A 72,089-nucleotide genomic window follows, 5' to 3' on the forward strand; every position below is an offset into this window, starting at 1 on the left:
TGGTTGTTCCACATAAAGGTGTCAATGTTACTGTAAGGAAACTATATGAATGAGCCCAAAATTTTAAGCTAGAGCAGACAAGAGTAAAATTCTTCTTAACCATGAGGATTTATGTAAGTCATATCCGTGTGTAGACTTGGATAATATATCTTTCCACTAAATGTCACAAACATGGAACCATGTTTACAAGAAGCTTAGGGGAGAAGTCTAGAACTGCCCAGACTTCTTTTAAATGCCTGCTAGGAAGTCTGGCTGACTACAGTATATACGGTCGCAGAGAGTCTATAATGACTCAGAGAGTGCGTGTGTACACACACAGGGACAGAAAACACAATGTAATTAGTTAGTGAATGCCCATGTAATGCTAGAAAGAAATCTAAAAATGATCCAGTAACTGCATGATAGTCTAACTAGCTTGGTTGTTCATTAAAACACTATCAAGAAAACTTGCACTCTGACTTTTATAATTTACAGATTTTAATACATACGCTCACTTGAAGAGAACAACAATTTCACACAGATATTTGTAGTAAATCAATACAATGTGTGTCACAATATACAATCTTGATGAGAAAAGAGGATTCATTTTAATGATCTCCTACTGTGCCCTGTTATTAAGTTACACTAAGTATTTTTCAGCAGTATTTTTTTTTCCTCCAAAAACATGTCTACACAACTGCAAAGCACCTAGTCAACATAGTCAATTCAGGAATACTTTCACGCAGGCAACTGATAAAATGTTTTACTGCTCTGAAAGAACTGGTCAACTGATTGATTTTCCTTTTTACTAAACCGATGGGCTATTTTTATGGACAATTCCATCAAAAATTAACTTTATCTACTTCCTCCTTTTTTTCCATTCAATACGTTCTTGGTGGAAAAACAGCTATTTATTTGCTTCAGTTTAATTTTCACTTTTCTTTTTATACGCAATTTTCATTATTATACCAAAATTAACACAGTTGCAGTGGGAAATTCATAATCCAAAATAAAACAGCCTAACAGCATTCTCTATTATTTTCCAAACTTTTTCCTAAGTATATATATTTTTACAGGGTTTAGATAGTAAGGTATGTACATGTATATATATGTGATACCTTTGTTTCTTATTTACCATTATATACTGGGGCTTCCCTGGTGTCTCAGGTGGTAAAGATATACTGCTGCTGCTGCTGCTAAGTCGCTTCAGTCGTGTCCAACTCTGTGCGACCCCCTAGATGGCAGCCCACCAGGCTCCCCCATCCCTTGGATTCTCCAGGCAAGAACACTAGAGTGGGTTGCCATTTCCTTCTCCAAAAGATATACTGAGCATACTCCAATTCTTTAATATTATTCAAAAATATTTTAATGATTGAAAAATATGCTATCATGTAGGAGTAACACAGTAGTCTATTAATACAGGTTTATAAACAAATCATTTACTATATTTCTTTCCTTTAGAGAAGGTCTCTAAAAATAATAAGCTTTTATCAAAAAGTATGAACATTTTAAAAATTACACTAATTTCTCCCAAATTGTCCGCTTGAAGGTTGTGTGGATATTTTCTTTCATCACCTAATATTAATAGCTGAAGAGGGCTTTTGTCCTAGTTAATTTTGTAGATAAAAATGACTTAATCTACCTGCCTTATTATGAGTGAATTCATCTGTTTATTAACCATTTGTACTGTCTCTTTTTTGAACTGTCTATATCTGTTGCCATTTTCTTTTTCCTGGCAAGAATATAAGGATATTACATCTTTCTTTTGATCTTTACTCTGGCTGAGACAGTAAAGAATCTGCTTGCAATGCACGAGACCAAGCTTTGATCCCTGGGTCGGGAAGATCCCCTGGAGAAGGAAGTGATTACCCACTCCAGTATTCTTGCCTGGAGAACTCCATGGACACAGGAACATGGTGGGCTATAGTCCATGGGGTCTCAAAGAGCCAGACATGACTGAGTGACTAACACTTTCATTTTCTTTCTACCTCAGGTGAATTTTTCACTCTTCATCTACTGATGTGGCTACAGCACCATAAAGCACAAGTTTAGAAAAGTACTCCACTATAGACAGACTAAAAGAAAGTACCATATTGTTGGCTCCTTTTCTTATCTTTGCATGCAAAATGCAACATTTATTAAACATGCAAGGCAATGACGAATTAACAGGGCCTCTGACTGCAGGCCAACTTAGTCTACTAAACTGATACAAAGACAATATTCCATAGCTCTGCAATCCAAGAGACTCATTTTCGCACTTCCTTAGAACAGGGGTTGTTCTCGAATTAACAGAAAACCTATTTGCCTCATATGAAGGATTTAGAGATTCATTGCTAACTGCTCTTAAAGCTCAATAGCCATGGTCATTTTTCTATCATATGAATTATATACTTGAATATTTTCAAGCTAAAATATTAACTATTTCCAAACCAAAACTTTCTGAGAAAACTATATACATATACATATATATACATATATGTACTATATATATACAAAATCTGATCAACAGGTTTCCATTTAACATCTTTTTTCCCTTTTCAACACCAAATGTCAGAAATGATTACAATATAGTTATAGAAGGACTATTAGAGTAACTAATAAGACTCATTGGAAAAGTCCCTGATTCTGGGAAAGACTGAGGAAGGAGAGGGCATCAGAGGATGAGATGGCTGGATGGCATCACTGATGCAATAAACTTGAACTTGGGCAAACTAAGGGAGATGGTGAGGGACAGGAGGCCTGGTGTGCTACAGTCCATAGGGTCACAAAGAGTTGGACATGACTGGGCGACTGAACAAAATAAGAGATAAACATCAAAACTCTAGATGACAAGTTGTGAAGCTACTAATCGGAAGCATATCTGATACAAAGCTACCTTGTAATCCTATCAAAGGCCAACGGACCTTGTAGCCTGACTAAAAAGTAAAATCAAGCCAGAACCTTCTGACCTCATTCAGAAAGAATATCATCGAGAATACAGGGCCTGAGGATAAATATGCACTAAGAAATGCATACTTTTTAACACATTGTTGTGTGAGTAAATCCATTAAAAAGGCACAAAATCAAATAAGGTATTTAAAAATATGATTTGTAAGTACAACAGCATGTCTTTCTAACACATAAAACCAGAACAAACAGTGAATACGGTAGGTTAAAACTGCTTCCCACTGTCTGAGATAATGAGGAATCTAATCGGCATATAGAAAAGGGACAGATAATCAACAAAACGAGCTGCATTTTTAATACAATCAATTATACAGAAATACTGATACTGTTAAAATAACTGAAATGATCCGGGTATAATTGAAACACTGCCAGTTGTTCAGCTGTAATAGCACTCTAAGGTAGAACAGGGTACCATGTGAATTATATCACAGAATTAGTCTGTAATCTCTACCCTGAGCTAAATGAATGCTTCTCTGATATTATGATCAATGGGTATGAGATTTTGCAATGAATTACTTCTACTGTCTGTTAATTGTTTCTCTAGAAAGTATCTGGTCAGATTATCAGAATTACAAGAATGCAGAAACAGTAACCAAATCTGCCATTACCTTTTCATTTCTAAATTTCTCTTACGTAAGCCAAAGCCCCAGGGTTTTAACTGGACTAAAAAGAGTAAGGGATTCTTCCAGAAAAGTTAGCCCATAACATAGAAACACAAACACATACTCACACAAACTGGTTTGAAAATCTTTTCACTATCTCATTCAGTCTTTTCCAATTACTCCTTAATTCTCATGCTTATTTCCTTAAAAGGATGAAACAGATACGTGTGTTTATAAACAAATACCTGTACACACACACACACACACACACAAACACAAACCAAACAAAACAAAAAGCCTCAAAGTGTCACCAGTTTAGTTTCTGATTTTGGTGTGTCCTAAATTTACTGAACATGCTTAGTGTAACTCATCTACATATTTTTCTGTTCGTTTGTTTTGACTTCCTTCTTCCTTAAACAATGCCTCTTTTCATTTTACCTTTAACAAGGCTTTGCGGTGTGCTTTTTAAAATCATTAAACATTTTTTATTATTTTTATTAACCTCTAGCATAACATCTAAAAGTTGAAAGGACAGTTTATTGACATTTTCCTTAGGACTGAGAAAACATATATTGCTCATATTAAAAAATATTTATCATTTTTGGGTTCAATTGCAAAATGGATAAAAATTTTGGGAGGAGGGCTAAAGCCTCCCCTTGACCCTCCCCTACCTCCTGAACTGAAAGAATTGAAGCTAGCATGCAGAGTCTCTTCAGGGAATTTTAATTAAATAAATATATTGATTAAAAAATAAAAATAAAAGATAAAATCATTAAACAGATCACCATGATTAATGAACAACAAATTTGTGCTATAAGAGTTTAGCTATCAAACCTTTAATTATACAACTAATCCAATATTATGAGAGTAAACTTATATTTGGGGAAAGTGCTTTGTTAATATAAAAGTAATGCATTTTTGTTAATATAAAAGTAAGCTTTTGTTAATATATAAGTAAGCTTCTGAAGACATCCCCCCATATATCCAGACAAAACTCTAATCCAAGAAGATACATGCACTCCTATACTCGTAGTAGCACTAATCACCATAGCCAAGATATGGAAACTGCCGGGGGGGCAGCGTGAGGAACTCCGCCCATGGCAAAGGTCATGAGGAAGGAGGCTTGGCATACGCAAAGGTGTGATCAAGCCTCAGGAAACCCCCTGTTCCCAAGCATCTACCCCAAAACCAGAGTCTGTTTTATGCTCTCACCTACACCTCTGACTTTACGGGGGGCTCTCCCCCATCACCATTTCTCTCGGAGAATGAGTAAACGTGCCGCTCCAAGGCAATAAAAATTCCTGGGCGTGACAAGAGTGTTTCAGCTTACGGACTCCTCTGAAGGTGATCTAGCCCGCCTGTATAGGTTCGTCCAGCCACATGTGATTGTTTACAGCCTCCCAACCTGAGAGGCACGAGATGTTTTAGACTTACTAAAGGCAAATTTTTTTGGGGAGTCAGAAATTATTAGTATAATGGGTTGGTTAGGAATTATATTGGTGAAGGGTTTTTCATTTGTTGTGTCAATAATTGCTGCTAATTCCCTGCTCTGGGTGGGACAAGGATGTCTCAGGTCAAACCTCTCTGCTGACAGACTAGCTTGTGTGACAGGATTATCCATACTGCTGCCGCTACTCACATGATTGTTTACTACCTCTCAACCATAAACAGCACAGAGAGTTTTGGAGTATTTTGAAAGTCTTAATTAGCATAGGGCTTTTTCTTCTTGTTGAGTCAATGATTGCCGCCAGGCCTCCATATCCTTAGGCACCTGGGAATATATTAATCAGTGTATTTGGAATATAGAAAAGGAAATATAGTAGTTTTTGATGTTAGCAATACTAGACTTTTCGAGTTAATGAATTTTCTCTTTTGTAATAGATCACTGTACTTTGTTATAAATCACTGTGTCCTTGCTATGTAAAAATGTAACTTTATCACTATCTTAAGACTAAATAGATCTTAAGGGGAACATTGGTGAAAGGATTTTCATTTGTTGGGCTGATGTTTGCTGTTAAATCTCCATGCTCCCTGCCCTTATAATGAATATAACTAGCATATAGGAGAAATAAGCATTAACCTTTAAGCATATAGGAGAAATAAGTATTAACCTCTAAGATTAATCATGTTAACCTTGGGTTAAATAAATTCCTTTATTGATTGTAACTCACTACACCCTCATCCTATAGGAATGTAACTTTATTTGGAGGGTGGTGCCTGGTTTAAGAAAAAACACCCTTGGAAGAAATAAGTTTTTTGGTTATCAGAAAGAAAGGATCATAAAATGTCAGCAGGTCTCACTCATGGCCAGAAGATGATGTAATATCCCTAAGACCTTTTTTTTTATACATTTATGTGAAGCACCTGATTTTGATAAAGGTCAGGACTGCTGACCCCCACGTGACTCTGTATTCATCCCTATATGTAACAAAAGGTATATAAGCAAACCCAAAAATAAAGAAATCGGATCAGTTTCCGGAAAGACTGATTCCCCCATGTCGCTTCCTTCTTGCTCCCGTTTCTCTGGCTGATTCCCATCTGGATTCAGCCTCCTTTTCTCCACTACATATCTCCTGCTACACTGCCCATTTCTAATCTCTCTCTATATCTGTAATTAAATATGTATTTTTCCAAAGATGCCGACGCCATCCCCCCACCTTCGAACCACCCTGGATCCACCGGGGCTGGACCCTGGCAGGAAACAACCAAAATATCCAATGACAGATGATGGATAAAGAAGATGAGGTATACACACACACAAGAGAACACTACTTGGCCATAAAAACAAAGGAAATACTACCATCTTCAGCAACATGGATGCAGCTGGAGAGTATCACACTGAGTGAAGTAAGTTAGAGCACGGCAGCTAGCATATGAATCGCTTACATGTGGAGTCTAAAATATGACACAAATGAGCCTATTTACAAAATGGGAACGTGCTCCTGGACAGAGAGGACAGACTTGTGACTGCCAAGGGAGAGGGGGGTCGGGGGAAGGACGGAGTGGGAGGTCGGGGTTGCAGCAGATGATTGCTAGCATATATGGAATGGATAAACAACAAGGTCCTACTGCATAGCACAGAGAATGATATTCAGTATCCTATGATTAAACAAACCATAATGGAAAACACTATATATAAAAGAATGTATGTACACACACACACACACACACACATATATACAACTGAATCAGTTTGCGGTACAGCAGAAATTAACACAAGATTGTAAATTAACTATATTTCAATACAAATAAAACTGTCCCCCAAACATACACACATGTACAAACCTGGTCTGAATACTGACTAAAAGATGTTTCATTTAAATAAGGCACTATGGGGCTTCCCTCGCGGCTCAGTGGTAAGGAATCCACATGCCAATGCAGGAGACCCCGGTTCGATCTGTGGTCCAGGAGGAATCCACATACTGTGGAACCACTGAACCCATGGGCCACAACCACTGAGCCTGTGCCCCAGAGCTCAGGAACTGCCAGTACTGAGCCCTCGCACCTCAACTACTGAAGCGGGATTGCCCCAGAACCTGTGCTTAGCAACAAAAGAGGTCGCTGCAATGAGAAGTCCGTGCATTGCAGCGAAAGAGTAGTCCTCACTTGCCATAAAGAGAGAGAAAGCACGCACGGCAACGAAGATCCAGCCCAGCCAAAAAACAAAATAAATACAGTGCCATGTTATGATTAAAGTCATTTTGCACACTATAGAAAATATTTTGCACTCATATTCATTCACAGCATCTGTAGCTTATTCATTTTACATAAAGACTCACATATTGTACCTGAAAACCAAAATAAATTTATTGCCCCTATTTTAAATTACTGTGAGAGAATGCTTTCTTCAGGATGGAAAATGACATACGTGTCATCTATTTCAACACTGTATGGAAAGCAGTGATTTCTTCTGTAATTAATGGTCAAAGTCCCAGAATGCCTGTACCATAGTTTACCCAAATTATATATATATATATATATATATGATCTCATTTTTTAAATATATATGCTTGACATATTTTACTATGAAAAAACTTAAACCAAGTGCTAACATTAAATAATATGAAGAGATTACTTTTTATAGATGGTGAAAATTACCAATTATGTATGCGAGCAACATGAAAAATTTTAACAATCTCTTTAAGTTCTAAAAAAAAATTGCACTGATACTTAGTCCATACATTCTGAGAAACTGAGCACACACATTCTGTACATGAATTCAAATATAATTCATGAAATAATAGCTGATCCAAAATTTAAATATGACTGCTTCTATTTTAGTAATATGAGTTCAGTGGTAAAAAAAAAAAAATAAATCTGCTTGCTAATGCAGGAGACACGGTTCCTGATCCCTGGATCAGGAAGATCTCTTGGAGAAAGAAATGGCAACCGCTCCATTATCCATGTCTGGAAATTCCCATGGACTGAAGAGCATGGCAGGCTACAGTCCATGGGGTCACAAAGGGTCCGACACTACTTAGACACTAAAGAACAACAACAAATATTAAATCTTAATAATATTATGAATAATAGTAATAATATTAATGAATTTAAGCACAAAACCTTATTAACAATCTATAGAATATATTTAAAAGTATCCTGGTGACTCCAGCTCCCTGGTGTATGACAGAAAGTCTATGCATAATCTCATATGTCTATATTTTTGTATATCACGATAGTGGTTTATAGAATAAAACATCAATGGCATAATTCTGTCATATTAGTCACTAGAGAACTATCTTAATAGTATTTCATGTTTTGAACTGCAATACGTTTTTATTACCACAGAGAAGCATTATATATGAAATGTACAAATAGGAAACATTTTTAAATGGGCCAAAAAAACACAAAACAGACTCCAGAAACAGTTCCTTAAGAAAGAAAGATAATGCATTTTCTGTGCAATCGGTTTCCTAATATCTCTTTACAGAGTTAAAACCAAGCTAGTTCCCTACTGAGCAATCCAAATTATGACATGAGATACACTACATCGGGTTTCACTGTAAATGGCCTCATTTCATTTCACACACGATATTGCTTCTCCTCTGCCCTCCTTGGTTTCCCATTCAGTGGTCAGAAGAGATGAAACCATTCTTCATACACACAAACTTGTTTCTATTTTTCTGATTCATTCTTCAGAATGAAATCCCTAGCCCCAGCCATCTCAGCACACTATTAGAGGTCCCTACTGTGCCCTTTTCTTGCTCACAGTCCTGTTATCCCTTAATGTGACTTCGATGGAAATTGGCAAAATCATACCTGGTAATTCTTTTCATTCACACTAAAGTTGACTAACAAAAGCACTTTAAATTATACGCTTTTAGGGAAAAACCATTCTGTCTAAGAAAACTTTTTTATAGTTGGTCCCCTACATAAGAATGAGATCCATTCAAGAGTGTGTTCCTTAAGTCCAATTTGTTTGTAAGTTCAACAAAGTTAGCCTAGGTACCCAACTAACACAATCACTTATATAGTGCTGTACTGTAACAGGTTTATAATACTTTTCACATAAATAATACATGAAAAAATACAAAAAAATAAAGAAAATGTTTTTTAAGGACTTTTTGATGTGGACAATTTTTAAATATTTTATAAATTTCTAGCAATATCACTTATGTGTTTGTTTTTCAGCCACGAGGCATCTAGAATTTTAATGCCCCCAAAGAGGACTGAACTAGCACCCTCTGTACAAGAAGGTGAAATTTTAAACATGGGACTTCCAAGGAAGTCCCCAAGAAAACATTTTTAATCTTATAGTCCAGTACCTTGAGAAGTACAGTAGTACAGTACAATAGCTGACATACAGGGGCTGGCATCGAGTGAACAGGAAAGAAGAGTTACTGACTGGAGGAAGGAGGGGAGGTGGGAGATGGTAGAGCTGAAGGATCGTCAGCAAAAGGAGACGGAGCACAAGCTGCAATCTCACTCATGCCTGACACTGACGGAGCAGGTTCTTGGCTCCTTGCTGGATTCAGATCTGTCCATCGTCTTGAGAAAACCATCCAGTGATGTCTGGGTAGTAGCTCTTTTTCTCTTGTCACAGATGGCACAGAAGCACTGGACTGGATTCTGAATGGCTGCCACAACCTTCATATACCATTGAGTTCAGGTCCCATGCCTCAGAAACTATCAGTGCCTCCTTAAATAAAGAAAATCTTCTTGCCATTTCCCGCACTGTGAATCTCTTTCGTTCTTCTTCTTCCTCTTGCTTCTCTTCCTTTCTCTGGGCCTCCAATCCCATCAGGTCTTCATTAGTAAGCTCCATGTGTTGCACAGCAAGGGATTCAGTGAAGTCCTCCTCTTGCAGAATCTAGCTCCAGCTTCTGGCTGAGATCACTAAGTTGTTGAAGACCTCTTTGGACTCCTCATCCACCATCTCAAATCCATGAAAATCATGAACAAACTGTGGGCAGAGGTTCTTCCAAATCCTATTCACAGTGATGGCTGTAACCTCACACCAAGCAAACTCAATGTTTTTTATGGCCTCGTAGATGCTATAGCCCTTCCAAAATTGTCACCAGGTTGTACCTGATTCTTCACTCATTGCGGCATAAGTAATATTTTTTGAAAGTACCCAAATAATATTTCTTGAAAGTTGCTATAACTCCCTGGTCCATAGGTTGGATGAGTGATGTAGTATTCAGTGACAGATGTACTACCCTGACACTGGGATAAAAGTCATCCATGAGTAGAGGGTGGGACACGAGCACCGCCAAGAAGCAAAAGGATGTTGAATGGGACAGCCTTTTCCAAGCAATATGTCTTTACCTTCACGAAAAGTTGATGGAAAAACCAGTTCCAGAAAATGGTCTGTGTAACCCAGGCTTTGATGTTACTCTTACAAATGATAGGAAGAGAGCTCTTGGCTATGTGTTTAAGGGCTCCTGGGTTCTCCGAATGATAAACTAAGAGAGGCTTCAGCTTCATGTCACTGGAAGCATTGCCACCAAACAACAGAATCGGCCTATTCTTTGCTGCTTTATAGCCTGGAATCAAGTTTTCCTCCAGTTGATGTGACTTCAGCTTGGCATCCTCTTCTAGTATGGTCCTGTCTCATCCTCACTAAAAACTGCTCAGGTAAATATGTGTCTTCCTCAACAATTCCTCGAAGCATTTCTGGAAACTCATGGGCAGCTACCCTATCTGTACTTACTGCCTCATCACTTACTTTTAAGTTGTGAAGGTTGGCTCTCCCTTTGAACCAATGAAACCAGCCTTTTAATGTGGCTGGCATTAAAAGATGCATCCTCTGATTCTTCATTGTGTTTCTTTTTCAAGTCTTCATAAAGGCTCTTAGCTTTCTCTTGAATCAGTAATTACAAAAATTAATTTGTTCTATAAATATGCAAAAATCAAGTAAAGGAGAAATCAAAGCCTAATATTAATACAAATAGCTATAAATCATAAGTGACCTAAAATTTTATAGCAAAAAATAATATATAGATAAAATATGATTTTATAGAGGAATCTAAAAATAATTTTGCAAGAATGGAGAATTATCCCATATCTTGGGATGGAAAACATGCGTAAGTCAGCAGGCTTCTGGGAGTATAGGAATAATTTCCAGCAGAATTTAATGAAATTTCAATGAGGAAAATAATTAGTGATCTTAGCAGTATTTACCTCATACACTAAATTCACAAAAGATAGCTAAACACATCAGAAAGCCAACTAGAGAGTGTAGATATATACACTGACAATTAAAACAATGTGATCATACGTAAGAACTAAACCAACAACAGAATAACTGATGAGACTCTCTGAAACTTCCTGGGGGTAAATAAAATGGCGGAATGTAATAATAACAATAACAATGACTGTAATAATAAAAACAATTTCACAAAGGAAATTTCACAAAGGGGTTTGTTATTCAACAAATGTCACTGGAAAAGTTTGCTAATTAAAAAATAAAAGAAAATCCTATTAAAGAATCTCCAAATTATGTCCAATATATTCTAAATGTATTAAAATTGTAAATAAAGGTATAGAAGACAAATAACACTGTTCATACTTTAAAGTCTCCTAAACACAAATATGGAATAAAATTATAGAGAAAAAGGCAAATAAGTTTAATTATCAATACCTTAAAATATTTTGTAGCAAGAACATTTTGGACAAAATTTAAAGCAAAGTTCAATTAGAAAAAAAAATTTAATATGAGAAAGGTAAATACATACCTTACAAATCAACAGCTAAAATATTAATATCCCAATTAAAGACATTAATAAGAAACACAGATAAAAACATTGGTGCAATTCACAGAAGAAATACACATTTATATATACATGATAAAATATTCAACCTCACCAATAATCAAAGGAAGACAAATTGAAATAAGCAAATTATATATTTTTTAATATATAAAATCAAATAGTTTTTTTTAAATTTGGCTGCATCCGGTCTTAGTTGCTCTGGGGCATGTAGAATCTTAGTTCTCCAACCAAGGATAGAACCTGCATCCCCTGAATTGCAAGGCAGATTCTTAACCACTGGATCACCAGGGGAGTCCAACAAATGACATTTTAAAAAACATTAAATTAGCAAAAATTAACAAAATATATTTATGCGTATATAGAAAGCTATTCTCAGATCAGTTCAGTCACTCAGTCATGTCCGACTGACTCTTTGCGACCCCATGAACTGCAGCACGCCAGGTCTCCCTGTCCATCACCAACTCCCAGAGTTCACTCAAACCCATGTCCATTGAGTCGGTGATGCCATCCAGCCATCTCATCCTCGGTCGTCCCCTTCTCCTCCTGCCCTCAATCTTTCCCAGCATTAAGGTGTTTTCAAATGAGTCAGCCCTTCGCATCAGATGGCCAAAGTATTGGAGTTTCAGCTTGAGCATCATTCCTTCCAAAGAACACCCAGGACTGATCTCCTTTAGGATGGACTGGTTGGATCTCCTTGCAATCCAAGGGACTCTCAAGAGTCTTCTCCAACACCACATTTCAAAAGCATCAATTCTTCGGCGCTCAGCTTTCTTTACAGTCCAACTCACTTCCATACATGACCACTGGAAAAACCATAGCCTTGACTAGATGGAATTTGTCAGCAAAGTAATGTCTCTGCTTTTTAATATGCTGTCTAGGTTGGTCATAACTTTCCTTCCAAGGAGTAAGCATCCTTTAATTTCATGGCTTGACAATATACAAAAAGAACCTTTAACATATTCATATATTCTAACCAAAATAGTTACTATTTTAGGAACTTATGGTAAGGAAAAATCAGAAACGCTGTCAAGTACACATTCATTCCAGCAACATTCTTTTATAGTAAAATGAGTCAAGCTTCTAAAAATAACAGAAACATCCTAAATGTCCCTAAATAGGGGAATGGGTACAATTATTATGGTATATTAAGTATAATGCAGTCATCCAATTTTCCAATGTACCTATAATTATACGGAAAAGTGGGATAAAAATAGTGTAAAAACTATAATCTCAAATTCTTAAACTCTCTATGTAGTCCTAAATAGTTTTTGTATTCTTAAATAGATGCATATGTATATACACATATTAATATGTAAATATAGAGAGAGAAGATCAAAGAATTACCCAATAATGGTAATAGTTGTCTTTTGGCAATGGAATTACAAGCTGTTTTTAATTTCTTCTTCAAACTCTATATTTTTCTAATTTTCCACAGTAGACATATTTTTATAATCAAAAGAAACAGTAAAAATGTTTTTATACAACCACTCAAGTTTTATGAACCTTTTTCAATGTAATGTTGTATCTCATTGTAACGAGGATCAATACTTATGAAAATACTTATGAAAAATACATTTCTAGAGCAATAAGTTACACTTTTTAAATTGCACTAGCATTTTTGTTTCTAATAAATTATTTCATTTCAGGTCAAATTAAGTGCCTTCAAGTCCTGTATTAGGAACTATGCTAATTCACATGGCTGCTGAAATGCATTCAGGAATGGTGATGCATAATCTACATTTACCTCTAATTTTGTCTTTTCCCAGACAGTACTGTTAACAACTGAATATGCCTCTGAAATCAAGATCTGGCATTCAAAGACAAGAGATTACTTAGATAAACCAGATAATGTGGAATGTCTGTAGTATAACTGTTTAAATTAGAAATAGTTTTTGCATCTAATAAGATAAAGATAGAATACAGTAAAAATGTCACAAGCTAAGATTTAGGACTTCAGCCTAAGTTTTAGCCACATTAGAAGAAAAAAGGAAAACATCACTTTTCTCACGGCCAAGAAGAATGCACCGCTAAACAGGCAAAAAAGGAAGTAACCAGTAAGCCAGTACTAGGGCCACATGATAGGTCAATGCTAAAACCTGGGATGTCACAGTCTGTCTGACAATGAAATTGGCATCAAAAGACAATGCATTCCCTTGGAGAATTTTCTTGAAAGAAATTAAAAAGGAGCAGATGGTATAATATGAGCAAATTTTTTTCTTCCTCCTCTTGTATGTCAAAAAAATTACTTTAGCCAAACAAAATTTAAAACCAGGAAAAAAGGCAAAAAAATCATCATTCATGAAATACAAAGAGGATCTGGATAAATAGTGTGCATTTATCTAGAGTTAAATTTTATATATGATGAAGAGTAAAGCAACATTGTTTAGAACCACTTGTATCTGTGGAGAAGGAAATGGCAACCCACTCCAGTATACTCGCCTGGAGAATCCCATGGACAGAGGGGACACGCAAGAGTGTCGCAAGAGTCAGACACGACTTAGCAATCAAACCACCACCACTTGTATCTGACAAGAACAGAGATAAGGAAAGGTCAGAAAGTGGTCCAACCATCCACTCAGTCTCTCCTGCCCAACACCTAGGAGTCATTACTGGCCTCACTCATGTCTCAGTCCCTCATCTATGTCTAAAATACACTTGTCAACCTTACTCCAGAATAATTTTCAGAATCTGCCTATTTTTCTCCAACTCCAACATTACCTCTTGGTGTGGAAGAAAGATACACACATTCTCCCTTTCCCGGTGGTTCAGGCTGTAAGGAATCTGCATGCAATGCAGGAGACCTGGATTCAATCCCTAGTTCAAGCAGATCACCTGGAGAAGGGAACACTAGGCTGCCTGTTCCAGTGTCCCTTGCCTCTAAAGAAACCCATGTACAGATAAGCCTTGCAGGCTACAGTCCATACGGTCTCAAAGAGTCGGACACAACTGAGTGACTAAGCTAAGCTAAGCTAACATCACCTCTCAGTTTGGAAGAAAGATACACACATTCTCCCCCATTTTCCATAAAAATTTTAAAGGAATCTTCAAAACTATAAAGCAAATCATGTCACCGTGCTGCTTAAGACTCTCCAGCGACTTCCCATGGCTCTTAAAACAAGGCAATAAAGCACAAAACCCATCAGTGACTTTCCAAGGCTCTTAAAACAAGGTGATGAAACACAAAATCTGTTCCCATGGCTTTCATAATTTGGCCCTGAATAATTTTGAACATTTTCTCTTCTGCTTGCTCCAGCACTCCCCACACACAGCCTTCTCTCAGATCCTGCAACGCACCAAGCTCACCCCTCCCTCTACATCTGAGTTTCCTCTTCCTAGAGTTAAGCTGTCCCCCGAACTTTGCATGCTTGGTTTGTTCTTATCATGCATGCTTTACCTTAAATCTTACCTCTTCAGAGAGGTCTTTTTTGAACATCCAGTTAGCTCTCTGGTACTCTCTTATCACTTCATTCCATTTTATTTTTTTCATAGCTCTGATCATTATGATATTTTCATCTTACTCATTTATTCATTCTCTCTCCCAACTAGAATGTATGTACCCTCAGAGTACATACCCTTATCTTTCTCGTTCAAAATGCTAACTCCAGCACCAAAAAGAATGTCTAGCACAAGTCCACAACAAATGCTTTAGAGAATTAATAAGGTGTCTCTGAAAAAGCATATGATAGAAGAAATAAAGATTTTACTTCCTAAAGAGCTAAAAATAGTATAGAGTCCTATGAGTATCTTAAAAAGATGCCAAAAGGGGAATGGACACTTCAGCGGTAGAAAATTTGGGGAAATATGAAAAATCTAGGATTTACTCCATTTTAAAGAAAAGGAGGCATAACTTATACACAATCTACTGTGGGAATATTTCTTTCATATGAGCCTATGACAAGGAAATTCAATCAGGGATTCAAAGAAAAGATCTTGCCTCATTAATAAAACTATTGGTAAATAAATGGATAAATATCACAAGTGCTTCAAATTAAATGTTTCATTCTTTTTTTTTGGCTGCACCACGTGGCATGCAGGATCTCAGTTCCACAACCAGGGATGGAACCCGTGTCCCCTGCAATAGAAGCACAGAATAATAACCACTGGATCTCCAGGAAAGTCCCTGAAATATTTAAGTTTAATAAATCAGAATGACATCAGATATTTGGATAGCAATATTAGAATCTAGAAGACAGAAAAGAAACATCTCCAAAATCCAAAGGAAAAATTATTTCCATACTATAATTCTATACTCAGGGATAATTGTTAGTGGAGCAGACTCTCAGACATGAAAAGTGTCAAACCTCATCTCCTATGCATCTTTCCTAGGAAGTTCCTGGACATCTACACAACTAAAACAAGAGGATAAAACAAGGAGAAAGAATATATTGCATTTCACAAATAGAATTCAACTAAAAAATGGAAGCAAAAGGGCCTCAGGGGGTTGATGGTAAAACGGGTTGGTTTTAAAGCTGATTTAGAGATCAGCCAGGCCAAAGACTGGCTAGTGGGATGTTTCGGTCAAGTATCTCCCAGAAGAAACTGAGAGGACACCTTAAGTGTTGAAACATACTGCAAGGATATATTTATTCCTGAGGGAGTTTCTGGGGGGAAGTGGTAAGCAAATGAAGGAAACCAATAACAAAAAGGTCAATGATTAACTAAAGGGAAAAGGCACAAAAAAGGAAACATATCCATCATGCAGCAGCTTATAACACTTTAGAGTCACAATAATACAACCACTGAATACTTATCTAACCAAAAGTGTGATATAACTATACCAGTCTGATGGGGCGATCAAAGGTGTACATAGATGATGGCGTAAAAAAGCCCGATTCTCATGAATCACAGTGGGAAATTTATAGATACTATCCAAAATGGAAAAATCAGCAAATAGCACCATAAGCAAGTTTTTAAATATATGGAAGGAAATACAATACAAAATGACTAAAAGAGTTGAGAGTAGTTGCTTCTAAGGGCTGGGAAACTGGGACTATAGGGGTGAGGAAAAAAATATTTGGCATTTATGTATATATGTAACTGATAAAATCTTTAAAAAGGGGAAAAGAGAACTTTGGGTGATCTCTCTCTCATCTACTATGTGAACATTTAACATTTACCTACATCCACTGTAAAGAGCAGACTATTTTCTACAATAGCTGATTAATTCACATGTAGACTCCTACAGGGCACTAATGAAAAGATAGACTGGGAATAAAGTGATCTGAAAGAGAAACTCTAGATTTCCAATAGTATCAGTATGATAATACCTAACATTATCCAGTGTTTACTGTATATCTGCAGTGCATATTGTATTTAATTCTTACAGTATCCCTTTTAAGCACGGCTACAAGTGTTCCTATATAAAAGAGGAGGAAACTAAGGCATAGAAAGTGCCAATCTTTGTTCAAAGTTTCGTACCTAGAATATGAGATTGATGAAATTTCTTTTCTCTCTGGTGGGAGTGCTTGTTCCCCAGAAATTTGCATGGCTCACTGTCCTTCCTCCTTCAGGTTTTTGTACATATCTCAGTGTCTTAAGAGGATTTCCCTGACCACCCTATGGGAAATGGAAAATAATTCTCTCCCAACACTCACACCAGCATTCCCTAATCCCTGAGTGCTGTCTTTTTCTGTTGCACTTCTCTATCTGAAATGCTACACAGTTCATTTATTTATATTGTTCACTGCCTGTGTCATTAACTAAATGTAAAGTCCCATAAAAAGAAGAACTGTTGTCTCTTTTTCTTATCTGCCATATTCTCTGTATTCAGATGAGAATCTGGCACATACGAGAGGCAAAAAATAACTGTTGAATTCACTGAAAATTCATGAATCTAGAATCAGAGCTCTTTACCACCAGCAAACTACATTGCCAACTCTAGTTTATTCATTGTGAAATGTTGCAGAGATTATCAAGTCTTGTCAAAACACTTTCAACTTATCACAGAAAGACAACACAGATGAAAACACTTTTATGGAAAATGAAGCCCTAGCACTAGCTCTTAAAGACAGCACCTCTTCTTCCCATTTAACAGAATGGATTGTAGCACAGTCTTACAAATTAATGGATTTATTTTTGCTTCCCCCAGGAATATCTCTCAAAATATTGACTTTTTCCGATAAATCAGCAATAAGTAAATGCCTTGCTGTGATAAGTGGGTGCCGTGAATACAGAACAAGGCCCTTGTGAAGGAAGTTTTTTGTAGATAAACTAGAAAAGCAAATGTTCCTCCAAAGTCCTCCCAGCAGAAAGCACGTGAAATTGCATAGTCATGAATCAAACCGAGTGACTTAAAACCCATAGGTGCTGAACTATGCAATTTGTTCAGCTTCTCCTTAATGATGGGGAATCATTCTGTTCTTCCTATGTCTTTTATGTACAAACTGTTACTCAAGATTGATGCAAATGTAACAAGGTAATAATCAAGCTTTTAAATCAAATTACAATTGCATGAATTTAGTATTCTGGAAGAAAATATAAATATTAAAGAAGGGAATCCATTCATTCTATGCTGGTTAGACTAAATGATGAAAAATCTATAGCCTTTTCCAGATTTTAAAGTTGAAAATAGCTAATGCAATAACCTCAGCAGAGGATTTTTTTTTTCATATGAGAACATACTGAACACTTTATAGAAAAGTAAATTAGAGTGCTAGGAAAGGGCAAGTTTAGGCCTAGTCGATAAATATAGTTACCAAGTTTAATGACAAAGCCACTGAAAGCATATTTCTTTTTCCAAAGTGTTTTGTTTCCCTTCAGTTGAAAGAACATATCCCTGGTTTAATATTTGTCTTTAAAGTGCTCTCAGATTTAGGATTAAATGAACTAACTCTTCAGCATCTTCTAGACATTTAGGATTTAAAGACCCAATAATAATACATTTAATTTGGGACAGGAAAACTTCTCCTGATAAACTGTTATATTTGATTAGTAGGTAGGTTTCTTTTTCTTTTCTTTTTTTTTTTTCTGTTTTTGGATAGGTAAGAAGTGCATTTATTTAGATATACACATTGTATAGACAAAAAGCAGGCTATCTCAGAAGGAACAAGGCCTCAAAATACAGGGTGGTTAGTTTTTCTGAGCTGGGAAATTTCATAGGCTAATGAGTGAAAGGGTTATTCCAACTATTTTGGGGAAGAGGCAGAGATTTCAGGAAATTGGGCCACTTTTTGACTTTTTATGGTTGGCCTCAGACCTGTCACAGCACTGGTGGGTGTGTCCTTTAGCATGCTGATGTATTACAATGAGTGTATAATGAGGCTCAAGGTTCACTGGAAGTCAGATCTTTTGCCATCTTGGGCCTAGTTGGTTCTAATAAGTTTTTGTCATAGTTTTCTTCATATTCTTTTCTTTTTCTTTTTAAACTATGAATAATCTCCAAAATATAAATAAGAGCAGACCAGATTTTTATCATTTATCCTATCATTATTATCAATTCCTACTATTAATGTACATGGTATTTTAATAGTAGGAAAAGTAGTGAAGTAACTGTTTCTACCAAAAAATGTGAAAGATCTTATATGAAGAAACAAATGGGATAATGTGGCTTGTAGTCAGCTTTTCTCTATTTACATGTATTCATGTAATACAATTTAAAGTCAAAGATTTATAAACAATATTGAAACTGATTAAACCATTTTACTTACCTGTTCACATTAATCAAACCAATAAACAAACTAGCAAACCTACACAAGTTTTATGGAAAATCTCAACTTGGAATCACATCTTATTTGTCGTCAGGAAGAATGGGTTTACTTTAATTTTTGGCATTCAATAAAATATCATAAGCAGTTTGATAATAAAAAATAATTTAATATATACCAAAACACATGTAATGGAAAACCAATATGGAAAAGATGTACCTACTAAACATTTATACACACACACATACATATCTCTCTCAATTCTCATTAATATATTCCATCAGTCTTTTTTTTTCAAATTTTTATTGAGAATCTACTCAGCACCACCAGACTGGGCAATGGAGAGTAAGAGATTCATAATCCTCATAAGGGAACTCACAACATTAATGAAAGCTGGAGTAAGCCAACAATTAGAATGAAGTAAAACAGCAAACAGTAGACGGATGCTCAGATACCACACAGGATTTCATCTGTATTCTATCGTGGAGTAGGGAAAAGAGGTGATATGGAATGGACTTAGAGAAAGCATCAGAGAAGAGGAAATGCTTGAGCTAATAAATCTTGAATAACAAAGTGAAAGGGAGAAAGTGAATTCTTGGCTAGGGAATGGTTTATGCAAAGGCACACATTTTGAAATAAAATAAAACAACCTGGAAACCACAAATAATTAACAATAGCTATCTTTTTTTATCTCCCAAATTTGCTGGCATAATGAGTGAAGTACTTTCACAGCATCATCTTTTAGGATTGGAAATATCTCCCCTGGAATTCCATCACTTCCACTAGCTTTGTTCATAGTAATGCTCCCTAAAGTTCACTTGACTTCACACTCCAGGATGTCTAGCTCTAGGTGAGTGAACACACTATGGTGGTTATCTGGGTCATTAACATCTTTTTTGTACAGTTCTGTGTACTCTTGCCACCTCTCTTCTGCTTCTGTTAGGTCCTTGCCGTTTTTGTCCTTTATTCTGTTTATCCTTACGTGAAATGCTCCCTTGCTATCTCCGATTTTCTTAAAGAAATCTCTAGTCTTTCCCATTCTGTTGGTGCCTCTATTTCTTTACATTGTTCACTTAAGAAGGCTTTATTATCTCCCCTTGCTGTTCTCTGAAACTCTGCTTTCAGATGGATATATCTTTCCCTTTCTCCTTTGCCTTTCGCTTTGCTTCTTTTCTTCAGCTATTTATAAGGCGTCCTCAGACAATCACTTTGCCTTCTCGCATTTCTTTTTCTTGGGGATGGTTTAGGTCATCACCTCCTGTATAAAGTTACAAACCTCTGTCCATAGTTCTTCAGGTATTCTGTCTACCAGATCTAGTCCCTGGAATCTATTCATCCCCTCCACTGTATAATCATAAGTGATTTGATTTAGGTCATACCTGAATGGCCTAGTGGTTTTCCTTACTTTCTTCAAAACTCAGCAGTAGCCACAGGATTGGAAAAGGTTAGTTTTCATCCCAGTTCCAAAGAAAGGCAATGCCAAAGAATGTTCAAATCATTGTACAATTATACTCATTTCACGTTAGCCAAATTTTGCTCAAAATCCTTCAAGCTAGGCTTCAGTAATATGTACCGAGAACTTTCATATATATGTTGGATTTAGAAAAGGCAGAAGAACCAGAGATCAAATTGCCAACATCCACTGGATCATAGAAAAGCAAGGAAATTTAAAAAAAAAAAAAATGGCTTCTGCTTCATTGACTACACCAAAGCCTTTGACTGTGTGGATCACAACAAACTGTGAAAAATTCTTAAAGAAATGAGAATACCAGACCACATTACCTGCCTCCTGAGAAACCTGTATGAGAAGCAAGAGTTAGAACTGGACATGGAATAGACTGGTTCAGATTAGGAAAGGAGTATGTCAAGGCTGTATATTGTCACCCTGCTTATTTAACTTATGTGTAGAGTATATCATAAGAAATGCTGGGCTGGATGACTCACAAGCTGGAATCAAGATTACTGGGAGAAATATCAACAACCTCAAATATGCAGATAATATCACCTGTATGCAGAAAGTGAAGAGGAACTAAAGAGTTTCTTGATGAAAGTGAAAATGCTAGCTTAAAACTCAACTTTCAAAATACAATGATCATGTCATCCAGTCTTATCTCTTCATGGCAAATAGATGGGGAAAAAGTGGAAATAGTGTCAGATTTCATCTTCTTGGGCTTCAAAATCAAAGTGGAAGGTCACAGCAGCCATTAAATTAAAAGATGCTTGCTCCTTAGAAGAAGAACTATGACAAACCTAGACAGTATATTAACAAGCAGAGACATCACTTTGATAACAAAGGTCTGCATAGTCAAAGCTATGCAGTAGCTTTTCCAGTAGTTTTCCCAGGTTTTTCCCAGAGTCATGTATGGATATGAGAGCTGGACCACAAAGAAGGCTGAGCACCAAAGAATTGATGCTTTAGGTGGTGCTGGGGGAAGATCTTGAGATTCTCTTGGACAGCAAGAAGATCCAACCAGTCAATCCTAAAGGAAATCAGCCCTGAATATTCATTGGAAGGACTGGTGCTGAAGCTGAAGCTTCAATACTTTGGCTATCAGACATGAAGAGCTGACATATTGGAAAACTCCCTGATGCTGGGAAAGATTGAGGGCAGGAGGAGAAGAGGGGCAACAGAGGATGAGATGGTTGGATGGCATCACTGACTCAGTGGACATGAGTTTGACCAAACTCCGGGAGATAGTGAAGGACAGGGAAGTCTGGTGTGCTGTAGTTCATGGGGTTGCAGAGTTGAACTTGACTTAGCAACTGAACAACAACCACCATTTTTTAGTACCTATTTTTGTACCAGGCACAACATTAAACATTAGTTTAACAACAATATTTTGAGGCAAATATTTTTAGTCTCATATTTTTCATAAGAAAACAAAGGCTTGGAAGAGTTACATAAATTGTGCAGCTCACATAAAATTTAGATGTGAAGTCAAGTAATCTGATTTCCCAAGTTTTGCCCTTAACTGATCAATCAATATACTGAACCTTCTTAAATACAAGAAAAAAGATTACAGAAAAGACTCTAGACACAGTTACATAATGATAGAATGCTCTGTTTAGAAGTAGGCATGTCTTCCTAACATCATAAGTAGTCATTAATAGACTTTAAGATGAGGAGTTACACATGTGTTAGAAAATTTACAATAATACTCCAAGTGAAAGTAAATCAGATCCAATGGTAACAATGGAGATGAAAGATGAAAGACATCAAAAGTCAAGAGATCTTTAGGAGATAAGATCAAGGAGACTTCATAGCTGATTAGATGGGGATGATGAGAAAGACAGCTGAGATGTCTCTGGGTTCTGGCTTAGGCAACAAACAAGTAAATGATACTCAAGAGTACAGGGGAAAGGTCTGGAGAGGAACACGGGGGTCATTTACATATACAGTAATACATAAGGTATAGGCAATGAAAAATCACCAGGGAAAAGCATGGAAATTTTATAAATAGGGAAGGTGGGATAGTCAAAACAGAAACCAAAGATATAACAGATTTATGAGGTTGATGAGGAATTAACTTTAAAAAGAAACCTGAAAGAAAGCAACCCAGAGAGACTGGAGCAAACAAGAGGAAGAAAGTAATGCTATAATAACTAAAGGAAAAGAGCAAGAACACTTTCACCATGATGGTCCATAGTCAAATGCTGTCCAGACAATAAGAGAGCCAATTGCTAATAATGGATGTACCAGGTTTGTTAATTAAGATCCTAGTGTGTTTCCTTAGAACACCTTGTATCCGTGTCTTGGAAGAAGGAGATTATAATAGGTCGAAGTAAGAAAGGGACTTAAAGAAGTAGAACGAGTATAAACTATGCTTTTATTATAAATGAGAGCAGAGACTGAAGGGAGAGAGGAAAGAGTTCTCATGAGGGAGAAAGTGAGAGTACAGGAGAGAGAGGAGGCTGAATGTGCAAAGGCCTTGAGTGAAATGCACGAGGGAAACTGACTTCTAGCTACATCTACTATGGAGAAAATCAGCTTTCTTAAAGTAATAAATCATACTGTTGGCTTAATCTAGGGGGAAGAAATGCTCCAAAACTACCTACAGGATTCTTGTTAGGTACCCTTGGGAATAATTCATTTTCTACCATTTTGCAAAGAGAGCCAGATTATTTGCTTACTAAATCATAAGGGGGAGAAAAACACGTGGGTACATCATACAATGAAAAGTTTCCAAAACTCATGCTTGCATAATTGCTTTTCAAATGATTTGCACACTTTAAATCTTCCCTCGCTATAACCTGTTCATGCATTTTTGTTTTCTCCGTAGTCAACAAAGCCATTCCTATCTGTTCAATTGTCTCCACCACTGCTGACCTTGGCACTATGGCAACAGCTTGACAGAACTGTGAAGCCACATGATCCCTCAGAGATTACCAAAATGATGCATATTAAGCCATTTGCAATTTGGTAGTTCATTTCTCAGAGTATTGGTATTATTATTATTTTTAAAAGCAAACTACATTTATGTCATTAGAGTTAAGATTTGTAAATGTTCTATTCCACATACAGAATAAAATATATTAAAAATAAGTAAAATATAATGTATATATCTCTAATCTCTTGTTTTGAATCAACCACAGAAATTAAAGCATGGTTATCAGAAAAGGTTAAAAAAAACTGGATTTCCATCTATCTTAATATAGTGTAAGAATAAGAATATATCTTAAGATAGTGTAAGAATATTTATTACTGGAATAGATGGCATTATATAGTTGTCTTTCCATCAGGACACTTTCAGAATGAGCTTAAATTAAAGACATTTTACCTTGATCTAGTATCAGTTTCAGCTTTTTATTAACATTTAATGACTTTCTGCCAACTTTTGCCATTTTCATTGCTTTGAAAAATATTCAAGCATCAGGGTTAAATTATCAAAATTTCCAAGAGACTGATTTCATAGATGATATAATAGATATTTTATACATTAATTTGTCAATAGTCATGCATTGCTCAAATCAGAAGAAACTCTATTAGACCTATTGACAATTTTAAGAGATTTCTAACAATATGTTTCTTTTTCTGACTAAAAGAGTCCTAAGAATATTTGGTCTTTTGTAGGTCAGTTCATTTAATTAAAAGGAACAGAGAAAAAAAATGTGAAAGTAATTCTTGAAGCACAGATGACCATAAACATGCCATGAAGCCTCAACAAGAGCAAAGATAATTAATCAGGACATTGCTGTGTAAAAGTTCAGTTATTAAAGGTTGATATAATGCTTTTATCAATCATTCTATAAAGCCAATTAATTTTTAGGAGGTTAACTGAGATTCAGCTAGCATATTTTTTTTAGTGTCAGGGGCAAATACAGTAAGTCCCCTACATACAAACAAGTTTCCTTCAAAAAGCACATTCATTAAGTTTAATTTGTTCATAAGCTGAATACTGATGTCCTAGGTACCCAGCCAAGAAATTGGCTATATAGTACTGTACTGTAAATAGGTTTATAATACTTTTCATATAAATAATACATAAAAAGACAAACACAAAAATAAAGAAAATATTTTTATTCTTTTAAGGTCAGTTCAATGCCATTCTCCCAAATCATCCCACCCTCTCCCTCTCCCTCAGAGTCCAAAAGTCCATTCTACACATCTGTGTCTCTTTTGCTGTCTCGCATACAGGGTGCTTGGGGCTGGTGCATGGGGATGATCCAGAGAGATGATATGGGGTAGGAGGTGGGAGGGGGGTTCAGGATTGGGGACTCATGTACACCTGTGGCAGATTCATGTCCATGTATGGCAAAACCAATACAGTATTGTAAAGTAAAATAAAGTAAAAATTAAAAAAAATTAAAAATAAAGTCAGTTCAGTTGCTCAGTCCTGTTCAACTCTTTGTGACGCCATGGACTGCAGCACACCTGGCTTTCCTGTCTATCACTAACTCCCAGAGCTTGCTCAAACTCATGTCCATTGAGTCAGTGATGCCATCCAACCATTGCATCTTCTGTCATCCTCTTCTCCTCCTGCCTTCAATCTTTCCCAGCATCAGGGTCTTTTCAAGTGAGTCAAATCTTCACATCAGGTGAGCAAAGTATTAGAGTTTCAGTTTCAGCATCAGTCCTTCCAATGAATATTCAGGGCTGATTTCCTTTAGGATGGACTAGTTGGATCTCCTTGCAGTCCAAGAGACTCTCAAGAGTTTTCTCCAACACCACATTTCAAAAGCATCAATTCTTCAGCACGAAGCTTTCTTTATAGTCCAACTCTCACATCCATAAATGACTACTGGAAAAACCATAATTTTGACGAGACAGATTTTGTCAGCAAAGTAATGTCTCTGCTTTTTAATATGCTGTCTAGGTTGGTCATAACTTTTCTTCCAAGGTCAAGTGTCCTTTAATTTCATGGCTGCAGTCACCATCTACAGTAATTTTGAAGCCCCCCCAAAATAAAGTCTGTCACTGTTTCCCCGGTTTCCCCATCTATTTGCCATGAAGTGATGGGATCGGATGCCGTGATTTTATTTTTTGAATGTTGAGTTTTAAGCCAGCTGTTTCACTGTTCTCTTTTACTTTCATCAAGAGGCTCTTTAGTTCCTCTTCACTTTCTGCCATACGGGTGGTGTCATCTGCATATCTGAGGTTAATGATATTTCTCCCGGCAATCTTTTCAGCTTGTGCTTCATCCAGCCCGGCCTTTCACATGATGTACTCTGTTAATAAGCAGAGTGACAAAATACAGCCTTGAAGTACTCCTTTCCCAATTTGGAACCAGTGCATTGTTTTACATCTAACTGTCACTTCTTGGCCTGTATACAGACTTCTCAGGAGGCAGGTTATGTGGTCTGGCATTTCCATCTCTCAAAGAGTTTTCCACTGTTTATTGTGATCCATACAGTCAAAGGCTTTGGCATAGTCAATAATGCAGAAGTATTTTTCTGGTTCCTCTGCCTTTTCTATATCCAGCTTAAACATCTGGAATTTCTCAGTTCATGTATGTTGAAGCCTAGCTTGGAGAATTTTGAGCAATACTTTGCAAGCGTGTGAAATAAGTGCAACTGTACAGTAGTTTGAACATTCTTTGGTATTGCCTTTCTGTGGGACTGGAATGAAAACTGACCTTTTCCAGTCTTGTGGCCACTCTTATAGTATAGTACCTTAAAAAGTACAGTAGTGAAACAGCTGGCATACAGGGTTGCTGCTGCTGCTGCTAAGTCACTTCAGTCGTGTCCGACTCTGTGCGACCCCATAGACGGCAGCCCACCAGGCTCCCCCGTCCCTGGGATTCTCCAGGCAAGAACACTGGAGTGGGTTGCCATTTCCTTCTCCAGTGCATGAAAGTGAAAAGTAAAAGGGAAGTCGCTCGGTCATGTCCGACTCTTAGCGACCCCATGGAGAGCAGCCTACCAGGCTCCTCCATCCATGGGATTTTCCAGGCAAGAGTACTGGAGTGGGGTGCCACTGCCTTCTCCAACATACATGGCTTCTCTGGCATACAGGGTTAGCATTAAGTAAACAGGCAAAAGTGTTACTGACTGGAGGAGGGAAAGGAGATGATAGAGATGAAGGGTCGTCAGCAATAGGAGATGGGACAGAAAGCTGCAATTTTACACGCACCCCTACAACGTGAGGCACATTTGCTTCATTGAAAGTTTTCAACTTGAAGGTTTGTATGTAGAAGACTTATAGAAATGTGAACAGTGAATATGTTTGACTCATGAAATCTTTATTTCTGTTGTATTTTTAAATGTGTAACTTACCCACACACACATCCTACCTTAGGACTTCTGTATCTACTGTTCCTTTTGCCCAGAATGTTCTTCCTCCAGTTATCCACACGGTTCCCTCCCTCACTGCATTCAGAGCTTGCTTAAACATCACATTATCAAGGACACTGCACTGGCTGCTCTAAACGAAATTGTGCCTATCTTCCCCAAGTCTCTTTCTATCCTCCTGCTGTGCTACACACTTGATGGCTTGCTTCTTTGTCCCACAAAACATAATGTCCTGCTATGGGCTGGATGTTCTGTGTCCCTCCGGAATTCATATGTTGAAACCTACTGCCCAATGTGATGGTGTTAGGAGATGGGGGCCTTTAGGAGGCGGTTAGGTCTCGAGGTTGTAGCCTTCATGAATGATTAGCATAAAGAGACCGTAAAGAACTCTCTTCCTCTTTCGCCATGTGAAGACACAGTAGAAAGACTGCCACTAGGAAGCAGGCCCTTACCGGATACTGAATTGTCTGGTACCTTGATTTTGGACTTCTTGGCATCCAGAACTGTGAGAAAGAAAAACTCTGTTGCTTACAAGCCACTGAGTCTACGGCATTTTGTCATAACAGCCCAGAAAGACTAAGACAACTCCAGAAGAATGGGCATGGATTTTTGTTTACTATGGTATCTCCAACTCCTACAACAGTACCTGGTCTGTGAAAGACAATCAATAAATATCTGTGAATGAGTGAATTTAAGAATCTAGAGATGAAAAGATGATATATTTGATTTTGAAAAATACGGGACAGGATCATTAAATTTCACTCCGTAAGTTATCCACCTTGTCCAGTCAATTTATTTACAATATAAAGCTCACAACACTGGAACCAATTATAGTCTCACTCCTTCGTACATGCTTAAGACAGGCTGTAGCAATCGGAGAGATCCAGATGGACAGGTTCCCAACCTTTATTTTATGCCTTCCTCATGCTTTCAACAGGAATAAATGAAAAACAAAGCAAGCAAACAACTAACAACAAAAAAGAAAACACAAACTCGGGCTGGAAGAGATGTCTATCGTTAAAAAATTCTCATATGTTCTTTGATATTTTGATCTTTATAGCTGAAAGGAAAAATGTGTGCACATATAGTTGGCAAACTGTCTTTTCTTCCTTTAAACATACCTGTCATGATAACTCCATGGTTGGATTAACAACATATCTTTATTGCTATGGTAGCAATAATTGAGCTTTAGTAAATCGGTGCCATTTTTCTATAGGTGAGATGGACAAAATCAAGGCAAACAGGAGGGGAAGATGGAGCCTGTGTTGATGATATGGGCAGAGTGTTTACCTGCAGCACACTGCACTGCTGCCTTAGCACAGAGTCTGGGCATAAGGGATGGTGTTTTTCTAGGCCCAAGGGGAGCTTCAGGCAAGGTAGGTGCCAAGGAATGTACTTTGCTCCAGATGCTGCCTACAGGCCAAGAGGTCCTGAACACAAGTCAGCTTCTCTGCTGGTTAATGCTACAGCAATGTGTTGTTTCAGAAGTGAGATCACTTGATCACAACTTAACTAACAATACTAGAAACTCGAAGATGGGGTGAGAAGATTTGCTCATCCCTCAACACCTTATTCTCCAGTTGGAGAATGGAGAATAAGGACCTCCGACAGGTCCAAACGGAAAATTCATAGATTCTGTCTATAAAAATAAAGTGGTACAAAATGAAATGTCCTTTGGCAGTAAAAGTAAAAAAGCAAGGAGAGGTAAGTAAGTAACTTTGAAGTCCAGTCTATGGATTTAACTGTTATAATGATCTGTAAACCTAACAAGGACACTGACATTGTAGACAGCCTCCAAATGACTATTATACAGTTAGAAAATCAAAGCCCATACTATTCAACTTTAACATTTACTACTACCCTAAAAGCTTTTTCAACATGTTTTCCCCTCCAGCTCCACGGAACTCTGACCTTTTACCTTCGCCTCAGTAGATTCCTGCTGAGGTCATCTAGCATAAGAAAATGACCATTTTATAAGCTGTTTTTTAAATTATTATTATGATTTGTATACCTACAGAAACTCACAGAACCAAGAGCAAGAAAAGGGAGGGTGTGAGATGTAGCTATTCAATTAAACAGTTATTCTTTAGCCACCTGTTATGTGTATTAACCTGGTTGCTCCTATGGACTCAATGGGAAATAAGATTAAGTTTTTATTCTGAAAAACTTTACAGCAGAGTGAAAGAGGAGAGTGAAAAAGTTGGCTTAAAGCTCAACATTCAGAAAACGAAGATCATGGCATCCAGTCCCCTCACTTCATGGCAAATAAATGGGGAAACAGTGGAAACAGTGTCAGACTTTATTCTGGGGGGCTCCAAAATCACTGCAGAGGGTGACTGCAGCCATGAAATTAAAAGACGCTTACTCCTTGGAAGAAAAGTTATGACCAACCTAGACAGCATATTGAAAAGCAGAGACATTACTTTGCCAACAAAGGTCCATCTAGTCAAGGCTATGGTTTTTCCAGTGGTCATGTATGGATGCGAGAGTTGGACTGTGAAGAAGGCTGAGTGCCAAAGAATTGATACTTTTGAACTGTGGTGTTGGAGAAGACTCTTGAGAGTCCCTTGGACTGCAAGGAGATCCAACCAGTCCATTCTAAAGGAGATCAGTCCTGGGTGTTCTTTGGAAGGAATGATGCTCAAGCTGAAACTCCAGTACTTTGGCCACCTCATGCAAAGAGCTGACTCATTGGAAAAGACTCTGATGCTGGGAGGGATTGGGGGCAGGAGGAGAAGGGGACGACAGAGGATGAGATGGCTGGATGGCATCACCGACTCAATGGACGTGAGTCTGAGTGAACTCCGGGAGTTGGTGATGGACAGGGAGGCCTGGCGTGCTGTGATTCATGGGGTTGCAAAGAGTCGGACACGACTGAGTGACTGAACTGAACTGAACTGAAGAAGAAAATGATTGATACATGACTGACTATAATACATGGTATAAAAAGATAAGATATATGCTATAAATGGATGGAAACCAATGTCTGTGAGGTTCAAATAAGATATTATTATATGTTTTGGGAGATTTAACACAGAAGCAGATCATGAGAAATGAATTATAAGAATGGTTACTCTAGGCAGAGAAAAAATGCAAAAGTAAAGAACAGGAAGAATAAGCATAACAAAAAGAAGTTCAGTTTATTTGATCACCGGGAAAAAGCAGTGGAGCAGTAGGGAATAAATAGACTGAGAGGCCGAATCATAAAAGGTCACGAATACTGTGATGCTACATTTGAACCCAACAGGCAAAAGAAAGTATTAGAAAGAAGCTGAACAAGGTAAAGGTATTACTGTTTATCTCTGAATAGTACTCTGTATTACTTTTTGTCACTACCTCCCTGGGTCACGAGAGAGTAATTTGCCTGCCTGCTGCCTTCCTTGAAGGTGGTAGCCATTTCTCAGGCTCCCTCTCCCTCTCTAGGGTTTCCCTCATAGCTTAGTTGGTAAAGAATCTGCCTGCACTGCTGGAGACCCGGGTTTGATTCCTGGGTTGGGAAGATCCCCTAGAGAAGGAAATGGCAACCCACTCCAGTATTCTTGCCTGGAGAATCCCATGGACAGAGGAATCTGGCAGGCTACAGTCCATGGGTCGCAAGAGTCAGACATGACTTAGCAACTAAACTTATAAACAGTACTCTAACGACGATGAGGATGAACCGAGATGCAAGAGTGAGGAGATGGGACAGCTCGTTGAAACACAACGATGGTCCAGGTAAGCAGTAATAAAGGTGTGCAATAAAGTGATAATAATCACAATGGACAAGAGCAATAGAACTAATAGAGAACAGGAAACTGGATTTGCATAGGATTGGCTACAGAGACACCAGGGAAGGGTGTGTTGATGAGATATCAAACTTCATCAGGGAACACTATGAACCCTCCTAAGAACTTCATATATGTCATTCATTCCTTATGACAATAAACCATCCTTCCATTTTACATATGAGAAAATGGAGGCCAAGAGAAGATACACAACCTGGTATGTAGTAAGTGACAAAACCAGAATCTGGACTGAAAACTGCTTGACTTATGTAACTTCCAGGAGGATGCAGGTAGCTATACTAATAACAGAACAATAATACATAAATAGTAGAACCATAATACAAAAATAATAGAACCACAGATTTCATTTCAAAGTTGCTTCTGTATATACAGATTTAAAATTGGCACCAAATTATTAAATGCATGATATCAAATCTGTTAACCTTATTTATTTAATTTTCTTCACTTTTGCAATACACAGTTAATTGGCAATGTTACAATACAAATAAGATTTTGATGCAAATCAGTACTAAAATAAATTAAAGGGAAATTAGAACAGTAAAGAAATTTAACCAGAAATGTGTGATATAACAATACCTAAAGTCCAGATAGGAAAACAATCTGGAGGGGGAAAAAAAAAACTTGTAAGTTACACTTCATTCTCTGGTGTTTTCTATATACATAAAAAGAATGAAATGAATTATCTGTTAAGATTATTTGACATATTTTCTAGATTTCCCCCCCTAAGATGACAGAATTAGAAATAGAAAGACTTATTTTAATATTACCTAAACCTCAATAAAATTCAGTGTGACTTTCGGGTTACTATTTCTATCAGGAAATGACAAACTCTGCCTTTATCACTTCCAAATGTCTTCCAATAATGTAACCCCACCAGGGTTATAAACCAATAAGAAATCTCACATTATGGTACATCATGAATTTTAACCTGAAAAAAACCAATACATTTTACATGATTGTCCTTTATATATTAACTTCATTTTGGGCATACACACATAGAATTTCAGACTCTGAACAAGTATTTAGAAAACTGTGCTCATCACTTCTAAGAAATGCTACTAAAACAAGATGAACTTCCTCCTTTTTGTTTCTGACTTCGGTCTACATGTATGTACTTGCTTTTTCTGGTTGTGATTTATTACAAGTTTTTACTAAAAGTAGATATTAGATTTAGGAGATTTGACAGTAACTATGAACTAAGCACTTACATGGAAATCATCATCTGCCCCATCTACTTTAACAGGCAAAGGAAATAACATGTTCCGGAAAGAACACAGACTAGGAGCTGGTCAGTTGACTTCACCTTCACTTTTCACTTTCATGCATTGGAGAAGGAAATGGCAACCCACTCGAGTGTTCTTGCCATAGACGGCAGCCCACCAGGCTCCGCCATCCCTGAGGTCACACAGAGTCGGACACGACTGAAGCGACTTAGCAGCAGCAGCAGCAGCAGCAGCAGCTTCTTCTTTTGTGAAGAATATCCACTGGGCAGTGCTGGGGTGAAGAGCAGAGATTCTGGGAAGGTGCCTGACAATGTAGCTGGCACACTGCAAGCGCTCCAAAAGTGCTAGTATTTCTATTAGCTTCCTCAAGGAGGCAAATACCTAATTGGATTACATTAGAGGCAAAGAAACATTACATAGCAAAAGTACAAAAGAGAGAGGAGAGAGTATATGAAGAAGAGAGACAGGCGAAGAAGATCGGTTTTCATACATGGACAGCTCCAGGAAGTTTACTAGAGATTACTTGGAATAAATCGGTGCAGTTGGTTCTCAATCCAGTCAGCCTTAGTTCCATTTACTTTTTCTGGAGGTTATATATTTTTGGATACCTCCTGACATATTTTTCATTTCAGAGAAACATCTGCAGAGGGAGATGGATGCATCATTTTATCCACATGGATCTTTCTCCAGTTTGCGTCTGTGGGCACGGAGATGCTGATGTTGGGTGAGATTCTCAGGACTAGACACCATGTCCTCCCGGGCATTCAGTGCGGCACTAAGGATAAATCAGGCACTCCAAGTTCTCTAAATAAATAGAAGGGGCCATTTGGGTAAGTAAATCTGCCTTTCAAAAGGAAACAGGCAAATATCTAGCTGATCACTGTTCTGTCAGTGATGAATGGGAGAGTGTTACAGATGAAGAAGGGGTGGACCACAAAACAAAAGGGTAACTACTTGCCAGACTATTGTTTCTCAACACACTCTTAAAAAAGCTGCTGGACAAGATTTGGGGAAATGTGTTAAGTCTTGACCTGGATGTCTCTTTAGAATGAGGTCGTGTATCTTATGAGGCACGGTGTGTCTTGGAAGAGGGTGGGCCCACTGAAGTATTTCTGTCATGACCAAATCCACTGATTCATCCAACTCATCACATACCTTTTTGATTGTGATTTGGTTCCCATGTAGGTATATTTATATGGAAAGAGTATACTGATCATATAGAGATTATATTTCTGTTCATGGTGATAGTTAACTTGTATAGTTATTTGAAAGAATAGCTTCTATTTATGATTTAATTTCTTACATGACTCAACAATAATGAGCTTTTACTAAACTGTGTCATCTCATCCTATGTGATATTTTTGTTCATTTGTTTAAAAGAGTAAACTAGCATCCTAGTAATGAAAACAAAACAATAACAATAAATTTACAAATATATAACCATACAAAATATATACGTTTACATATATGATTAAATGAGATATTGGTAAAATCTTATCCTTTGGGTAAAATATGTCTTTCAAAACGATGAGTTCACTTATCTGAACATCTGGGGTCCTCGGAGTCATTCCCATTACCAGACTGCTTCTTCAGCCCTGCTGTCATTAAAGCCTCCAGCACAACACTCACTGTTTTCCAGAATCTCCTGATACTGATTGCAGCTGCCTCCACAATCCTGCCTCTTCAATAGTGTGTAAAACTCATTTTCTGCTCATTGCTCATTATTTTTTGATACTGGCCCATGGAAGTCCATTAGCTTATATTTTCAAGTTCTTCCAAGTAGAGAACCATCTGCATAGCTCTAAATGCAATACTTTATGCTTTAATGAGATCTAACCTGTGTTCCTCTGTCATTCCATGTAATTGTTATTGTTCAATCACTAAGCCATGTCGGACTCTTTGTGACCCCATGGACTGTAGCACACCAGGCTTCCTTGTCCTTCACTGTCTCCCGGAGCTTGCTCAAACTCATGTCCATTGAGTCAGTGATGCCATCCAACCACCTCATCCTCTGTCGTCTCCTCTTCCTCCCACCCTCAATCTTTCCCAGCATCGATGGGAATTTCAATGGGAATTTCAATTTCAGTCCTTCCAATGAATATTCAGGGTTGATGTCTCCATGTTCATAACTCCATGGTATCCTCCTCTTCACATGTACACATGTATTTGGGCAAATTATATTTCTTCTTAAATATTTTTGACCTCAACTTTCATATATGTATAATAAGTTTAGAAAATTCAAAAGCTAATGCTAGAAAGGACAGTTTAGTTCATAACATGTGGACACACATTTAAATTCCTTTCTTTCAGTTTCCTATCTCCTTAATGCACTCTCATTTATCAGTTTCCTATCTCCTTAATGCACTCTCAAAAGGACAGAAGAAACAACACATTCATACTATCTTTCCAAGTCATCAGATAAACCTGATATGTCTTTGTTTAGCAGCTTAGCCTTGTGAGGCCAATAATCTGTGTCATTCTCACTCATCAAATACAATTGTACTGACACATGGGGCAGCTGACTGCATTTTGGAGAGGTTAAATGAAATTATGAAAGCAGAAGCTTTGATCTTCTGGCCTGCAGTGTGTCTGATGAATACAACAGATATCTCTGTGTTCTTGATATGTGTGTCTATTTTTCCTAAGAAACATTCATTTAAACATGTTTTTATTAAGCATGTTGAACCTTTAGAAGAGCTATAATAGATAACTATGTGTCTTGTCCTGTGTCACATAAATTGCTGAACATAAGAATGTCATCTTTTATTATTCAGAGAAGAATTCTATTGCAACCTTTAAGGACCAGACAATTCCAAAATTATTCAAAGCATCTAATCCATAGAAACACACACACACACACATACCCCTCAATTTTTAAAGGCAAGTATAAATATGATATCAAAAAACTGACAACAGTAAATAAATAATAAATTTTCTGATTTATAGAGTCAGAGAATATAGAGGCAGATATTCTTAATTAGAAAATAGAAGGCAGCAATGTACCAAAAGATCTTTCTAGACACTTCTAAAGAAATTAGAACCCTTGCTTGCTGTTGAGGGGAATGTAAAACGGTGCAGCTGCCATGGAAAACAGTATGAAGAATCCACAAGAAATTAAAAATAGAACTACCATATGATCCAGAAGTCCCATTTCTGGGTATCTGTCCAAAAGAACTGAAAAAAATATCTTCTCATGTAAAAATGTATTGTAAGGTCTTCTGAGTTACACCCACGTCGATGTGACAGTATACTCTGATTTAATATAAAATTTTCTTTGGACTTTCTACAAACTTAAGAAAAGATTTTTTGAAATTCCGATGGCCTAGTAAGTAAATGTAACTGCATTGATACACTGATGCTACTATAAATTATTTAAAGAACTGTAGTTTTTTGGTTTTGTTTTTTAAATTTCATGATTACAAATTTATATGCTTATAGCTCCTCAGGAACCATCAGCGACTACAAGTAAACAATCTAATACATTGAAGAGCCCTTGGTTGCACTGTTCAACAATGATTACATGTGAAAAAAAAACAAATCTCGAAATCACAGACTTGTTTTATATTGATAATGAGGTAGATCCTACTGGTAAAGGGATTTTTATTCATATTTTACGAATGCTGATGACCTCCAAGTGTTCCATAAACCCCTGAGATTGCATGTGAATATTTGACGGGCATTTTTCCAGACATCCACAGCCTTAGATGGCTAAAGCAGTCCATCATGCTCCCCCATCAAAAATTAAATAACATATTAAGAGTATCACTTTAAAGAGGAGAATTAAAATATCAGAAAGAAGATAAATAATTAAATTTAGATCTAATTATTACGGTCTAGAGAGAAAATAAGAATCTCAATTTCTCTCTTACTTTTGTTTCTTCTTCTCTCTTTTTTTTTTTTTTTTTTTGGCTATAGGTGCCAGAAATCACAAAGGTATTTATAATGCCAGTGTGACAAAATGTATTCAATTAGAGAAAGAGGCTACTGTAAGACATCAGCTATTCTCAAACTTAAGTGCTCATCACCTGGGGGCATACGTGGTGGAAATGTCCAGCCCCAACTGATGGACCACAGAGGAGCTAGGAACCCCCAGGCTTTACAAGCACAGGGGTGATACAGACACAGGGAGTCAACAGAGCACCTGATGAGAAACACCATATTCCTTCCAACCCATTAACAACTGCTCCTTAAATGGTTTGTGCTATGCTGTAATTTGTAAGGCAGGCACCCTGAGGGTAGATTCTGCTTATTAGCATTTTCTCCAAAAAGCAACCTAAGTGCTCAGAGATGCAATAATAGAGAGTAAATTTAAGAAGAAAGAAATACTTACAACACCAATGCTACTTTCAATAGCATTCATGATATCAAATGATAGTCACAAAGGCCATCAATCTTATTAACTAATATAGTCAATCTTATTAACCAGTCATTAAAACAGGGATACATGACAACCAGATAATCACAAATTTAGATTATAGGTACTGAAAGACTGAATGTGAAGACATAAATGAAATTTATTTCATATCTCAGACTGTGCCTCAGTTTAACAACAGCATTTTTTACAACTCTGTAATGCTGGGGTTATAGCATCACAAAGTTTTTAGAAAAATTATGAGACTTCCAGTTAATTTCCAAATATTTATTAGCCTTATATATATGAACAAAAGGGAGGGGTTTTAAGATCTAAAATAAACATACCATACAAATTAGACAGCTCATTATGATAAGTGGAAATGCATGAAATCTAAAGAAACCCAGAATATAGGCAACATTTTAATCATTATTTCCAATTTGTTGCCTTTAAATAATAGATCACTTGAAACTGAAATATAAAAATCCTGAAATATATTGCAGTAAGAGTAAAATACACTTAATTGTAAAACTTCAAAACAATATAATCCTGATAATTGCCAAAAGTGCATTTACACCCTGCAGAGTACAACTAATAAGGCAAGCCTAAAATTCTTCAAAATATAGCCATCATCTTAATCGATTTGCCATAAGTCTAAGCCATGCAATTAATTCTCTGGCATTTATGCACGTTTTCTAAGGTGAATCCATGTGAACTCAGACATCATCAGGCAATATTTATGCTCTTGGTACACAAATAGACTTGTCACTCAGGAACTGCCTCCCTAATGCCAAAGCCCCAGCATATCGGTCTCATTTCCATCATCCTCAGACATGGCGCGTGCAGCACAATAAGGGTGGCTGACAGGGAACGGTAGTAACTCGGGCTGGTCTATAACAAGTCTGACAAGGACAGGTGGCAAATATGGTGCTCTGAGAAGTGTGGAGACTGCCAACCACAAAGGAAGAACGCGAGATAATAACATTTTTCACCCATCACTTCTGGATCAATTTGTAACAGTCAAAGCCGTCTTCAATGACATTCATATAAAAATATGAATTTAAATGTTTGCTATTTGAATCGGTTTCCAGAATCAGTAGGAAATATGATGTCACCTTGGCAGTATTTTTTATGTGCTACCCAGTTTCTAAATGTCAGACTTGAAACATCCAAGAATATTTTTTCCTAAGTTTGCCTCAGCCATATGTATTGTGATAGAAGGGCAATAATATTTGTTCACAACATTTTAATTCATCAAAATGAGAGATGAGATCCTATTAGGAAAATTCATAAATGCAGTAAGTTGAAAACCTATGGCAATGAGTAATAAGGATTTCAGATTTTATGCAAATTTCACTTAAGCTAGTAAATGTGCTTATGTAAACAGAGATGTTTATATTATTTCTTTGCATAATATTTTATTTTCTAACCTCCCAAACTCATCTCTGCATGAATGGCTTAGATTTTAGATGGCAGCCACATTCTGGACAAAGGTGAGGTATGAATGCTACCCCAAAGACAGTAAAGAGAATGTTTCTGTATTGGTGACAGGCCCAGGCCAGGATGAAAACAAGAGTAATTACCACGGTCCTGTCCCAGGCAAAGAGAATCCAGAAGACCAAAGCTGCTTTAGATCTGTGTCAGTGTTCATTCAGCCTCTTTGTAGGAGAGGCCTGAAGATCTCATTTAGTTAATAAACTTCTGATTCCATTTTCCAAAATGTTCAGGAAATTATACACCCTCTCCAGACTATGGGGGCTTCCCAGGTGGCGCTAGTAGTCACCTGCCAATGCAGGAGACCTAGGAGACGCAGGCTTGATCCCTGAGATGGGAAGATCCCCTGGAGGAGGGCGTGTCAACCCACCCCAGTGTTCTTGCCTGGAGAATCCCATGGACAGAGGAGCCTGGCGGGCTACAGTCCATAGCGTCACACAGAGTCAGACTCAACTGAAGCAACTTAGCATGCATGCACGCATTCTAGACTATGGAACTTCCCCTAGTTGTTTGGTCCTTCCATTGATCACCATTAAGATCACGAGCCTTGCACAATTACTTGAATCTCACTTTTCTGATTTATAAAAGGTAAGGTGTATACTGATAACAAGTTTGTAAGGCTGCTTTGAAGATAAAAATGTGATAACGTATGTAAAGCATCTGGCAAGCTGCTTAGCATATAAAAAGTACTTAAATGTAGCAATTATTGTTATATAATAATTATCATTGATAATATTTTGATATCCATAGTAAGTCTGATCCACGGAAAATCTCCATTTCCAACAAACAGTCAACACTGCTGTGGTGACATTTTTACTCAACAGAGAAGATAAAGCCAGACAACTTGGCATGCGACATGTGTTCTAAAACTGTATAAGCTACCAAAGGCAATGGAAAAGCAGATGAGAGCATTTTAAAAATTAAAATGCCTTTTGATTGCTCTGCGTTATGTCCTGTGTTGCAGAGAGGCACTGTCAAAATCAGTAGCTTTATAAATGATGGATTTGGTATAGCATAAAAAGGCATGGCAAAGTATATTTCAAATTTTGTTTTGAAAGCATTGATTCCCATACATCTCTGAAATTAAATTTCCCTCATGGTTCACCTTTAAACCCCTTATCCAGCTCGAAGAGAAAAATAAGGAAAATTCTCCCTTATGATGCCATCCAGAGGTAAACTGCAGATAAACATTAGAAATCACATAAATATATTATTTTACAAGTTTGATTTTTCTCTACTGAATATTCTCCTTTTTATTATTACTCCAAGTACATAAGTGCAACTTATCACTTGCATTTATGTTTTTCCTTATGTTTTCATAAATACAATGAAAAGGCTAGTGTTTCTAACATAGTGCTTTGTTTCTATTTATCTGATAATGCAACAACCAAGATTTCATTACCACATAATACATGTCTGCAGGATGAATGAGTGAAATGTCAGGTCTGCCTCTGCGCTTTCTTTTTATTATTATTATTACATTTCCTATAGGATTTCTCTTCTTTGTGGCCATTGCACTTGGGAAATTTTGAGCAATTCTTACTCGGATTTTTTTTTTCACTATGTCCTTTACCTACAGGTTGAAGATACCACTGAGTTTTTCTACTGTAGATTTGTGAATTATGTATAGAAAGGGCATTGCCTTTTACCAAACTTTGGCATATATCCATTCACGGTGTGTAAGCTTAAGGTGAAATAGGATGTTTCTTCACAGGGGAAATTACTAAATTCTCACTGTTACACTAGGAATCCTTCTCCCCACCCTGAGAAAAACTAATCAGTTGTAGGAAACTGATCAACAAATTGCTGCCCACACTAAAATACGTAATTTTATTTATTGTACTGTATGGTGCACAGTATAAGAGAATGTGGGCCATGAATTAATCATGGCTTTATTCTAGGTAGATCAATGATGGTATCCAATGTGATGATGATACTGATTTACAGAATGTCTGGTGTTCTTATTCTACAGCTCCAAAAGATGTGGCAACTTTTTATTTTTATGTAATTAATGCTGTTAAAACCACACATTTGACTTGTTTCTTTCTTGGCTCCAAAAATTTATTTGGAACACTGCATCTACTCTACATACCCAAAATTCCTTAAGGGGCTTTCTATGGCAATGTGTATGGATAATAAGACCTGAAAAACACTAGAGATATTTGACATGAACTCTTGGAAAGAGGTGCTTCTACTAAAATACAATGGGTGTGGTTTATGCAAGAAGGAGTTATAGCAACTAAGCAGTGAAAAGGTTATTTCTCACGCTGAGCACAGGTACGAAGCCCTTTGACTTTTCACTGTCTCAGTTCACAATGCTGGTCTCTGTCGGTGACATTAACTTATAGACCCACTTTGGCCCTCAGCTCAGAAAAAAATAATAATAACCATCATTTGGCAACTTGCAAGTCCTGATATCAGCAGCGGTCTTCTGGTCCTTCCCAGTTATGTAGGAGAGCATGATTTAATCCTTTATACACTCAAATATTGCAAGTCAGCTCCCCAAATAATAGTTAATCTGGATTCCTGCCATCCCTGCTATTCGACAGAGCCCAGGAGGGTATTCTGTAATAAGTACCAAGAGAGGGTTCTGATCACATCCAATCGCATTCCCAATACATATATATATATGTGTGTGTATATATATACACACACATATATATAATATATTCTGCAGCTTGATACATAGGCCCAGCAGAGATATAAAGAAGCATTTGAAGAAAGAGAAAAAAAAAACCCTGATTCATCCATTCAGCCACTGAATAAATATTGTTAAAGACACTCTTTTTAAAATATTTTGGATAAGGGGTTGCAGGTTAGTGATAAAAAAGAAATAATATAGTTGCTTTCAAGAAATTTCTAATCCAGGAAGTAATTGAGCACAGAAGTTAAAAGAAAGTGGCACCCCTGTCCATATCTCCCTGGATCCCTTTACCAGCTTTCTGCACACCATCTCCAACGCACTCTCATCCCCAACATCAGCATCCATTGCTCCTTGTTGCAAGGCTGCCTGCAGAGCTGCCAGAATGTCTACTACACCATGGAGAGTGCCAAGCACCAGAGTCAATACTGCCTTCCTGCCTCAGCCCTTTGCCAAGGAGAGTACATCATGAGAAACGCTGGGCTGGAAGAAACACAAGCTAGAATCAAGACGGCTGGGAGAAATATCAATAACCTCAGATATGCAGATGACACCACCCTTATGGCAGAAAGTGAAGAGGAACTATAAAGAGCCTCTTGATGAAAGTGAAAGAGGAGAGTGAAAAAGTTGGCTTAAAGCTCAACATTCAGAAAACAAAGATCATGGCATCTGGTCCCATCACTTCATGGGAAATAGATGGGGAAACAGTGGAAACAGCGTCAGACTTTATTTTCTGGGGTTCCAAAATCACTGCAGATGGTGACTGCAGCCATGAAATTAAAAGACGCTTACTCCTTGGAAGAAAAGTTATGACCAACCTAGATAGCATATCCAAAAGCAGAGACATTACTTTGCCAACAAAAGTCCGTCTAGTCAAGGCTATGGTTTTTCCAGTGGTCATGTATGGATGCGAGAGTTGGATTGTGAAGAAGGCTGAGTGCCAAAGAATTGATACTTTTGAACTGTGGTGTTGGAGAAGACTCTTGAGAGTCCCTTGGACTGCAAGGAGATCCAACCAGTCCATTCTAAAGATCAGTCTTGGGATTTCTTTGGAAGGAGTGATGCTGAAGCTGAAACTCCAATACTTTGGCCACCTCATGAGAAGATTTGACTCATTGGAAAAGACTCTGATGCTGGGAGGGATTGGGGGCAGGAGGAGAAGGGGACGACAGAGGATGAGATGGCTGGATGGCATCACTGACTCGATGGGCATGAGTCTGAGTGAACTCTGGGAGATGGTGATGGATAGGGAGGCCCGGTGTGCTGCGATTCATAGGGTTGCAAAGAGTCGGACACGACTGAGCGACTGAAATGAACTGAACTGAACTGAAAAGGGAAAAAAGACAGTCTCTTCGCTTCCTAACTGGGAAACTCCATGAGAGGTCTCACACTGTCTCAAGGACTCTCCTGCAAGATGGAGCCATATTACCCCCCACCCTTGTGGGGTTTTACTGAGTCTCACCCTTGTTAGTTTTCCTTCCTTCCCATGACTATTTCCCCACACTGCAACTGGTTCTTCAGAAAACACTTCCTAATACATCACTTTCACATGAAATCCATTTCAGGGACAGTTTATGGAGACAGGCAGCTATTAAGAGGACTATTTCTATTATTACTAAAGGTGACTGAAAATGATACAAAGACGAGTGAGATCAACTACCTGAAAGTTAAACAAAATGATAGGTAGGACTTATTGAACAAGTACAGCAAGAGTAAAGGGAAATACAACTGCCAAACTTTCAAAAGCCCTTGAGTGTCAAGAAAATGAGCTTGTAACTTATTTGATACAAAATGAGATATTATCAGAAGGTTTTAAGTAAGAGAGGCCATGTCATACTATTTTACAATTTTACTTTGAATAATTCAGTCGAAATATCACTTAGGTCCTGTAGTTTTTCTGTTCTTTATGGATGTAATATAAATGGGGCTTCTTAAAAATTAGCAGAGATGCTGGGCTATTTATTCCTTTCTAAATATGGATGCTGGTATGAAGTATATTGAAGAGTATGGCCAACTGTCCAGAATTCTGTCTATTCTGAAATGGAAATACATTCGACAAGCGAGCACACAGCCCTGGGCTCCGTCAAATTATCCCCAGTCCTCAAACAGAATGTGAGAACGCGACATTCACACATATACACATTCACACTTTAAAGTTACATAAAAGTTGTTAATATATCTGTAGGCTTCTTCTTTCTTCTTTCTTAGTATTCGATTGTTATATTGTACGACTATTTAACAATCCAAGCTGTATGCTCCAGTATAGGATTCTAAAGCATCTTTTATCTTTTAGCCAAAAGATAATACTAAAATACTTCCAGGCAATGATGAGTATAGTTTCAAAACCACAGTATCGTACTCTTTGAAGTAGTATTTCCACTTCAGTCTAACAGTGTGGTTATAATGGCTTTCTGATAAAGAATACTTGCACAAATGGCTACAAAAAGTTTGCTCTAGCCACTAGAATGTTGCTTCCTGACCGTTTATAAAGGTTGTCATGTTTGAAGGAGTTGACACTGAAGCAAGCAAGTCTCACCCTGACTGCACAGTAGGATCTCATGGGAAATTCAAGGGAAAAACAAAGACTCCTACCTAGGCTCCATCCCATCCTAATAACCTTGGTAATGGTATATATTTTTTAAGTTCTTCATATGGGCTTCTGCAATGCAGGAGACCTCAGTTCGATTCCTGGGTTGGGAAGATCCACTGGAAAAGGGGTAGGCTACCCACTCCAGTATTCTTAGGCTTCCCTTGTGGCTCAGCTGGTAAAGAATTCGCCTGCAATGCGGCAGACCTGGGTTCGATCCCTGGGTTGGGAAGATCCCCTGGAGAAGGGAAAGGCTACACACGCCAGTATTCTGGCCTGGAGAATTCCATGGACTGTATAGTTCATGGGGTCGCAAAGAGTCAGACAGGACTGAGTGACTTTCACTTTCACGAGCTTCCCAGGTGGTGCTAACAGTAAGGAACCCCCCCTGCCAATGCAGGAGACATGAGACATGGGTTCCATCCTTGAGGTGGGAAGATCTCCTAGAAGAGGGCGTGGGAACCCATTTCCGGATTCTTGCCTGGAGAATCTCATGGACAGAGGAGACTGCCAGGCTAGAGTCCACAGGGTCACAACTGAAACGATTTAGCAAAGCACGCAGCATATGGTTCTTAACATGGTCAGTGTAAAGAACCATCACTTTAGACTGAGAGGTCTGAATTTGAAATACATCAATTTTAATATTTAAATTGAGAGTTTGGGGTGACAGTTGGTCCATTAAACACAATGATACATCTGTATAACTCCTGACATTTTATAACTTATTCTCATGAATACAGTCTCTGTGAGACAAAAATTCCATTTATTTTAATCACTCTAAAGGAAAGAAAACAAATCCTATGAAATTTTATGTGAGAAAGTCAAGGTCATACAATCAGCAGTAGAACCAGAACCCAACTTCTAATCTCAGGCACAGAGTTCCACCTACAAAGGAATATGACACTTGGTCTCATGCACTAAAACGTAACTTCCAAGGGGAGAGGGAAGAATGAACAGGTGGAACACAGAAGATGCTTAGAACAGTGATAATTACTCTATATGATACTAAAATGCTAAATATGTGCCATTATACTTCGGTTCAAAGCCATAGAATGCATAACACCCAGAGTGAATCCTATTGCAAACTATGGACTTTGGGTGGGATTATGATATATCAATGCAGGTTCATCAGTTGTAACAAATGCACCACCCTGGTGGCAGATTTGATAATAGGAAAAATTATGTATGAATGGGGGAAGGGCATACACAGGAAATTTCTGTACCTTCTCAATTTTGCTGTGAACCTAAAATTGCTCTAAAAAATTAGGTCTATTTTTAAAAAACTACTAATAACATCCTTCAGACCTCTATGCCGAATAATGCAGCTATCTGTATACATTAATATCTTGTTTGCCTTGGCTGAAATATTTTAAAATAAGCTAAGAAGAAAATCATTATTATTATAAGATTTAATCCCTTTCTACCATTTTTCAGCAAATTGGTATGCATATATTAAGAATTCTTCCAAATCAGCTTATGATAAAATGTCATCAAAGACTTCCTCTTACACATGTTCATTAAGCCAAGTACTTTCACTGTGGTGGATACACATGCATTGATAATGGAGACCCAGCTTGATTTAGAAAGATGTGTAAGCACATTTGGAAGTTACTAGCCTTTGAGTCTAGCATCACCGGCTCAATGGACGTGAGTCTGAGTGAACTCCGGGAGTTAGTGATGGACAGGGAGGCCTGGCGTGCTGCGATTCATGGAGTCGCAAAGAGTCGGACACAACTGAGAGACTGAACTGAACTGAACTGAGCCTTTGAGTCAAGATCTAGAACTCTGAGGTAAAGAATCTAGGTAATAATTTACTTCAGTTCTTAAACATCCTATACAGTGCTAGACCGAATGAGCTACAAGGGCATATTCACCCTTGGATCCCCATCTCCAACTACACAAGGCATGGGGTTCCTGGCACAAGAATGAGCACTCACTAAATACTCGTGAAAGAAAGAATAATCAAGAGATATATGTGCTTGTGTGTGTGTTAATGGGATGGGAAAACCTCTACGAAAGAGATTTCCAACCGTATTTTCCATTAACGACCTCCCCAGAAAACCTAGGCTTGAAGAATATAGTAATGCCTAGGAATCCATGTGCAAGTATGTCTTGCCACATTTTTTCTCTGAAGAATTTATTGCTCTCGTATCCTGTATGAACCTAATTTTCCTTGATGCAAGGTTGATACATAAAAATTGTTTTTTATTCACATGACAATCTGATCAATTATATTATCACAACATGAGATAACACCACCTCTAAAAAGGCAAAATATAGATCACAAAGGATTAGGAGTCTATGCAACAGATGTCTACCAGTTAGACTAGACGATTTCAAGAGAAGCCCATGTGCTAGAGTATTTAAATAAAAACAGCACAAAGTTATGTACATCTCTCTTTTATCTGGCTCTATTTTCTCATGAGAGGAGAAGTAAGTATTGGGCTCATTTTTTTAAGCAATGGGGAGAAGCACTATGGCAGTTGGGTTGGCAAGAGGAGGGTGATGTTTTTAGTCTATCAGGAATTAAGTTAGCAAGGAAAACCATTCATTGTAACCAGTTTCACAGACTTTTCCATTACATCTAGGTTTATATACACCTAAAAATGACAGGGTTGAAAAAGCCTAATTCCAACTCAGCATAACATGTCAAGTTCTGCTCCAAGTACAGCATATTAATAGGGCAAAAAATAGATAATTTGCTTCAAGTTTCAGAAGTAAGATGCATATAAAACATTCAAGTAAAAATGTAAGCTTCCAAGAGTGTAGTTATAAAATTAGAGTAGGCAGAATTCAAAGAAGAGAGAGATTAGCATGAGTCAGAGAGACTTGGTAAAGCTTTCATGGAAGAAGAATGGAGAGTATCTGAAGAGGCTGAAGAGAAAAGAAAAAAAGCTGGTTTAAATATAAGTTGAATAATAGAAACCAAAAGTTTATATAACTTTGTCAAACGACTCTATTTATTTAGAACCTTTATCATCACTGATATGGTCTCTTCTCTTTAATGACCAGAAGTATAAAGTATATAATAAAAATCAAGAAAATGAAGAGAAATACAGAACATGCAATTCACCTAAGATAAATCATACAGTATTTGGCATAAGTATAAAAAGAAAACACAGCACATAAAGCAAAACTTGTTAAATCTCGATTTCTCATGTTGCTTTTTTATACTATTCTTTTTGATGACTGGACATCTACTTATGAAACATTTGAAAGTTATTACACTTTATTTCTGTCAAAGACTTTAAGCCACTTGAATCACATGCCTTTAAAAAAAAACTATCACAGATGACTGAATTCTTTATATTATTGAATTATTTCATGTCATAAAATGATATCATATTTGATAGTATGTGTGAAAGTTGCTCAGTTGTGTTCGACTCTTTGTGACCCCATGGACTATACAGTCCATTGAATTCTTCAGGCTAGAATATTGGAGTGGGTAGGCTCTCCGTTCTCCAGAGGATCGTCCAACCTAGGAATCGAACCCAGGTCTGCAGCATTGCAGGCGGATTCTTTACCAGCTGAGCCACAAGGGAAGCCTGAGAATACTGGAGTGGATAGCCTATCCCTTCTCCATGGGATCTTCCTGACCCAGGAATCAAACTGGGGTCTCCTGCACGGCAGGTGGATTCTTTACCAACTGAGCTATCAGGGAAGCCCTGATAGTGTTTGTGAAAGTTAAAGGGAAAAGTGAAGCTGCTCAGCCGTATCCGACTCTTAGCGACCCTGTGGACTGTAGCCTACCAGGCTTCTCCATCCATGGGATTTTCCAGGCAAGAGTACTGGAGTGGGTTGCCATTTCCTTCTCCAGGGGATCTTCCTGACCCAGGGATAGAACCTGGGTCTCCCACACTGTAGGCAGACACTTTACCATCTGAGCCACCAGGAAAGTCTTTCAAACTCAATTCAGAAATGCAGCAAGCTATCAGCAAATAAAGAAAACACATACGTTGATTATACTCTAAGTATTAAACCTATAATCAGAATATTCCACTTCAAAATCTGTCTTTTTCTTTTCCTCATTTTATTTTTTTAATATAAATTTATTTATTTTAATTGGAGGCTAATTACTTTACAATACTGTATTGGTTTTGCCATACATCAACATGAATCCGCCATGGGTATACACATGTTCCCCATCCTGAACCCCCCCCCCCCCCCACACACCTCTCTCCCCGTACCATCCCTCTGGGTCATCCCAGTGCACCAGCCCCAAGCATCCTGTATCATGCATTGAACCTGGACTGGTGATTCATTTCATATATGATATTATACATGTTTCAATGCATCTGTTTGTCTCAAAAGCCTAAACTGACCCCTCAGAAAATAAAAAAGTTATCCATTCAATTGGGATTTAAAGATGTCTTCCAATTAATGTCTTAACACAGATTTCTTCTTGGGTAATGCTTAATTCTTTCATTCAATATTCCCACTGCCATTCAAACTAAGTTATCTAGTTCAGCTTCTCTTACAGATATTTAGCCACAGGCCTGCTTTCAGTAGTAAATATCTCCTCAAATATTTCTGAATTGGAAGCAATTCTTGATCAAGAGTATAGCTCTAACACTGTACAAATATGGAAGTCATATGGTGATATAGAAAAAACTCAAAAATGGCACCTTAGAAATTATCAACTCTGTTAGACTTACACAGCAGGGTTGGGATCCGATCACCTCTTAGCTTCCTTCCAGTATGAAAAGTCTATGCTGCTAGTGTAACATGAATAAACATAGAAGCTTTGCCATCAACTCTAGATTGGTTACTTTCTCCAGACAAGGCCATTCAGGATCAAACATATATGTCCATGTGGTATGATTAAGCCCTGCCCTCTCTCTCCTATACATCCTCCTGGTGCTAATCTAAGCCTACAGAGCCTGAAAGTTATTTAAACTGTTCAGAAAATGCATACATATGTTAGCTACCAAGGAATGGTGAAGAGGAGTCATGGAACAGAAATCTGATAGGGATCAGCATCTAAAGGGGGTTCTGGCAGGAGATGCAGACAGTGGAGAGAAATTAACCTACAAAAATTGGAATTCAAAATACAAATTACAATACCTAGAAGATATTAGTGAAAATCAGGTAGAACTAACTCCTCCCTCATAACCTGTGCTATAGCCAGAAATATGAGTTCTTCAATATGCCCTGTATATCCAGTCCCTTCTACCCAAATTGCTCTCCTCCCAATTCTTTAGCTAACATTCCTTCAAGACTTAAAATAACTATGTTTGTTCAAGAAGCTTTGTCCAAGTCCCCAAGGCAAGTTTATCTATCCTACTATTTTGTTATATCATCCTGTCACGCCCTTATCATTTTAATATCTAGCATACTATACTGAAATTACTTATTTAGGTCTATTCCACATCAGATAGTAACTAAAAAAAAAAATTAGTTAGCTAATAGTTCAGACAGATAAGATATTAGTATTATATCAGAGAAGATATACTTAGGACAAAAACCTGAATTTTATATTCACAGTTGTGATTCCTACCCCAAGCACAGTGACTGAACAGCAAAGTAACAATGCAGTATTTGATATCTACATAAAGAAGTAAAAAACAAACAAAAAAAACTGTCCCAAGAAATCAGTAAACCAAGGCAAGGACTGTGGCACTGAGTACACAAGAGCAAGAGCTGATTACTAGGTCTAGGATACAGGACTAGACAAGACAAGTGGAAGGAGGGTCACTGCTAGAGCCCAGTAGAAACTGCGAGGAAAAACTCCAGACACACTAAACCAATGGCATGGACAGCCTTAGATGTCCCTAGTTTCCCGGCAAGAATGATCCTCCAGCTTGGGGCACAGCTAATAGTCTACGTAGTGGTTAAATTTACAGTACAACTGTGATGTGAAGAAAATCAAATCAGTCATTACTGCCAAAGACATCCAGATTTGGAAGCAGTTAAGTTCCCAGAAAGTTCAAAAGAATACATTAATCTAATTGTTTATACACTCTCCCCTAAAATCCGTATGTGGAATCCATAAGTTTCAATGTGGCTGTATTTGGAGATAATGAACCTGTGCTCCCCAGGGTTAAAAAAGCCATTCTAAAAAGGTGCCTCAGGGGGTTAACAGAAACAGGTGACAAGCAGAAATTCTTGAGCTTGTCACACAGAAGAGCTTGTTAAAAACCCCTTCACTTGTACCAGGCCTTCACTGATCAAGCTCACCTTACTTTTTGACTCCTTAACCACCCCTATAGATAATGACTCTGATGTAATGATCACTATAGTAACAAGAAGCATAGTTGTTTAAAAGGTCTTGGAGTTGACCCCCATCCAGTTCAAGCCAGCTCAGACTGATGGGGACCACAGACCCTAAAACTAGACCTGTGCATGTATCTGATAAATGATGATGGCAGAGGGCAAAAAACTCCACCCTCTCACATCATGCTAAGAGCCTCTATCTTTGAACATGCATCCCCTGAAGACACATGTAACTCCGATATGTCTACACAGAACCCTGATTATTTCACCTCTTCCCTACCTCCAATCATCTTTCCCCACAACTAAGCCCATTCTGCTTCTTTATCCCATAAATATCTCAAGTCTCTCACCTTCAGGAAAGCTGATCTGGGATTAGTTCTCCCCTCTCTTCATTTGTCTGCCTCAGGAATAAATCCAGTCTCTGCTATAAATCTCAATGTCTCAGCACTTGGCTTGCTTCGTGTCAGGCAAACAAACCTGGTTACAATAGGGCCCTTGAGGAGAAGATAAAAGTTAAAAGAGATCACAGGGGTGGGAGAGTTACTGCCCTTCTAGGAAGAGGAAGACACACCAGATCCCTCTCTCCACCACATGGGGACACAGTGAGATGAGGTATTTGCAAATCAGAAAGGGAATATTCACCATCAGGAACTAAATCAGTTGGCACATTTATCCTTAACTTTCCAGCCTCTAGAAAAATGGTAAGTAAATCCTGTTGTGGAACCCAGCCTGTCCAGCAGCCCACATAAACTAACACATATGCCAAAATTAATTTGTGTGTATAAGACGCTTACTCCTTGGAAGAAAAGTTATGACCAACCTAGACAGCATATTGAAAAGCAGAGACATTACTTTGCCAAGAAAGGTCCGTCTAGTCAAGGCCATGGTTTTTCCTGTGGTCATGTATGGATGTGAGAGTTGGACTGTGAAGAAACCTGAGCACCAAAGAATTGATGCTTTTGAACTGTGGTGTTGGAGAAAACTCCTGAGAGTCCCTTGGACTGCAAGGAGATCCAACCAGTCCATTCTGACAGAGATCAGCCCTGGGATTTCTTTGGAAGGAATGATGCTAAAGCTGAAACTCCAGTACTTTGGCCACCTCATGCGAAAATTGACTCTTTGGAAAAGACTCTGATGCTGGGAGGGATTGGGGGCAGGAGGAGAAGGGGACGACAGAGGATGAGATGGCTGGATGGCATCACAGACTCGATGGACGTGAGTCTGAGTGAACTCCGGGAGTTGGTGATGGACAGAGAGGCCTGGTGTGCTGCGATTCATGGGGTCACAAAGAGTTGGACACGACTGAGTGACTATTGAACTGAATGTCTCAAAATAAGCTGAATAAATTTTGTCTTATCAGCATTATTTTACCACCTTGGAGGTAGGGGAACAGAGCTAAACTGGATAGCTACTGACATTACCAAATATTCCTAAAATCACACAGGGCTAATTGACACGCCCACCTTATCTACAATGGAATTTGTCCACTATCTGCTAGGACTATCCAACAATTCAGTGGCCAATAAAACTGAGCTCTCGATGCTTTTTGAACCCATTCTGCATCTGTCATTCTATAAAAGACATGGTATAGCTGCCTCCAAAAATGCATGACTGACAAGGTTACACAGTAACAGACCCAAGAAAACTCAAGCACAGGTCTTAATGATGATAGAGGATCTTGGGCGTTGCTACTGTTAGCTGTGTTATTTTTTCTTTGTTGATGAAAATGTTCTAAAAGTCCTTAGCAGCCTGGGTGGTGAGGGTTATTTAGGACTGTCTTAGCAGCTGATGATGGAAGTGGATCCCCTGGTTCTTGGCTATATCAGGAGATGGGAGGCTTACCCAGAACGTCACATCTGGGAAACTTCCTCACATTGTGTACAGCCTTACTGTCGATGATGGATGGATGCCATAAAAGAAAGTTATTGAGGTATGAATTAACATCATAACTGAATTCTTTCCTGCAGTGATAAGGCCAGAGCCTGCTTGGTTTCTGAAGGAGCTATGTTATATGGTGCTGTAAAGAGGGTCACTCCCTTAAGCCTTATTTGCCCATATTTAATTATTATGCCTTAAAAAAAGCATACACTGTACTCTGACATCTCACTTTCACAACATTCACTATAGAGGAGAGCTTGGTATTAAGCCAGTTTATTTTGGACTCCATCCAAGAGAATTTAATTAAGAATATCTAAAGTGCCTTGTTATGAGCTGATCTTACCTGTAAATTGGTCCCAGTGAGAGTGCTGTGTTAAAGTTCCCAAAGACATGGTCCAAAAAGGAAAGAAAGAGAAGAAGTGTAAGCTTTTTCTCCTTCTTCTATTAGTATACACACACTGCTGTGCTCACAACTCTCCATTTTCTTAGTGCCAGTGCAAAAGAGCAGTTGTGCTAAGGTACGAAGGCAACTGAGTTTGGGGGTGTGTATTAGACCTGTTATTACTCTTAAAACATACAAAATGAAGACATTCTAGGGGTTTGCAAACTCAGCCAATTGTAAAATAGAAATAACAGTAATAATTCTAATGGTCTAAAAGAAATAAGTCATTTCTCTTTTGCATAAAGCTATAAAACCCTGTCTAGAATATACTCTGAATATTCTCCTAACAAACAGCCCTACTGGCACCACTGAAGAGTGGTCATAAATTATTGGAGTACCAAGCAAAATTAACGAAGGGGTTCCTTTCTACTGTGCAAATCCCAGACTGATGAAGTGAACTCTTATTGCACACATTTTCTCCCTTTTGTTCCCCAAAATTAGAATGCATTTTGGATATTCAGTAAAAGCCTATATATTACATTTGGTTTTCTGAGTCTATAAAATGTTAATAACATGTATTACAAAACAGGAAAAGTACCTCAAATACAAGTTAGATGTCTGACATCCAGGACTCCTTTCTTTTTATTTTGAGAATGATAATAATTGTATAAGCAAGGAATTAAAATGATAAAAATATAACCAGGTTTTATATATTATAAAAACTATAACCAAACATCAAACATTTGTGAGTTTTCCCTCAAACTAACATCTATTTTGGTATAAATATGTGAAATTTGGTTACACATTTACAAGCTTAAAAATCCAGCTTTAAATGAAAGGAAAAACTTTCAGTTTTTTCCTATGTGTATATAATTTTTTGGCACAAGAGAGGTAATTTATATGTAAATTTATAAGTACAACTCTTATAGCTTAAAAAAATAAATATTTTTAGAACATCATATAATCATATAAAGAATATAGCATTTGCCTAAGTGCTCTTTGAATAACAGGAGTAATTAAACATATACAAATATACATCCCTAGATGTGCATGAAACATTTGTCAATTATAATCCTTTTATATTTAATGGATTCCATGGGTTATAAGGAAAGTACATTCTGAAGGAGATCAGCCCTGGGATTTCTTTGGAAGGAATGATGCTAAAGCTGAAACTCCAGTACTTTGGCCACCTCATGCGAAAAGTTGACTCATTGGAAAAGACTCTGATGCTGGGAGGGATTGAGGGCAGGAGGAGAAGGGGACGACAGAGGATGAGATGGCTGGATGGCATCACTGACTTGATGGACGTGAGTCTGAGTGAACTCTGGGAGTTGGTGATGGACAGGGAGGCCTGGCATGCTGTGATTCATGGGGTCGCAAAGAGTCGGACATGACTGAGCGACTGAACTGAACTGAAGAAAAATATTCTAGAGGTCATTATTATTCTATCCAAAATTTTGTTAAACATCTGTTTAATTGAAAACATGGAAAACAAAAACAAAAAATGCAAAAATCTGATTTCAGTCATATCCAAATATAGGGAAAGTTTTTGAATGGTCAATTTCTTTCTAAGGGGGGTTATATTTGGTATTCTTTTCTTGAGGTCCAAATCATATTTTCAAGTAAATTGGCTTATAACCTTTAACAGTCTCCTGATTTTGAAAAGAAGCATTTTGAGAAGAGTAACATCTTTCATAATCATTTCTATATTCTCTCTGCTAACAAGGGCTCAATACATACCTTGTAAATAAAAAAGACTAGAAATACTTTAAACCAATTATTAAAACTAGAATTATTAGCTAATAGTACTGCTGAGAAAAAAGAAAGCAAGGTTTGGGGTTGAGGGGGTAGTTAACAGTCAAAATGAAAACAAATCTTGAAAAACAGAAGAAGATTGGGCTATTAAAGAGAACTAAGAACTCTAAGGGACATGAGTTTGGGTAAACTCCGGGAGTTGGTGACAGACAGGGAGGCCTGTCGCGCTGCGATTCATGGGGTCGCAAAGAGTCGGACACGACTGAGCGACTGAACTGAACTGAATTGAACTGAGGAACTCTAAGAACTTTAAAAAATGAAACAAATGTTCATTTTATATTTTTTAGGTGTAACCCCTACATAAAGAATAGGGCTTCCCAGGTGGTGCAGTGGTAAAGAATCTGCCTGCAAAGAGGGAAACCCCAGTTCAATCCCTGAATCAGGAAGATCCCCTGGAGAAGGAAATGGCAACCCACTCCAGTATTCTTGCCTGGAGAATCCATGGACAGAGGAGAACGGCAGGCTACAGTCCATGGGGTCACAGAGTTGGACATGACTTCAACAACTGTGCACGCATGTTACATAGAGATTAGGACTGACACACTCTAGACACACTTAAGCATCAAACGATTGTCTGCTATCAATATTTTCATAAATAGAGACATTTTCTAAATCAAGTCAAATTAAAAATAGAACTTTTGTACATAAGGGGTTTATAAAGCATTTTAAACAACTCCATTACATTTTTCTTAATTTATTAAACATTTTTATATTAATTATAAATTTTACTAATGGGAAAAATTACTTTGAAATGGCCTCTTTACTTCTTTATTGTTTTGAATATTCAGACTCTGAAGTACCATCATGACCTTCTGAGATACTTTTTTTGCCTTCTGACAGTTTATGATACGAGGGTGAGCTCTGCTCCACCAGCTTGGTGAGCTGACCAAACAGGACAAGCAGAGTCCCTTTCCCTTAAGCAGGACAGGATGGTTGCCGCCCTCAGTTTTGCACTATTCTGCTCCCTGGACCTGATGCTCAGCAAGACTGGCTATTAGAGCTGATGGAGCTAGAAGCCAGGTATGACAGGCAATCCTGAAGGTTAAGTTGTGAGACAAAGGCTTCATCCATATCCAAGAAAGCTCACGGGAAGCAGCACCTTTATATAAGCAAAGAAAGGAAGACTGAATTCTCTTATCTAACCTTGGGAGGTAAATTGCCTTTTTCAGGAACATAAAGTGAAATATCACACTCTTTGTAAGACACTTGAGTTCAAATGTGCATGTGAAAGGCAATTACTCCTTAGAAAAAGATTCCCAGATTCCCAACACCCTTGAGTAGAACTGCAATAAAAAACACTGCTCTAACATAATGATCCCTCCACGTGCTGTGTTTGCTTACTGTGTCTCTGTTGATAGACTGTTTTGCCTGAGGCACATTAGTTTTTACTCTGTTTGGGAAATGAAATAAATATATTAGTTATTTCTTATCAAATGGCATTTTACAGTGTATTTTTTTCCAAATATAAAATTTAAAAAAACCTTCCTCAGACCAGAAAATCGACATAACTCAAATAAGAACTGACTTCCTTCATTCAAACAGCAGCAGGATGTATAAGATTAAAACTTTTATGTCAAGGACTGGCTTATTACTCTCTTGATCAACAATCAAAGCACATGGACACTACTCAATTGCATTAATCATCCCTCAGAATCTATGAGGTAATAAAAGCTGAAAAATACAGATTCATAAAGAAGAGGTTTTATGAAGCAGCATTCAAAATCATCTCAGTTAATTTCTGATACATATAGTAGAAACAAAAAGGTTGACATTAGGACTTTAGCTTCTCCATATTCATTTATTAAAATATCGTTATCACTTTAATCCAGGTCTGTTTTTCTCACAGATAAAAGAGAAAATTAAAAATCACTGTTGCATTCATGAGACAAATTTCTGGCATTTCATTCCAAGAATATGGTATTAGATACTTTGCAAATCTTTTCTGGGAAATACTACTTGAGGTAAACACTTCCTCCTATTACCTGCCATGGTTTCAAAATCTTGCTTCTTTCTCAAGATTCTACTGACCAGGTATAGCTGCATAACTTTTAAAAATAAACTTGTCCTCCTTCTTAAATCAAAGCCAAGTTCCATCTGCAAAACTTCTCACAATTAGTGCTGTTATTTCCATGCACAAGGACTTCTTGGAAAGAATATCATGAAAGAGAGTTCTCACATCACTTTCCACAGAACAGAATGCTCCACAGCTGGAACTGCAATGAAAACCATCTCAGATATTCTCTGAGTAAGAAAAAGCCCAACATGAAAATGAATAAAATAGGTGAAAAGTTCAGAAAGAAAAATGCTACACTGTAACAAGGTAAGGGAGACTAACGAAGGATTCTGAGGGAGAAAAGACATGAATTTTTGTTACTACAGTTACTCATACTGCAGAGTTGAGAATGTCACATGGGTAGAGATGGAACATCTCAAACACGATGGAGGATGAACCACGGCGGTGGCAGAAGAAACGAGCCATAGTTGGATTCTGAATATATTTGGAAGGTAGAGCCAACATGATCTCTTGATGGACTGAATGTGGGTACAAGAGAAATAGAATAGGCAAAGATGAGTCCCAAATGTTTGGTGTAACAATTCAGAGGGAAAAATCTCCTAGAAATGGGGATGAAATGCTGTGGGAGAATTGGGTCTGGAAGTAAACAATAGGATACCTCTTTGACACGTCAGGTCTAGTTATACATTCATTAAATATCACTTCTCCAAGAATACTGTAATGATGAATATTTCTAAATGAAAAAAAGAATCAAGTATAAAATCAAGAATCAACTGTAAAATGTGCATGTTATTAAAGATATCACGCATATCAAAAACAGTGTTTTTTTAAGCATAAACAGTTAACAGTAGTTATTTCTAGACAGTAAAAAACATAGCTGACTTTCACTGTTTTCTTTATACTTATACTGAACATACATTACTGTTATCATATGAATAAATATAACAATACTTCAGATATAATATTTAACATTCTCAGATTGACCTTCCCGGTGGCAATAGTGGTAAAGAACCCACCTGTCAATGCAGGCAGATGCAAAAGACACAGGTTCAATCCCTGGGTCGGGAGATCTCCTGGAGGAAGACTTGGAAACCCACTCCAGCATTCTTGCCTGGAGAATCCCATGGACAGAGGAGCCTAGGAGGCTGCAGTCTATAAGATTCCCTAGAGTTGGCCATGACTGAAGCAGCTTAGCACTTAGCACGTATGCATGCACACACGTTCTCAGATCATGTCCTAACATGTCAATATTCATTCACATATCAAGTTTATTATAAGATACATCTTTTGTGGGGACAGAAAATAGTTTGAGATCATTTGATTTCTTAAGGCACTCTATTTTCTTTCAATTTTATTGAAGTATAGTTGATTTACAATGTTGTATTTAACTTCTGCCATACAGCAAAAGTGATACAATTATACACATATATTCTTTTCCATTATGGCTTAGCACAAGATACTGAATATAGTTCTCTGCTACACAGAGGCACCTTGTTGTTTATCCATCCTGTATATAATGGTTTTCATCTGGCAATTCCAAACTCTCAGTCCTTTCTTCCCCCACACTCCCTCCCCCTTGGCAACCATATGTCTGTTCTCTATTATCTGTAAGTCTGTTTCTGCTTTGTAGATATGCCATATTTTAGTTTTTTAGTTTCCACATATAACTGCTATCATATAATATTTGTCTTTCTCTTTTTTACTTACTTCACCTAGTATAATAATCTTTAGATTCATCCAAGCTACTTCAAACGGCAGTATTTCATTCTTTTTAATGGCTGAGCAAAATTCCATTGTGTGTAAGTATTAGTACATATCACATCTTGTTTATCCATTCATCTGTCAATGGCTGTTTAGGTTGTTTCCACGTCTTGGCTAATGCAAATAGTGCTGCTGTGAACACAAAGGTGCATATATCTTTTCAAGTTATAGTTTAATCTGCATATACGCCCAACAGTGGGATTGCTGGGTATATCGCAACTCTATTTTAGTTTTTTTTTTTTTTAAGGAACCTCCACACTGCTTTCCATAGTGGCTGCATCAATTTACATTCCTATCAATTTAGTGTAAAGGGTTCCTTTTTTCTCCACATTCTATCCAGTATGTATTATTTGTAGATTATTTTTTAGTGATGGTCATTCTGACTGGTGTGAGATGTTACCTATTTGTAGTTTTGATTTGCACTTCTCTAATAATTAGTGATGATATGCATCTTTTCATGTGCCTATTGGCCATCTGTATGTCTTTTTTGGAGAAATATCTGTTTAGGCATTCTGCCCGTATTTTGATTGGGTTTTTTGTTGCTGTTGTTATTGAATTGTAGGAGCTGTTTGTATATTTTGGAAATTAAGCCCTTGCTGGTCACATCATTTGCAAATATTTTCCCCCTGGTCCATAGGAGGTCTTTTCATTTTGTTCATGGTTTCCTTTGCTGTGTAAAGGAATCAGGGCTTCCCTGATACTTCAGTTGGTAAAGAATTCACTTGCAATGCAGGAGACCCCGGTTCGATTCCTGGGTTGGGAAAATTCACTGGAGAAGGGATAGGCTACCCACTCCAGTATTCTTGGGCGTCCCCTCTGGCTCAGCTGGTAAGGAATCTGCCTGCAATGTGGCACAACTGGGTTTGATTTCTGAGTTGGGAAGATTCCCTGGAGAAGGGAAGGCTACCCACTCCAGTATTCTGTCCTGGAGAATTCCATGGACTGTATAGTCCATGGGGTCTCAAAGAGTCGACTCTCACTTCACTTGCTATGTAAAACCTTTTAAGTTTGATTAGGTACCATCTGCTTATTTTTACTTTTATTTCTATTGCCTTGTGAGATCAACCTAAGAAAATACTAGTACAATGTGTATCAGAGAATGTCTTGCCTATATTCTCTTCTAGGAGTTTTATGGTGTCTTATTATTTAAGTGTTTAAGCCATTTTGAGATTATTTTTGTGTATGGCATGACAGTGTGTTCTAACCTTATTGATTTACAAGCAGCTGTCCAACTTTCCCAACACCACTTGCTGAAAAGACTGTCTTTTCCCCATTGTATATCCTTGCCTCCTTTGTCAAAGATTAATTTTCTTTTTAATTTAAATTTATTTATTTATATTGGAGGCTAATTACTTTACAATATGGTGGTGGTTTCTGCCATACATTCACATGAATCAGCCATGGGTGTACATGTGTTACCCATCCTGAACCCCCACTCCCACCTCCCTCCCCATCCCCTCCCTCAGGGTCAACCCAGTGCACCAGCCCTGAGCACCCTGTCTCATGCATCGAACCTGGACTGGTGATCCATTTCACATACGATGATATACATGTTTCAATGCTATTCTCTCAAATCATTCCACCCTTGCCTTCTCCCACAGAGTCCAAAAGTCTGTTCTTTACATCTGTGTCTCTTTTACTGTCTTGCATATAGAGTCATCATTACCATCTTTCTAAATTCCATATATATGCATTAATATACTGTATTGGTGTTTTTCTTTCTGACTTACTTCACTCTGTATAATAGGCTCCCAGTTTCATCCGCCTCATTAGAACTGATTCAAATGCATTCTTTTTAATAGCTGAGTAATATTCCATTGTGTATACGTACCACAGCTTTCTTATCCATTCGTCTGCCAATGGACAACAAGGTTGCTTCCATGTCCTGTCTATTGTAAGCAGTGCTGCAATGAACACTGGGGTACACATGTCTCTTTCAATTCTGGTTTCCTCAGTGTGTATGCCCAGCAGTGGGATTGCTGGGTTGTACGCCAGTTCTATTTCCAGTTTTTTAAGGAATCTCCTTAAAAACGGTATAGATGGTGGCTGTTCAGTTCAGTTCAGTTCAATTCAGCCACCAACAGTGTAAGAGGGTTCCTTTTCCTCCACAGCCTCTCCAGCATTTACTGTTTGTAGCCATTTGGAGCCACGTGAAATGGTACCTCATTGTGGTTTTGGTTTGCATTTCTTTGATAATGGGTGATGTTGAGCTAAAGATTAATTTTCCATAGGTGTGTGTGTTTATTTCTGAGCTCTCAACTCTGTTTCACTGATCCATATGTTTATTTTTGAAGGTACTCATTTTTTAAATAAACTTTTTAGTTTATAGTAATTTTATATTTACAGAAAAGTTGCAAAGATAAGTAGAGTTCCTATACACCCTTCATCAAGCTTCCCCTAATGTTAGTATCTTACATAATGATGGTATACTTGTGAAAACCAAAAAATTAACAACAGTACAATGCTATTAACTAAACAAGCAATGCTATTAACTAAAGACTTAATTCATATTTCACCAGTTTTTCCACTAATGTGCTTTTTGCTATTCCAAGATTGAAGCCAGAATACCCTATTGCATTTAGTCACTGTGTCTTCTTATCTCATTTCAATCTAAGTTCTTGTTTTATCTTGTTTTTCATAAACTTAGCAGTTTCAAAGACTCCTGGTCAGGTATTCTGCAGTTCCTCAATTTGAATTTGATTAACATGTTCTGCATGATTAGACTGGGGTTACAGGTTTAGGGGAATGATGCCACAGAGATGAATTGTTTTCCCATCACATCCTATCAGGAGGCACATGATATCCCCTGACAATACCATGAACCTCTACTTTTACTGTATAAGTTTATCTACAGTTTATCTGTAAATTTACTATTTTTCTCTTTCCATATTTTTTTCTTTTATTAATGAGTCACTGTGTCCAGTCTACACTCACAGGGAGGGAATTAAACTTCATATTCCAGAATGGGAGGGCCTATATATCTATTTGACATTTTTTCTGTAAGAAATGAACCTTCTCCCCATTCTTTTTTTATTCAATGACTTATTAATATGGACTCATAGATATTTATTTTATGTTACAGTATATAATTCTATTTTGATTCTTCCAATAGTATAGTAAAAGTAGGGAGGACAGATATTTCTATCGATATTTTACAGATGAGTATATGGTTCAATGCTTATAAATATACACAATTCACAACAGAGACTCAGGGTGAAGAAATATCACAGAGCGCTTCCTGAAGGGAACAAAATATACCACTCTAAAATATACCTCTAAATTGGGGGGTGGGGGTGCTGGTTGTTTTAAGAAACAGCAGAGAAGGGAAAAGTTCTGAAAACTGTGACGTTAACCTTCTATAAGAGATATTTGCATTTATAAGGGGGATCTCTGTTTATAAGTGTGTCTCCCTCTCTAGACCTGGAAGAAAAGGATGAGTAAATTTGTAGAAACTCTTACTAATGGAGAAGGCACTGACTCAAATCTTCATCACAGCCATGCCCTTGTTTACTGTGCTTTGCCTGACATACTTCCCCAGCGGTTTTCCCCCATCCAACATGTTTTTTGTCTTTAGCTGGAGATGGTACTTAAGGTGGTATGTGCTCAGTTGTGTCCAGCTCTGCACTCCATGGACTGTAGCCCACCCGGCTCCTCTGTGGCTTCTCCACAGGTAATTTTCCAGGTTCTTACTCCTCCAGGGGATCTTCCCAAGCCAGGGATGGAACAGTGTCTCTTGTATCCCCTGCATTGACAGGAGGATTCTGTACCACTAGCGCCACCTGGGAAGACCATTTAAGGTGGTGGCTTGGACCATTTGGGAGTTACTCAGTTTTCCTGGCTATCTTCCATGAATACAGAACACATACATGTTATTAACCTTTTTTTTTTTTTCTGTTAGTCTGTCTGTTATTACAGGGATATCTCACCCAAGGACCTAGAAGGCAGAGGGAAAAATATTCTACCTCCTCCACACCTACAGTCATGCTCCTCAGAGGGAACTACATATGGGAACCTTCAGGATCTTGGCCAGAAAAATGGATTATACTAAAATATTATTAAGAAAATTTCCATGGAACTCTAGATACTAGTTGCAGGAGACAAACCACTTGTCTGATAGGGACTACATTCTTTCCATTTAAGTTAAGCCTAAAAATTGGCTATGACCTAATGGTCATAACCACAAAATAAAGAAAACATTCATTTATGCGACATGATGTCTATGCTTGCACATAAAAAGCCTCTTCCAAAATCGAAAATTAGACCACATTTACTTTGTCTTACATACTAGAGAAAATATCTATGAAAAAGAACAAAAAACAAGTTACTCTTGCCATGAGTGGAACACGTGTCCAAGGAGGTAAGTGCCAACTTTCCTGGTGGGTGAAGAGGCAGATAGGTAAGTTGGAGACATATTAATCTCATTTATCATTTTTTAAAAAGCAACAACTATTTACAGGGTGCTTTAAGAACTGTGTACCAAAAGTTAGTACTTAGGAAGAAAACCTAAGCATGAACAAACTGGTCAGTTTGATTAACAAATATGGCAGGGCAAAAAGTTAAATGCTTCTCTATTTCTGTTTTAGGATTCAAAAATAATAGCAATTGATTGAATACAAGTGAATACAGGGGGAAATCTGTGCAATGAGTTAATGAATTTTAAATGGAAAATTATTATTTTATTTTTCCAGATCAAATGAAGCTACATATAACATATATTGACATTTCATTTCTCCTTATTCATTCCCAACTGTTACACAAACTATCTTGATATACAATCAGAATTCCTTAGAATTTTACATTAGCCCATGAAATGTCTTAAACAAGGAAACAGGTTCGGGACTGTTTCACTATGAGTACCAGGAACAAGAGGCTTCCTAACTTGATGGATGCCGACTAAGGAATGTCACTCTCCACCCTGTTCCTCAAGGACTGAGTCACTGGCCACCGCAGTTGTTTCAACATACCGTGACAGGAATTCAGGACAGAGATCAGGAACCAGGCTCTCTGTGCTCAGGGAAAACCGGCAGAACAGGCCTTCAGATAGTTAAAAATTTTTAGGATAAAATTTTATGAACTCCTTTTCTTGCATTTCCCCATACTCAGAAAAGCACTATAATCATAAACTAAGATATCTGTGCCTCATGACTAGCAGTAACCTTTAATGCAGATGTGGGCTTGACTATAAGTACCGTTCTTCAAAATCACATATATGCTGACCTCCTCTCTTACCACTTTGGAACAGTTTCTCAGAGCTATCTGAGAGGCTGTCTCCCAGACTATAGTACTCAAAGTCCTCAAATAAAACTGGAACTCACAGCTCCCACACCATGCATATTTATTTCAGTCTAACACAGAGAGTACGAATAACATGCGGTCATAGAGAAGCTTGAGCAACACCAACACCAATATCCCGCATTCTTCAGAACAATTCCAAATATAGGCAATAAGATGCCAAAGGGAGTAAGTACTCTGATTATATTTCTAACACAGCACTGAATTCCCTTTAAAGAAAGAAGACTGTTACATTCTAAAAGCAAAGAAGTTTCCAAGTGTTATGGTTCATTCTGAATTTCTGAACTTTCCTGAAAAGTTATAAAAAAAATTAATGAAAAAGGCTACTTCCTTGTACCTTATTTAGTGTATCAAAGGGAAAATGAAGGTAACACAAGGGTATACAGAGGCCTAAAAATCTTATTACCAAGAAAGTCTGTACTTTCTTAACAGCCCCAAATTGACTGATCTGAAAAGAAGATTTTTTTGTTGGTGTTGTTTTATTATGGTGTCCAAGAGGCACCATGGGAATGTAATCTAAAGGCCAGGACACTAGAAATATGCTCTATAAAGACCTCATAGCAAAACACTTGATCAGCAGACTTGAGAAGCAAACCGAACACTTATAATTACCACAGTTAAAACACAAGTGTAGTATCTTGCCAAAATTTTGTTTTACAGAAAAGGAGGAGGAGGAGGAGGAAGGGTGAGTTAAAGCTAAGTGTTTAGACACTGGAATAATTTTTGCCATAAATTAAAAATAAATATGTTATGCCAGGGTGACTTTTGAGAATCACAGATTCAAAGACTTAAATATCACATAATAAGCATATATGGTACTATTTTCAGCCAGTATAATAAATATGAACCCACTCCAGTATTCTTGCCTGACGAATCCCATGGACAGAGGAGTCCAGTGTGTCCACAGGGTCACAAAGAGCCAGAGATGACTGAAGTGACTTGGCATGCAGGCACATGTAATAAATATGCATATATACATGTGGATATACATATTTAGGACATGCAATTGCAACTATATTATTTCAGAATAGATAAATGTAATACTTCAGAAAGATACTAAGGATGTCACTATCTGTAGAATATTCCACCACAATGGCAACATTTGTTGCTAGGAAACCCAGTGAGATGAATAAAAAAAGAAAGTTCCAACCATGTAAAGATCTGATGTAAGTCTCGAAACAGAACAAATTCATTTCTGGACTTTATGCTCTAACCTTTGCGAGATTTGCATTGTTCCATAAAGAAATCTTAAATATGCAACTTAGAAAATCCAGTAGCTACCAAAGCATCAGGGATGCTCTAAGTTCTTAAATCAGTATCTCTATAGGCCTGCATAGATAATGGCCATTCATCCCTCAGTTGATAAAACCACCACAAAATCACTCATTCATTCAAAAAAAATTATGAAACACTGACTACTCAGGCAGTGATAAAAACTCTGGAGAAAATTGAGCAAAACACAATTCCTGTCCACTGAAAAAAATAAAATCATATATATTGTTATGGAAACACAAGTCCACTGCCTGAAGCACAGTGAGACCAAACAATACCAAAATGTCAGCGTCTGAAAAAGAGAAAGGTTAACCGAGGGCCGTGCAAGGAGGTGGGTGGCTCATGCCTTAAAACCCCCGAATCCCTCTTTTCTAGGAGAGGTGAGGGAGGGGTGTGAGTTGCTGCAAAATTGCTCTCGTCAGGGCCTTAGTTCTTGAGGTCAGGTCTTGGTCTGGTAACGAGGCTCCTGTAAACCTCCACCAGATGTTCTTCTCTGTTCTGGTAGGAAAGAGCGAGGTCCCCAGGCTCAACTCTCACCCCCAGAGGTCCATCTCAGCAAATCTCAGCTGGCGGCTCCCTCGGGGGCAGGTCCCCAGACTCTGCCCAGCTGGCATCACTGAGGGAGCCAGACGCCCAGGACAAAACTGGCCCTCAGGCTCCACAAGCTGCCCAAATGGCAGAGCATGAGGTTCTACAGACCACATGCCATACAGACTGCTACAGCCATTAAGTCGCAGAGGTGGGCTCCACTGAGCCACAGACCAAGAGCTGAGCAAGACCACGAAGCGCCCCTCATTGTCAGGTACTCGCGTGGGGGAAGGGCCCACTGTGGCTCCAGTCAATGGCTGAGCAACCATCAGTGGTCTTCCAGGGACCGCTGCCTGGTAACAGAGTTCAGGGACATCTAGCTGCCCCAGCAGAGGGCTGTGCAGGGCCAGCAGCGCTGTTACAGTATTAATCCCCTGATCACATAGAGAAATGTGAAAACTTGAGTGTCACAGGTGCTACAAAAGAGAAATACAAGTTGCTTTACAATTTGCTAATGGAGGAAGTGGACCTGATTAGGGAGATCAGGAAAAGCTTCCCTGAGAAAATGACACTTTACAATGATATCAACAAAATGGAAGTGTTCACTAGGTTAGAGAAAGAGGAAACGGTTTTGCAAATAAGGCCTTGGGACATGGAGAACACCAGAAGGCAGGGTAGCTAGAAAAGGTAAGCTGAGGCAGAAACCAGGGTATGGGTGTCACTGTGAACTATGTTAAGGACTTTCGTTTTTCCCTGCAGAGCAACAGGCTAGCTTTGAGGTGTTAACAGCAAGGGAGAAAATGCGATTAGATATGCATTTTCAATGCTCACTGTGGCCACTGTGTAAGGAGAAAACAGGGGAATCAGAGGACATGTGGGAAAGATTCAGGCAAGGAGGCTGGCTGCAGGAGAGTCATGAACACAGTCAATATATATTTAGGAGACAGAATCAACAGGACCAGATAATGGCTGCATGTGGGATGATTCTAGGGCTTCTGACTCTCACTTCCTTAACTTTTAACGTTATTTATAATCCCAGATTTGGGGTCATTAATTATAGTGGCAAATTGTAGACTGTTTTCATGAAAGAACGAGAAAATAGGATACCAAGAAAAATACCGATGTCTCCCGCTTAAGCACAAATGTGTCATGAGTGGAAATAAGGAACACTGGAGGAAGGCCAGGGTTTATCTGTCTGTTGGCTTGATGTTTGGTTACTTTGAGAAATTAGTTGAATTTTGGTCATGTTGAATGTGTCAGAAATGATGGGTGTCACCCATCTGTCAGCCAAAGATGGGTGCTTATTTCATAGTACAGAATTATTGTGAGAATTAGCTGCTCAAAGATTCAATCCTCCCCAATCCTTTGCATCTAGATGAGGCCAGGTGCTTGTTAGGAGTATGGCTGCAAAGCTTAAGAAGTAGATGTGATTTTTTTTTCCTGCCTCCTTGTTCCCCATCCACTGACCTCATGCAAGAAGTCTACAAGCCTTAAAAGAGAGCAAAACTCCAAGTATAAGGGAGTAGGCTTCCCTAAAAACTACCATGTTAGAAGGCTGCTTGCCAACCAGAAACTCTGAACTGGGCTAAGAAAACAAGTTGTACTGTGCAATTCCACTGGAATTTTGGACTGTTTGTTACAACAGTTAGCAATATCCCAGCTAAAACATGGAACCTGATATACCTTTGAAACTTTGAAGGGAAGCCATCAGATAGGCAATTAGATACATAGATCCAGAGCTCAAGGAGGAATTCTGGACTGAAAATATTAACTTGAGAATCATCTGGGTAATAGTGATGATTAAACCTGAAGGCACAGATGAGGCTGCTTAAGGAGAAAATACAATTAAGAGGGGAGCTAGTTCAGCAGTAGAGAAGACTTCAGAAGCATCAAGTCATTTCCTGCTTATAGATGGAGAGGTAGTGTAGTTAAATGGTTACTAGTATCCAGAAGTATCTATTCAGTGATAGTCAAGTAGCCTCAACTATCCTGCTAGCTGCTAACCTTAACTAGCCTGCTCCACAAATATTTATTGAGCAACTATTATATCTCAGGAACCCTGTGGGGCATATGGAAAAAAACGTTTCAAAAAAGAACTAAAGAGCCTCTTGATGAAGGTGAAAGAGGAGAGTGAAAAAGCTAGCTCCAAACTCAACATTCAAAAAACTAAGATCATGGCATCTGGTCCCACCACTTCAAGGTGATATTTTCCTGGGCTCCAAAATCACTGCAGATGGTGACTGCAGCCATGAAATTAAAGGATACTTGCTTCTTGGAAGAAAAGCTATAACACACCTAGACAATGTGTTAAAAAGCAGAGACATCACTTTGCCAACAAAGGTCTGTATAGTCAAAGCTATGGCTTTTCCAATAGTAACATACAAATGTGAGAGGTGGACCATAAAGAAGGCTGAGCACCAAAGAATTGATGCTTTCAAACTGTGGTGTTGGAGAAGACTCTTGAGAGTTCCTTGGACAGCAAGCTTATCAAACCAGTCAATCCTAAAGGAAGTCAATCCTGAATATTCATTGGAAGGATTGATGCTGAAGCTCCAATACTTTGGCCACTTGATAAGAAAAATCAATTCATTAGAAAAAACTGATGCTGGGAAAGATTGATGGCACGAACAAAAGGGGCGACAGAGGCAGAGATGGTTGGATAGCATCACCGACTCAATGGACATGAGCTTGAATAAACTCCAGGAAATGGTGAAGAACAGGGAACCCTGGCATGCTACAGTCCATGGGGTCACAGAGTCGGACACAACTTCACGACTGATCAACAACAGAAACGTTGCTATGAAAGCTTACAATAGGGGACTCCACCTGGCCATAAAGCCAGTGGGAGTTTCAGAGGATCTTTTAAGCAGGGGCCTTAAGTCACAGTAGGAGCTAGGTGAGAGTGAGTGGGCAGACCATTCCTGACCTGAGTACAGCATGAAGCTCCTGATGGCAAGAAGCTTGAGACATTTGAGAAAGTGAAGGTGTGACAATATGGTAAGGGGAGACGAGGGCCAAAAGCTAACTAAGGATGAGATCATTCCAGAACCCTTTAGGCTCTACAGTAAGGATTTTGGACTTTATCAAAAGTGATGGGATACAATTTGAGGGTATTAAGCAAAGAAAGGGCATAAAATAATGACATGAGAACTTTGTTTCATGTATGTGGTTTTAATTAGGTTTTTACAAGCTGTTTAACACTATAACCACATATTGGAGAAGGTTATTGAGAGGATATAACTATCACTTGACCTACAGGCTGGACCTGGGCAATCAGACCCTTCTTGCCTCCTCCTCTGGGCATGGAATGTGTGCTCTGGCACCACTCCAGCACTGGGAGCTACTTCAAGAGTGCAGCCTTGAGACAGCAATGTGCCATTAAGATCATCTAAACAGTATACATGACTAAATCCCAGATGGCCCCTACATAAACTCTTAGGACTCTGGAGAGCAGGTACAGAGATCTATTCATCTTGTAGCTGCCCAAGGCAAGTCTACTATATAAGTCCCTCTGTTCATTAAACCTGCAACCTGCCAATCTAGAATAGTCTGGCTCTTTCTCTGGTTTTTCCTTGCCTTCCATATATAGGGATAGATTCAGATTTCACCTAGGAATCTCCTGAGATTCTTCTGTTACTGAATTCAAATAGCACTAAGCAACTCTATTACATAGGGTTTACATTTAAATTGTTCATTTTATTACTCAGGAGAACAGTGATGTTTCCCAGTGAAGGAGAAATGCTCAGGAACAATGAAGAGAGAGAAATAACGATTCTACTTCTTCTCCTGGAAGTCTAATGGGAGAGTAAGAGAGACGAAGAAAGTAGAATGAATAGGATATAAAAGCCTCAAGAGTTACTTTGAAGAATGGAAAACTGTCTGAAGGACCTATCGAAGTAATTCAAGCATATTTACACGAGTGCTAACATAAACACTCAATTCAAGTGGACAGAGCGGTGGCCTGCAAAGCAAGCTGCATTTTAATAGTAACAACTAGTGTAGGGGTAAAAATAAAAAATAAAAAATTCTACAAATCTCTGGCTTAAAGTTCCATAGCAAAATTCAGAAGGTAGAAGGCAGAACAAAGAACACTCTGTTCCCCTAATCAAATCTGTTGGTTTGACTTTAAATTATTTTTAAAGCTTAAAGGTTTTACTGTATTTCTCTAAAATTTGTATTTATGGACCATTAGCTACATTTGCTTTTTAGATTCCTTCCAGATTTACAGAAGAGGACACTTCCAACAGTTACTTAGGATATGAGGGTAGCTGCATTGGTACAGAGTAGCATTTTTTAGACTGTCCTATACAGTCTAAAATAAAGAAAAGAGGGATTGAAAGTTTTTTGCTTTTTTTTTTCCACTTCATTCCATTATAAATCACAAAAGCCTATCACAATTAACTCCCCATCCTTACCTTAGTGCCTCATCCGACCCAGCACATTTTTAGTTCAATATTAAACTTTTCAGAAGAGTAAACAAGGTCTTTCCTTTGAGGTGTCAAAAGGAGAGGCAGAGCAGATTTCATTTCACAAAATGCACTTCTTCTACCGGTAATTTAAAAATTAGCTGAAGTAAAATAAAAGAACCTTTGGTGCAATCATTTAGCCTTTTTTCCATTAAAGTAACATTTTAACGTAATAGTTGGAACAGTCATGCTCCCACACTGCACACTGTTTTTGGACATTTCTCAGAAACATCCCTAATGATATCTCCATCACAAAACAGGACACACATACGCTACACATTGGCAAGACTATTTTCAACCATGGCAGTTACCTACCAGATTTGAAGGCTCTTCATTTGGAAATAAAGAGGGCAAATAAATTCTAATGAAGTACTCAGAACTTTACTTTTTCTTATCATCAAAACTTCTTGGTGCAAACAGCCATTTAGTAAAATTACACTTTTGAAGAGATTCCACAAAATGTTGAGAAGAAAAAAACCCACACGTGATAATTCAATAGTATTTGTAGTTTAAAAATGGAGGTTATTTTGTAATTGCTTCTAAATTCAAATCTCTAACCTAGGGGTGAGAGCTGGCCTTCAAGTTGAAGAGGGAACAACAGTCTGTTTTTCCCACAGGGAATATTAGGGCCCTGTGTGGTGAATAATCTTGTACTTCCTGGTGGCTACAGCTAGGTGTTCCACAAGGTTGCTATGGGAAAAGATTTCTTTTCAATGTTTTAATCTTTCATTAAGTTAGCCTCCATCATTAGAATCAATTTCAGTAGCTTTATGTGGTTCACGAATAAAATAGTCGGAACAACATTATCCTGAAGTCTCTTCACATTTCTGAGCCTTCATTATCTCAACTGTAAAATGAAAGAGTTGGTCTTCAGGATTTAACTTCGTATTAATTAGTAAATGTGAGAGTGAGTCATTTTCCAAATAGGTACTTAGGAAAAATAAAGGATAAAGGACTGACTCCAAGGTCACGAGTTATTGAAGTTAACAGCGCCTACCCCATACACTTATCCTGAAGTTTGGATTAAATAGTCCAGATGAGATGCCGGACACACAGTGGTTACTCCACTCAGGTCAGTTCCTTTTCATCTTTTCATTCAGATGACCTTCTTAGTTATCTGCAGAGGATTTACCTGTGAATTGCATGAATATTTAACCTCTTTAGGAATGTCACCTTGACTTAGAGTTCCCTATGTCTTGTCAATTACCAAGCACACTGGTGAGGAATCAATGTCTGTTCAATAAATAAGGGCTGATGAAGGGACCCTTGGAATATATTGACCCTGACTGCCAGGTCCCAAAGATTCCTGATGGAACTCGACATTACCAGATCTGTGCCCCGCAACACGTGTTCCCCTGTCCTGCTAAGAAATACCACAAGACGTACAACAGCAGAAGAAACATTTGCTTTTGCTGCAGCAATAACAAGAAATGGGAGTTTCAGGTATGCACCGGCAGCCTGGGAGGATGAGCCCCATTGCTGTATTCTCCTGCTTCAGTGACTTATTTTCAGAAATTTCCCCCAAAGTCTAAAGATAACACCTATGGCGCTAATTACACACCTGTGTGGGACCCATCATTATTTTAAAATTTGAGAAAATCTTTTAAATGGTTAGCAATTCATCTTTTCTTTTTCCCCCTGAACTTAAACTTCATTTGGAGTAACATCTGTAATGTGTCTTTGCAATTTACAATGTATGAGGCTACTATTCTATGATGTTTTGAAGGCCTAATTTTACAGCCCCCAAGTTTTTAATAGACAACATGCTGCGTGTGTGTATATGTGTATTTTTTTATTCCTCTTTTCTTCCTTTATCCATCACTCACTCTAGATTTAACCTTCACTCTTTCAAAATATGAAAGATCTTGGAAAAACACTTTTAAAATATTTCTGGTTTTTACTGTGTTAATCATAATATGGCATCATAAAATCCTCAAACGCAAATGATACTTTTGTAGGGACACCTACAGGGATACCTTTTAAGGGACACATAAGTTAATCATTTCACATATTCCACACTCTTTTTTTTTTCCTTACCACATTTTATTGAAGGTCAGACAGGTCATATGACTGGCTCAAGGTCTTAACAGCTGATAGAATATGAACTCAATTCCTATATAAAATAGAGGTTGCACTTAACACCCATGATTCTGATTCTATCAGCGGGCCTTGAACTCTCCAAAGGGGAGTGTTCTGTGGCGGATTTCAGGCCTCATGGCAGACTTGACTTCGCAGTTCCTTGTGGCTATGGCCTGTATCTTCCTGTACCTCGTGTCCGGCAGGCAGGAGAGAGTGGGTGTTTAGTGAACATTTGAGGAGAGTCTGTCACCAAACCCTTGGGCTCTTGAGAACCTGCCTATGAAGCCACCAGTTGGAGGGCTGCCAATCACATCCAGATCCCTTTCCTGGCCAGAGATTATCCCCTGAAATGGGATCCTGGATTCTTCTCTAAAATCTGAATTTATGACTCTTCTGGCAGTATACACACTGCTTGAAGAGGTGGGGAAAGAGGACAACTTCTGCCTTCTCTTGGGAAGTCACTGGAAATCCTGCCCACCCACTGGACCCAATTCAAGTCCCATTCCTTCCTTCAGCCTTCCCTGCCCCTGCCAGACTCTGTCTACCTCTCGTCCATCTCCCCAGTGTCTGCTCCAGATGCTTCCAATGACTCTAACTCTCCACAGAAATGCTCTTTATCAGCTTTATGAAATGCAATTTATGTGCCCCACAATTCAGTCATTTCACATTCTTTTAACTTACATTTATTAAAAAGATATGATATACAAAGTAATAATTAGAGTTATGAGAAATCTGTATTCAGGTCAGGAAGCAACTGTTAGAACTGGACATGGAACAACAGACTGGTTCCAGATAGGAAAAGGAGTACGTCAAGGCTGTATATTGTCACCCTGCTTATTTAACTTCTATGCAGAGTAAATCACGAGAAACACTGGACTGGAAAAAACACAAGCTGGAATCAAGATTGCCGGGAGAAATATCAATAACCTCAGATATGCAGATGACACCACCGTTATGGCAGAAAGTGAAGAGGAACTCAAAAGCCTCTTGATGAAAGTGAAAGAGGAGAGTGAAAAAGTTGGCTTAAAGCTCAACATTCAGAAAACGAAGATCATGGCATCTGGTCCCATCACTTCATGGGAAATAGATGGGGAAACAGTGGAAACAGTGTCAGACTCTATTTTGGGGGGCTCCAAAATCACTGCAGATGGTGACTGCAGGCATGTAATTAAAAGACGCTTACTTCTTGGAAGAAAA

The sequence above is a fragment of the Budorcas taxicolor genome, chromosome 9 (assembly GCF_023091745.1).
Source record: "Budorcas taxicolor isolate Tak-1 chromosome 9, Takin1.1, whole genome shotgun sequence".
Classification (NCBI taxonomy): Eukaryota; Metazoa; Chordata; class Mammalia; order Artiodactyla; family Bovidae; genus Budorcas; species Budorcas taxicolor.